We start from the raw sequence: 72089 nt of genomic DNA on the forward strand, positions 1-72089 counted from the left end.
GGATGTAAAAAAATATGATGGTTTTTTAGTACATAATATATGTGGATGATATATGTTTGGTTCTGACTAATTCATCGTGTGAATAAACCTAAATAATAGCAAACTAGCCTTCTTCCTTGGACTCCTAAATCAAACAACCTCAATGGATGTATTTTTAAGTCAAGGAAAATATACTATCAAGGATTGTCAAAAATGTTCAAATAAAAATGCAAAAACTCCCATGAGCTACATCTACTAAAGCTTCGCAAGGGATGAAAAGGTAATATAAAAAAAAAGTTATGATGGTCTTATAATCTAGTAGACCCGAATTAGTTTAGTATAGTATTTCCAATCTTGTCCCTAAGAATCAATTTTACATGCATTTAAAATATTTTATAAGTTCATATATAACCTCCATCTTGCAGGCCTACTTGACTCGGTAAGAGATCTCTCTCTTTCCTTAGGTTTTATAGTGCTAACACCATCAACATTTTTTGTTGGAATTTTAAAACCTTCCTCAAAATATCCCATAAATCATAATCAATAGAAAGCAAGAAAAATCTCATTCTATTTTTCCAATAACTATAATTAGTACCATTAAAGAAATGAGGCTTTGTAATAGATTGACTATCGGTAAAAGGGATAAAGCCTAAAGTTGCCATACCTAAAAAACATTTAAGTTTATCAAGAAATAAATATTACAAGAAGAGCAACCCGCTATACCAATTGTTGGATCAATATGGCAACCCTAGGGGAGTGAATAAGGTTTAATTAAACTTTTTTTTCCTAAATTAATTCAATTAAACTAATTAATACACTTTTTATAAATAATAAGAAAATTTCAAATTATGCAACAAATAAGATGACAAAAAATGTGATAATTTAATCTATCAAATTTTAGTAAATAAATAAGAACAAACTAAAACATACAATAAATTGCTTAAATTAATTGCAAAAATAAAAAGGAAAGAGTTAGAGAAGAAGACACCGTAATTTTTATAGTGGTTCGGTCAAACTCGACCTACTCCACTCCTTAAGCACCTTTTGGGAATTTGAATAAAATCTTTTCGACTGGATTAGAGCCCAACCGTTACACCACCGCTCCTTTTATGGGTTCAAGAGCAAACCCGATCCTTTCCACAGTTTAGGATCAAACCGTTACAAATGTTGGAATTTTTGAAGAATACAATACAACTCTCACTAGAGTGGATTTATAAGTTTAAGCACTCAAAAGTTTATCCTCACAATACAATAACACTCTCTTAAGAATAAGATGAAAAGAAAAAAAATTGAGAACTTAGAGAGAGCAACAATGGAACTTTTGAGTTTTGGAGGATTATGAAATGTAAAATTTGTTGGTGGTAAAATTTAGAGAGGTTATATAGAGATGAAATTTTTTTTTTGAAACTACAATTAATTTGGACCATTGGATTTTGGAAAATAAAATCAATGGTGGAGATTTTAAACTAAACTAGTAGTTAGATACAAACAAAATATAATATTAAATTCCCTTTCTTTTGAAATTCATTTTCTTTTTAAAATTAATTCCTTTTAAAGTCAATCCAAAAATAAAAAAAACATACCATGTGTAAAAAACTAGCCGTTAGACACAAACATAAAATAATATTAAACTTATTTTCCTTTTAATTCATTTTCTTTTTAAATTCATTCTTTTTAAAGTTAATCCAAAAAAAAAACATACCATGTATAAAAAACTAGCCGTTAGACACAAACATAAAATAATAATAAATTTATTTTCCTTTTAAATTTCTTTTTAATTTCAATTTCAATTTTTATTTTAAATCAATTCAAAAATAAAAAATCCATCATAGGTTAATCTCTTAATGATCCACCATTCGATCAACCAATATGCTGCCACATGTCTACATGCAAATAGTCTGGTTATGTCACGTCATCCACCACGGTATTTTCTCTTCGGTCATATCGTCTTCGTTTTAGCTCCGATTTGAGTGATTCAAGAGGTGTTGGAATCGTTATTCCGAGCTCTACGCTATGGACATATTAAAACACTAAGATCTTCAGTAATTAAAAATTGAGTTTGTTATCATCAAAATATTGATTAATTAATTAATTTGAGATTAAGGGCCAAAAAGCCAACATCTTTTGTGTGCTCTCGAGTTTTGAGCATTGTGCAACATTTTAGGTTAAAATTTTGAAATATAGTTATGAATTTGTTAAAACATAACCATGATTTTGTATTAAGAGATTTCCAGTATGTAGAAAATTCATCTTACAATTTTGAAAATGATAGACCAAATTAGTCACTCTCTAGAAATGAAAAATTCTAAAAGTATAATTGTCAAACTTGAACCAGGTTCAAGTTTAAAAATATATAGACAAAATCGTATTCAATCTTCATTTTTCTTGAACTTCAGTTAAATCTCACCTATAATATCTATCATTAATGAATAATTTTAAACAAAAAAAGTATCTTACTTGATAACTTCATATAACTAACAAAAAGGTTTGTCAAAGTGAATTTGGTTCGATAGTATTGATATGTACTTCAATTTAAGGCGTCAGAGATTTAATTCCGTACTTCCACAATTACGGTGTTAAAAAAAAAAAAAAAAAAAAAAAAAAAGAGGTCCCATATTACTAAAATATTATATTATCATGTGACAAAAGGAATGGACAATAAAAAAAAGAGTGAAAATTTGGAAGCAACTTGATCGATAAAATAAAACAATTACTTTTGGACACAGTAAAAATTAGATGATATTTATTGGGATGGTAAAAAGGCTACCAAATTTGGAAGAAAAATATATAAAGAAAAAGGACGTTTTGAAAATAAATTGTGTATGATTGATTTGATATCCACTAATTTGCCGTGTGGTAGCATATACATATACATATCATATATATATATTGCTTTTTAGCTTTTGTAAAGGAACTTTTTGGGAGATGAGATCACGGATTTTAAAAATCAATATAAAATATAAAATTTTGTTTGGACATTTTAGACATTAATAACTATGGACAAATGACATGTTTGAATTATAATGATTTGAAATACTTTTAAAATGGAATTAGTAAAAGTTGCTATGTTCATGTTGGTTTTGATCGTGGATTATTATAATGATTTAAAAGTTTTAAAAATGGAATTAGTAAAAGTTGCTATGTTCATGTTGGTTTTGATCGTGGATTTTAATCTATTATCCAAATCTTATTAAGGCCACGTTTACTGATTCGTAATGAAAATTTGTTTAATCGAAATAAAATTTCATTAATGGATGAATGGTAATAAGTTTAAGATAATTTGATTACTTTTAATTGCATTTACTTATAATTATGAATCTATCACATTTTATTATTACTGGTACTACTTGACTCTAACGATAACGACAAAGGTAAAGGTATCGATTCATAATTCTCATATTGTTACAATAACAATATCTGCAAATAGATGGTTTTTACTCCTGCCTCACTGAAACATCATTGCCAAAATAGATGTCACAACATCGACCCTCTCCTTTCAGTCGATTAAGTTATTTTGCTAAATTTGATTGGCTTTTCCAAATGGGTAATGCTTGAATACTAATATAGATAAATTGTATGTTTCAACAATTTTTTAAAAATGATTTCCGCAACGTCAAACATGCCCGTTGCTGATAAATTAACAAGTGATAGTTACATCACCTGGAAAAACACAATTAACATAGTTCTAATAATCGATGACCTGAGATTTGTCCTGGTGGAGGAATGTCCTCCAGTACCAGTACCAAATGTTGCTCGAAATGTTCGGGAGGCATACGAGCTTTGGGTACGAACAAATGAAAAGGCTCGAGCGTATATCTTGGAAAGCCTTTATGAAATCTTAGCCAAGAAGCATGAGCCCATGCTCACTGTCTGTAAGATCATGGAGTCCCTACAGGGATGTTCGAACAACCATCTGCACAACTTAGGCATGATGCTCTTAACTTCATCTTCAATGTCGTATGCAAGAAGGGACATCTGTTCGAGAACATGTTCTCAACATGATGGTCCACTTTAACGTAGCAGAAATGAATGGATCTGTCATTGATGAGCCTAGCCAGGTTAGCTTCATCCTGAAAACTTTACCTAAAAGTTTCCTATAATTCCGTAGCAATGTTGTTATGAAAGGATTGACTACAACCTGACCACTTTGCTCATTGAGTTGCAGACTTTCCAGTCCTTGATGAAAGTCAAGGAATAGAAGGGAGAGTCAAATGTTGCCTCATCCTCTAAAAAATTCTTCAAAGGTTGACCTCGGAAACTAAGTCTGCACCTTCTTCCTCCAGCACCAAAAGGTGGAAGAAGAAGAAAGGTGGAAAAGGAAAGCTAACCCATTAGCTACTGCCCAGAAGGGTAAGAAAGCCAAGGCTGTAAAGGAAATCTATTTCCATTGTAACCAGGAGGGACATTGGAAAAGAAATTGTCCCAAATACTTAGCAAAAAATAAAAAGGCCAAGTAAGGTACATGTGATTTACTTGTTTTGAAGACTTGTTTAGTGGAGAATGATGATTTTATTGGGGTTGATGCCCTAAAGTCTCGTGTCCTATAGTTTGTAAATTTGTACGAACGCTTGTGTTGTATAATATATGATATTTACTTCACATCTTAATTTTGTTTAGTTGTATGTTTTATTTGTTTTACCATAAACCAATGAACATAAAATCCCTGGTTATCTGTATGTAATTTAAGCATGTATGTGGTGACATACAAGTGGATCATGTCTTGAGTGATAACCAAAATGGTCTGTAGTATATGGATATAAGAGAGAAACCTTATCTTGTTAACGTTACGGATGCGGCTCGTTTTGTGGAATGGTTACAAGTGTTGTAACTTGTCACAGATGGTCTGATCCTGATAATTCATGTAGAGGATGCGCGAGCGGAGGCGTCTTATACAAAGAGTTTATATAAGACCTGACCATAAAGTGTTAACGTCTCATTATATAACACAGTTCACGACAGAGACTTCACTTCACTAGGATGACCATAGATAACATGACCTCAATCCTGAGTGAGTTGAGAATCCTGCTATTGAGGGCGGTCCTTTGATTTGTATGGGTGCGAGTGGCCAGGTCGCCGATTCAAATTTACCATTTTGGGGATTCGTCTGATTTGGGAGTTGGGAACTCAGCTACACAAGATGGAATTCACTCCTTCCCCAAGGCAAAGGTAAGTAAATAGATAGCTCCCTTAAGGGTTGATTCCATGGCTTGAACGATGTGGCGCCACACACCTTCTCTTGCCACGAGAGGTGTTCACACATAGTTGAACTATATTGTATTGTTCATTAGAAGAATCAATGGTACTTAAGAAGTGAGATGTAAATACAGGGGAAAAAATGGTAAATTGTCCCAGCTATACTTACGAGCATCTGTGAAGGGTCATCGTACTCATGATTGGTTATATCCGATGGACACAGAAATATATCTGTGGTAATAAGAGTTCAGTTGTTGGTCTTTAGTGGAATACCTGGCAGTTAACGGATGGTGGATCTCGTGGCTAAAGAGTTTAGTAAGCTATTCATGTACCGTTGGAGCTTCGAGCCACAAGTCCATTAGGTCCCCTGGGTAGCTTGGATAAAGTCGAGAATCAGTGTTTGGGTCAGTTTGAAATGTTCAAATTGACAAGATGGAGTTCGATTATATATGATATAATTTGACTAGTTAATTACATATGATATAATTGACTAAATATATGAGATCCATTAATTAAATTAGATATAAATATGATTTATATCAAGTGGAGGAGAAATTACTATAGTAGGTATGTGATATCAAACTATATGGTAAGAATATAATATGATTATATTCATTAATTATTAAATTGGATAATTATGAGATAATTAGTCATTTTATTCTCATCAATCGTGCTTTAGTGGGAGCAGCCGCATTTGGTTATGGTAACCGATGAATAAAATGAAAATTGTTTTCATTTGGAAAAAAGTTCAAAATTTCGCAATCGGTGTGAAAACGTAAACGATCGCCTAGCTTGAGAGTCTATACGATAGTAGCTCATTGTCTAAACGATCGCATACCAACGCCTAAACGATCGTACGTCTATCCCTAAACGATCACTTAACTTTCCTAAATGATTGCATAGTGTGCCGCGTTTTCTAAATGATCGTCTACCTTTTATTAAACGATCGCTTAGTAAAACCTACACGATCGTGTAGCTTCATCTAAACGATAAGCATCCCTACTATATGATAGCTCTTTCTCTCCCACTTGCTTATTGTCTACATAATCTATCTTTCCTCCTACCTCTACCAAATTCACCAAAGACCACATTTTGGATTCTCACTCTGAGAATACCAAGGGCTCCAACTGGTGCTGTAGTCCCTACCGTTTACTTGTTTGTAACTATTCGTGTTGCTGCCGTTCGTGTAGAGATTGTGCTGCCAGTCGACTGATTTGTTGGGTGATACAGTGTGTAGAGGTTCTTCCGCTACTTTGAGTTTGACGTTTGAAGAAAGTCTTCAGCTGGTATAAGAACTCTTTTCCTTGTGTTTTATTGTTCGAAGCATGTCGTTAATTAGTGTTAATTTGCATAACTATCTATTGGAATGTATGTGTTGTATTTCGGTCACAATAGAATCGGAAAGATCCAAACATGCTCATGGATGCTCTTTGTTAAGAGTTCCTTTAGATTCAGCCTAGAAAATAGATTTAGACGCAACTAACTATGTTTGTTCTTCATTTTAGAGAATTAGATCCTAGCGACAATTGAAGGTTGGAAAGATGACGATACGTGTTGGAATTGGGCACGTCATCTCAACTAGGACAGTGGGAGGACTCCGACTTACTTTACAAAAACAGTTATATTTTGTTAGACAATGTATATGTAGTTCTTGATTTAAAGAAGAACTTAATTTTTGTAAAGTGTTTAATTGAATAAAATTATTTTGTACATGTTTCTATAAATAAAGTGTTTATTTACAAAAATGGCATCAATCTTTGTTTTGTTAAGCCGAAAGATAATCTTTATGTGCTAAGATCATTAACAAATAAAGTTGTCCTTAATACTAAACTGTTTAAAACTGTGATAATTGGAAATAAAAGACAGAGAATTTCTTATAAGGAAAATGTCCATCTTTGGCACCTAAGATTATGACACATAAATCTCAATAGGATTGAGAGACTGGTTGAGAATGGACTTCTAAGCGAGTTGAAGAAAATTCTTTACCTATATTTGAGTCATGCCTTGAAGGTAAAATGACTAAAAGATTTTTTTTACTAGAAAAGGTCACAGGGCCAAAGAATACTTAGAACTTGTATATTCAGACCTCTGAGGTCCAATGAATGTTAAGGCATGAGGTGAGTTTGAGTATTTCATCACTTTTATTGATGATTATTCTAGGTATAGGTATGTTTCTTTAGTGCAACATAAGTCTGAAGTCCTTGAAAAGTTCAAGGAAAACAAGGCTGAGGTTGAAAATGCATTAAATAAAACGATTAAAATATTTCGGTCAATCGAGATAGAGAGTATTTGGATTTAAAATTCCAAGACTATTTGATAGAATATGAAATTGTATCACAATTCTCTGCACCTAGTTCACCTTAGTAGAATGGTATATCAGAAAAGAGAAATTGAACCCTATTAAACGTGGTTCGGTCTATGATAAGTTATGCTTTCTTACTTGACTTATTTTGGGGTTATGCAGTACAGACTACAGGTTACATTTTGAACTGCGTTCCTTGCAAAAGTGTTACTGGAACACCATTGGAAATATAGAATGATCGTAAAGGTAGTTTACGTTATTTTAGGATCTGGGGTTGCCCAACACATGTGTTTGAGGAAAATCCTAAGAAATTGGAACCCCGTTCAAAATTGTGCCTATTTGTAGGTTACCCTAAAGGAACAAGAGGTGGTTACTTCTATGAGCGTAAGGATAATAAGGTGTTTGTGTCAACAAACGCTACCTTCTTAGAAGAGGACCACATAAGAGAGCATAAATCCTGCAGTAAGATCATGTTGAATGAATTTTCCAGTGAAACTACTGAACCTTTAACAAGAGTTGTTGAAGAGCCCAACACCTTAGGTTGCAAGTGGACCTACCGAGGTGCTAATGGGAAGGTACAAACCTTCAAGTTTAGACATGTGCAAAGGGTTATACCCAAGTTGAGGGAATCGACTATGAGGAGACTTTCTCACTTGTTGCCATGTTGAAGTTTATCTGGATACTCTTGTCCATTGTTTCATATTATGACTATGAGATTTGGCAAATGGACGTCAAGACTTTCCGTGTTGAAATTAAGAATTAACTAGCGACCCAATTCCAAACGAAATATTTGGGATAGGCGCAATTTGTTCTAGGCATTCAGATCTTTAGAGATCGAAAGAACAAAACACTAGCCCTCTCTCAGGCATCGTATATTGACAAGATGCTTGTCAAGTTTTCGATGCAGAACGCCAAGAGGAGTTTACTCCCTTTTAGGCATGGAGTTATTTTGTCTAAGGAACAATGTCCTAAGACACCTCAAGAGGTTGAGGAAATGAGATGGATCCTCTATGCATCGGTTGTTGGTAGTTTGATGTATGTGATGTTATGTACTAAACTAGACATCTGTTATGCAGTGGGGATAGTCAGTAAATATCGATCTAATCTAGGATATGATCACTGAAATGCCGTTAAGAAAATCCTCAAGGATCTTCAGAGAACGAGGGACTACATGCTTGTATATGGTTCTAAGGATTTAATTCTTATAGGATAAATGAACTCTGATTTCCAGACTGATAAGGATTCTAGGAAATCCACATCAGGATCAATGTTCACTTTTAACGGAGGAGTAGTAGTCTGGAGGAGTACCAAGCAGGGATGCATTACTGACTCCACTATGGAGGCTAAGTACGTAGTGGCTTGTGAAGCTGCTATGGAAGTTATGTGGCTCATGAAATTCCTAACTGATCTGGAAGTGGTTCTAGACATGTCTAAGCCTATCACCCTCTATTGTGATAATAGTGGTGCTTGGCTAATTCCTGAGAGCCTAGGAATCATAAGCACGGAAAACACATAGAGCGGAAGTATCATCTCATTCGGGAAATTGTGCATCAAGGTGACGTGACAGTCACATAGATAGCTTTGAAGCACAATGTTACTGATTCGTTTACAAAGGCCCTCACGGCTAAGGTGTTTAAGGGTCACCTGCAGAGTATAGATCTATGGGACATGCCATATATAGTCTAAGGCAAGTGAGAGATTTTGTACTAGGTGTGTATTATGCCCTAGTTTATTATTTTTATGTGTATTTTTATACTAGTATGACTTTTATATTGTACACCCTACTAGCTTTAGGACAAGTGGGAGTTTGTTGGGGTTGATGTCCTAAATCTCGTGGGTTCTGTAGTTTGTAATTGTAATGTACAAATAATTTTATTTATTTAATAAAATATGAGATATTTTATTTGATATTTAGTAGCATTAACCTACAAACCAATAAACTAACATTCAAGGTTATTTTTTTTATAGCTTAAACATATATGTAGAGACATACAGGTGAATCATGTTTAAGTGATAACCTAAATGGTCTGTAGTAGATGGATAAGACTGAGTACCTTATCTTGGTAACACTATGAATATAACCGGCTTTGTAGATGTTACAATTGTTGTAAAGTATTACAAATAATCTGATCTTAATCACTCATGTAAAGATATGTGAGTGGGGGTATTCTATACAAAGGAGTTTATATAAGACCGAACCATGAAATGAATAATCTCATTATATAACACCGTTAATAATTGAAACTTACATTTTATCAGGATGACCATAGGTGACATGATCTGAATCCTGAGTGAGTTGTGAACTCCTCCTACCTATAAAGGTAGTCCTTTTGTTTGTATGGGTGAGAATGGTCAGATCTTCGACTCAATAAGCCTATCATTTTGGAGATTTGTCTGATTGGGGAGTTGGGAACATAGTTACATAAGACGAAATTCACTCCTTCCCTAATGTTGGGGTAAGTAGATAAATTGTTCCCTTACCTTAAGGGCTTATTTCAGAGCTTGAACAATGTGATGTCACACCATCTCTTAGCCCAAGAGGGGTTTTGTCATAGTTGGACTATGATTTATTATTCATTAGAGGGATTAGTGGTACTTAAGGAGTTAGATGTAACTATAGAGGCAAAATTGTAATTTTGGCTCAACTGTACTTACGAGCAATTTGTGAAGGGTCATTACGTTGTTGACTAGTTATATCCAAATGACATAGAAATATATTTGTAGTACGAAGAGTGCAGTTGTTGGTCTTTAGTGGAGTGACTGACAGTTAATGGATGTTGAATAATTTAATTAAAAGAGTCAATTAATTATTTAAGTACCATTGGAGCTTCAATCTATAGGTCCATAAGGTCCTCTTTATAGCTCAATAAGGATTATTGAGAATTAATTTTTGATTAATTTGAATTTTTCAAATTAATTGAGGGAATTAATTATATGTGTTATAATTAAATTAAATTAATTATATATGATATAATTAATATAATGTATTTGATCCATTATAATATAAAGTTTATTTTGAGAGGAATTAAATATTTGAATATGATTCTAATACTAATGATATGGATGAGATTCATATAGTTAAACTTAGTATAAATGTGATTTATGTTAAATGTCATGCATTATTGAGAGAAACTCAAACTATAAGTTATATTGTATTTGATACAATATAAAAACTATAACATATAGTTTAATATATATATATATATATATATATATCTTCTTTAGTTTTCTTCATTAATTTTTTATGTTTTCTGTAAATGTTGTAACATCGTGTGTAACAAGTTTTGTCGTGCGTTAGATAACATAACTTTTAAATCAATGAACAATGTGACGCCATTACGTTGTAACATCGTGTGTAACAATGAACAATGATTTAAAAGTTATGTTATCTAACACACGACAAAACTTATTACACACGATGTTACAACATTTACAGAAAACATCATAAATTAACGCAGAAAACTAAAGAACCAGAATAGAACACAAAGCTTGGTAACTTAGTTTGATGGAATACCACCTGCGTCTGGGGAGCAAATTTGCCGTGGAAAGACATTTTCACTAATATAAAGTCTAGCAATTACAGTAATTTACTGATCTGTAAATAGACTGCAATTATAGTGACACTCGAATAACTCAACTTAGAGAACAATGACTTAGGCTCCCCATAAGTATGAGACTCCCTCTCAATGAAGCTTAGGCTCCCCCTAAGTGTGAGATCCCCTCATCTTGAATGTACTTAGGCTCCCTCTAAGTATAAGAATATTAGTGAATGATCACTTAGACTTCCCTTAAATGTGAGACTCATTCTCAAACATATTTTTTTCACCTTCTTGTGAATGTACCTTCACTTGAAGAACTTAAGTTCCCCCTAAGTTTGAGAACTCCTTTACGACTAATGATGTCTTAGGTTGCCCCTAAGATAAACAATTCCTTCTCAATTGTTGAATTCTTATGCTCCCCCTAAGACCAAGACAATCTTCTTTTAGCAAAAACTTCAATAATGAATTTACAATAATAACTTCAAGATCAATGACAATTTAGAATCGATGTTGTAACATTCGACTACCACAAAATCAAAAGGTTTCCACAAAAAGATGTAAAAGCGGCTACCCTATAAAAAACACAACCTGTACATATAGCTAAAAATAGGAAAATAGCCCCATTCAAAATATGCAGAGCTTAAACAATGAAAGAATCTAGAAAAAAATTAATTCTGCATAATTTTTTTTATAAGAAAAAAATAAACTACAGGATTGACATCTTTTGTGACAACTTGTATGACATCATTGAAACAGCCCAAAAAACAAACTCAAGTAACCTTAAACAAATATATAGCCAATTCCAAATCTCTAATGAACTCTCCCTTTGGCTATTATTTTTTAAGTCAGAACAACCAGAGCAAAAATCCAACAAACACTAGAGAGACAACCAACGAAATAGCTCAAATAACAAAAGCCAAACAATCTTAAACAAATATAGCCAATACCAAATCTCTAATAATATTTGTTTTGTTTATCAATGTTTCGTAATCCTAATGAAATGTGGAACCCATTTCTAAACTTGTAATCAAATAGTGCAATTCGATTGAAGAGCATATTGTGATCAATCAGATTGCGTTTGCAAATTACGAGGGACTCAATAGTCGATAATGACAACGTTATCATTACCATTATAAATATTGTTATTGTTATATTATGAGAATTATGAATCTATCACATGTACTATTATCGTAACATATACTATTATCGATTGACACTAAACGGTAACAGAAAATAAAAACTACATTTGTAAAATTCATGAATAAACGTGATAAAAAAAAACAATATAATTATGTTTGCGATTGAGACCCATCACAATTTATCCATCAATGGAGTAAAATACCATTACACCAACTTTGGTTACGAATTGGTAAACATGGCTTGATTTCAATCTCCACAATCTACATCGTTATAGATCATTATTCTGTTTGATTGTTTTTCTTCTAATGGATGACAGACTTTTTTTTCTATTAGATCATGGGCATTCGGGATCGTAGAAATGTTAAGATCAACGTTTCTTAAAAAACCTCTGAGCAAAATCATATTCTCTATCGATTTCAATCCTTCTCTAAAGAATGAAGATTCGAGTAGGTTGTTATATTGACCTTGGAGAGCAATCGACATGCAGTCGATTTTGCATCAAACTCATGTGAAAACATGTTTTAAGACCGTAGTTCTTCTACTGCACAAATGAATCTATTGCGACATCTGATTTTATATGAAGTATACTTCTACTAAATAATAATAATAATAATAAATTTTTCTAGTTTAAAAACTATATAATGCTTAAAATAATTTTGAAAAATATACAATTTGGAAAATAAAAAAAATGTTTGTAATATAAGACATATAGTGAAAATTCTCAATAATTTTGTGCACAAGTTGGTTGAAACTTATTCACGATTCATAGCCATGCCTTTTTTTCTTTTCTTTTCTTTTTTTTTTTTTTTTTATAAGTTTACTTTTTTTTGGAGAAAAAATTGCAATATATATTTTAGTTGGGATTGCAATAAATATATTATGTGAGGGCAATTGTCAATGCTGATATGACTGTCGTGTATCTCGGTAGCAATAACAATGGAACAAATTCCTTTTCTTTTCCTAAGTTTTTAGATTTATTTGGTTTTCAAATTTCAAAATATTATATATTTTTTTAAATTTAGTCTAAAAATTTCAAAATTTACAAATTTAACTTTGACACCAATATCTATTAATTAATTTAAAATAATTATAAAATTTAATTTTAATAGTGATAAAAAATAATAAAATTTAATTAATTATATTTTTTAAAAATTAATTAATAGACACTAATATTAAAGACAAATAACCATTATTTAGTTGATTTTTAATTTTAGTTTTTGAAAATTAAATTTATAAACAACACTTTTGAATTTTATATTTTACCATCCATTTCTTATTAATATTTTAAAAATAATGCCACGTTCTAAAAAAAATATTTTTATTTTTAAAATTTAACTAAAAATTCAAATACTCCTTTGAAAACCATGATAAAATATAAAAAAAATAATAATATAAATTTAATAAATCAAAGAATAAAAAATAAAATAATTACCGGACCTAAATTGTTAATAATATAGGGTCTAAATTGTGCCATTTGTTTACATATGAAAAGTATGAATTATGAGATCATTTGGTCATCATATGATGAACTCCAATCAATGCCACATCATACGATAAGTTGGAGTTGAAAACCCACACGTCTCTACTTTTTTTGTTTTTTCTAATTTTTTATATTGTTTTCACTCTAATTCAATTTTCACTATTTTCTTTTTTAATTTTTGTCTAATTATAGTGTAAAAATATTTATAGACAATAATTTTAATAAAATCAAGTTTAAGACAAAAATCCGTTCAATCTCCTATTCTCACAATATTGTTACACTAAAAGTATAAATTGACCTTTGAATAATTTTTTTATAATACCAAATTTTTGAACAAAAAAGACTCTAATATCTAAAATTTTATCAATTTTACATCGAATATATATATATATTTATTTAATTTATTTGAACATGACATCATGTTTTTTAACTATATTTGAAGTGAAATCTTATTAGAGAGTTAAAATTTTATTATTTTTTTAGAGGGTTTTTGTTGTATTACTTATCTAGGTTTGAGGTTCAAATTGGTAGAATATTCACTAAATAATTTTCAAACTTTTATATGGGGTAGTGCAAAGAAGAAAGAAAATTCATTTCAGATTTAATATGTATTATGTTTTTAATATTTTTGAAATTGAAAGATTACATATATATAAAGGGTTGACAGGTAAAAAACTCTCCTTGAAAATTTGGTTTTTCATTTTGTTTTTAAAATAAAATTTATAAACAATACTTCTACCAATAAATTTTTATGTTATTTTATCTATACTTTTGTAGTATTATAAAAAAAAAAATTAAAAAACTAAGTTTAAAAATTATATAAAAAAAGCTTCATTTGGTAACCATTTTATTTTTTATTTTTGTTTTTTAAAAATTAAGTCAATTTTCTTATTTGATATAATGATTTTCATATTTGTTAAGTATAATAGTTGAATTTTTAACCGAATTTTAAAAATAAAAAAATTTAAAATCTATTTTTTAAATTTTCAAAATTTAACTTAGTTTTTTATCTATTAGTAAAAAGTAGATAACAAATGAAGAAATTTGGAGGAAAAACTAGTGTCTATAGATTTAATTTTGAAAAAAAAAAAAACAAAAAAATTTTAGAGTTATTGATTTTTCTTTTTAAGGAAAACCCATTTTCAAAATTTGTTTTGGGACCAAAAGTGGGGACTTTATATATATTTAGAAAAATGATTAATTTATTTATAAATATGGTAAGATGACAACAAATTTCTATTTTATCATTTTGTTATATTCAAATATTTTTAAAATTTTATTATTTAAAATAATTTATTGTTTTTTCTAAATAAGATTAATGCTAATCTAAACCGTTAATCGTTATCATAAATCATAACAAATAAAAAATAATTAAAAGAAAATCTTACGAGCAGATTTGTTTGTATTTTAGCCAAAGGATAATGAATGAATCATATATTCATATTACATGCTCCATTAAAATTTTTATTTCTTTATAAAATAACTAAAAAAACATTTTCGTAATCATCTTCTAGACATCTTTAAATCTATTAAAAAAAAAGAACAAAACATAATTAAAAAAAACTCATAAACTCAAAAAGTCAAAAAACGAAACAGCGATGAACCAATAATAAATATCCACATCATCTTAACAAAATTAAATCTAAAAAATCCACGTCATCCACGTCTTCTTCTAGAATCCCTAGACTTTCTGCCCCATTCCAATAATTCTCTTTTTTCTTTACTATTATTATTTTTTTTTTTGGTACAAATCACCCTTCTCCAAATGTGTTTATAAACAATAGATGAATTGGATTGAAGGTATTTTTTAGAATCAATCTAAAAATTCGGATTGGTTGGATTGATAACCCAATATATCTAAATAAAATCGCTAACCCAACTCAACCTAACTTTTAAAATTCGGGTTGGGTTGGGTTATTGGGTTTATTTGTTTTTTTTTCTTTTTAATTAAAAATATATAGATTTATATACAACATATGACTAATAACTAGAATCTCATAAAATTCAAATGCTAAATATCAATTATATCTAAGATATTATTACAAACTTCAAATAAAAAACAAATATCATAGCAATTTTAAAATAAAATATTTAAAATTCACAAATTAATCCATCAAAGTAATCAAATTTTTAAATAAAGAGAAACATATATAGTATATATTTTATTTATATATATATAATATATATATATATATATATAATTCGGGTTGAGTTGGGTTGGGTTAACCCAAATTTTTTTTAGCCAACTTATGACCTAACCCAATTCTTATATTTTAGGTTGGATAGTCCGGGTTATTCGGGTTATTTGAATACCCCTATACCTATCTCATAAAAATATGAATTTTAACCTTCTATTTATATTAGACTTCATTATCGTTTTCTTATAATATATCGTATTTTTTTTATAATATATTGTATTTTTTAATAATATACCGCATTAGAGATGATCATATTTATGAGTTCTGTCTCGTTAAGAATAATTATATCCAACTCTAAATATTATCTATCCTATCAAACAACAAAAAATAGAAATCGGTACAGTGATAGCCTTAGTGCTACATAGATTATTTATCTGATACGTTATAAAAAAGTGACGGTAAGATAAAAGTTAGAATTCATACATTTGTGATGAATGGATCAAATATATTTTGAAAAACTTTTTTCGAGAAAAGGACAGAAAATTGAATTAAAAAAAAAAAAAAGACTCGCAAAGAGTCGCCCATGATAATGACTCTGCTTCTAAAATCCTACATCTTCTTCTTCCACTGCCATAATCATACCGCAACCTCCATTTTCTCACCTTCAATTTCTCTCTCTCTCTCTCTCTCTCTTCTCCGCTTCCAACCCATTTCGCCATGATTGGTTCTTCCCGCAAGCTGCTCGCAAGCCCTACTGAATCCCCAGATTTTAGGGCTTTCAACGCCATGGAATTCGCTTCTCCTTCCCCTTCTCCGACCAGGTCCTCCAGACCAGCTTTGAATCATGATATCTTCAGAAGTTGGAATGGGAAACAGATACACTTGAGGGATGATCCACCGCTGGAATATGGCTTTCGTTTGACTAGTCCTCAACGGAGCCCTCAGTTTTACCGATCCAATTACCAGAGTCTGTCTCCGCCGTCTAAGGCTCTCGCTATAGCTACTGGACAGAGGGAGCTTATGGAAATGGTCAACAATATGCCGGAGTCTTGTTACGAGTTGTCGTTGAGAGACTTGGTGGAGCAGCCGATGGGTTTAGGGGAACGAGAAGAAGCTGGAGTGAATGAGAGGGATTGTAATTTGGGTGGCGATCGGGAGGTTTTTTCGAGAGAGAACCGGAAATCGAAGAAGGAAACTAGGGCTTTGGTTGGTAAAAGTATGGAGAATGGAGGTTTGTATCTGAAAATGGGATTACCGAAATCTATTGTAACGACGACGACAAAGAAGAAGAAGAAGAAGAATAAGAATGATTCTGGTTTGAATATGAGTGCTAAAGTTTCTCCTAAACCTCCTCAGCTGGTGGAAAAAGATTGGTGGAAGAGAAGACTCTCAGTTTCATCCGAGAGTGAAAGCTTTGCTTATGGTTCTTGTATTAACAATGGAAGCATCAAAAGCAGTAGCAGTAGCAGCAGCAATGGCAGTAATGGCAGCAACAATAGAACAAAAGCCACTGGCAGGTATAATACCATAACTATCAATTAATGGTTCTTTTATTCATGTGCCTTTTAACTTGAGAAGTGAATGGATGTTTGATCTTCTGTGTTGATATGAAAAACAGAGAAAATCACCATTGAATAGTACTATTTCTATTCTGGGTCATTTCCAGGACTCTCTAGTATCATAAGAAAGAATTTGCTGAGTTGAATATGAATGGGTTTTCTCAGAATCTGCTAATTCACTATTAAATAGAGAATCATTTCTACTCTGCACCATTTTGGGTAGTGAAAATTTCTCACGCTGTTTCATGCTCCTCTAGTAATCCCAAGAATTTGCTGAGTTGAATTGAATAACATGAATGGGTTTTCTCTGAAATGAAGAACAGGCAAATTCACCATTATATAGGGAATCATTTCTACTCTGCATCATTTTGGGTAGTATAATTTCTCAAGCTGTAATCCTAAGAATTTGCTAAATTGAATTGAATATGAATGGGTTGTTTTCTGAAATGAAGAACAGACAAATCTCCATTGAAAGAGAACCATTTCTACTCTGCACAATTTTGGGTAGTGAAAGATTCTCAAGCTGCCTATCCTCTAGGAACATAAGAGAATCTGCTGAGTTGATGATGAATGATTTTTTCTCTGAAATAAAGAACAGTCAAGTTCACCATTCAGTAGAGTCATTTCTACTCTGCATTTTTCTGGGTCTTAAAATTTCTTACGTTCATGAATCTACAACATAATAATGTGCTATGAACTGGGTTTATCTTCATTCTTATGAATCAAAATTCAATTACAGACATGCGAATAGTGGAGGTTGCTGGTCATGGATTTATCCCAAATACCATGAAGGAGATGAATGAAGAGGCGGCTCTGCCATCTCCACTCAAGCAAAGTAAAGCAAAAGCCATAGGTATATAAAGTTATGGAAATGAAGGCATTAATCTTACAGCGTCTGTAAATTCCCTTCCAGTTTTTCAACAAAAATGCTTCCTTTTTGTCTTCGTTTTTCGTTTTTCGTTTTTTGGTTCTTTAATATATATATATATATATGTATATGTATACCCTGTGTCCTCTTCCAGGGTTCCTCTTCTTTAAGCTAATTAATAGAATGAATCTCCTCTTTCAACCTTTTTTTTTCTCTCTTTCTTCCAATTATCATTTGGATGGACTTGAACTGTTCTGATGGTTTGCTTACAAAACTACTTTGATTCAATCCAATTATTGGCTTAGATTCAAATTTTATTTATTTATTTTTGCTATAACAAATGTGAGGCTGAGAATTTTAACCTCGACGCCAAACCATGTAAATTCTAAAAATAACGTTTTCATATTTTCAATGTATCCATATTTTGAATTTTGATTTTTAAAGTGCAGAATTATATTAAATAAAGATAACAACACTTAAATAAGAACAGAATGTTGGTAAATAAATTAATAGCAGTTTATTGTCAACAAGTTTTATTATTTATAAATATAATATCAATCACATTTTAAATAATTACTTAAATTAGAATGACCTATATATTTATTGAATCTCTTGTTTTCAAATTTCCTATCAAATATACCCTAAATCCTACCTTAAAAGAAGCTACTAATTTCTTAATTTTGAGTCGTGCTCGAATTTGAGTAGAAATGCATGAATATAATTAAGTACACTTAAAAGAGTATAAAAACTTAATTTATCATCTCATTTTTTAAATTTAAAAAACAAAAGCAAGTTATTGAAAATAACTTTTGTCCTTGTTAAAAACTTGTTGAATTTTGAAAACAATGGATAAAAATAGTAAATGAAAGAAAGTCATAGATCTTTAGGTAATTAGATTGATGAGGTATACATAGTGTTGAAACTTCGGTCAACATCCACAAAGAATGAAGAGCAAATTGCCTCTAATTTCCAAGTCTTTTTCTTTCAGTCAAAAAATTCCACTTATTCTTCAAGTTTTCATTGGAAACACAAGACTCGAAGAAGATCAAATCGTGTATCACTTTTTTTTCGAGACGAATCATTATCAATCTGAATATAACTCAATTAATTTATACGTTTATTCTAGATCAAAAAGACCCAACGTCAATCCTTCACTTCATATATACGTTGAACTAAAATTGTCATGATGGATTCCAAAATTTATCGTTTGTTATTATACGTTACCCGTTAGAAGAAATTTGAATAGGAATGGTTAGGATGATTATAATAACATAAAATAACTAGTTTATCACATGGGAATGTACCAATATTGGGTTTATGTTAACTTTTAAATGTTTAATAAACAAACCAAAGTTATTTGAAGGAATATCAAGACTTTTCAACAGCTTTGGGAATAGAATAAGGATTGTTAGGAGTATTTTTTGGATCATGGCTTACTGGGTGAACATATCAAAATAATTTAAAGAAATGAAGATTTTGTAGTACAAAAATAAGTGTATTATTATATATTTATAACAGTACATTAATTATTATTATTATTTCTAAATCAAGTTAAATTTTATTTTTTATTATTAAAATCAAGAACAATGTTCAGATATAAAAGTCAAAATACATATAATATAGAGAAGAAAACTAAAAGAAAATATATAAAATAATTTAAGGTTTCGTTTGGAGTTGCCATAATTTTTAAAATAATTACAGTTAATTTTATTTCTTTTGAAAAATTGACTATGGAAGAAGTAAAATATTGTTTGATAAATTTTATTTTTAAATTAGAAAAACTAGTTACAGTGTTATATAAATCAATACTAAATTGGCAATTTAACTATATGAACCAATGTAGATTTATTATTATTATTTTAATTATTTGATAAAAATTTAAGAAAAATAATCGTTAGTAAAACATGAATCAATTAAGATTTGAAAATATATAGGTAAAAAAATATATTAATATGAAAGGATATTATTATAATATATTTATTTAAATAGTTAAAAAATTAACAGATTTTTAGAAAAGTTAAATCTAAAAGCTAAACAATCCTAGACGAACTTAAGTCTAATCAAATCTCTCTCTGGCAAGTATAAGATTTGAATTATTAGGAACTTATATAGAAAATTGTTCGAAATAACACTACCAAAGTTTCACTTTTCAAAACTAACACGTTTTTTGAAAACTCGTTAAAATAGTTTTTCAATCAGACAAGATCGACCATCGAGATTTAACTCAAAAATTAACTTTTTCTAAAGGATCGTTTTTGGACCTTTTTGGTGAAATTTCAGACAATATTAAAACCGAGATTCCACTAATTTTTATCAAATATTATATGGGCCCATTTGGATTGGTTAGAGAAAATATATATATATATATTTTAAAAAACTCATTTTTATTTAAACACTTTTGACAAAAATGTTAAAAATACTATTTAAAAACTATTTTGAGTGGTTGCGAAACACTTCAATTTTTTTAAAATTACCTATTTTTAAATTAAACACTTGATAATACATTCCAAACATACCCATAATCTTTCTAAATCTTATAGAAAATCTTATATCTTTTCAAAATTTCTCCAAATATGATTATTTTTATCATATCATATATCAAATTATTACATAATTTTTAAGATCTTTATCCTAATTTCTATTTTTAGAATTATACGAATTTCCAAATTTTTAAATGAATTTACCAATTATGATTTTTTAGAAAATATAAAGAATTTCGATGTTGTCTGAGATTTCACCAAAAAAGTCCAAATATATAAAATTCGGTGTTAATTTTGTCCGAGATATAAGGAGATAAATTCTTTATATCTTCCAAATCATAAGTTGGGGGAGGCAATTTCAGACAATTTCCCAACATATATAATGGCTGATATATCCTCAAACACCTAGGGGTGCAACTTTTATCCCTCTCTAGTGGCTTTTGGGAGTGATATGCTAACTAATAAAACAAAATCTCTATCTTAAAAAAATATAAGTATGGTTGGTAGGGGCGGGATCCAAACAATACGCTTTCGAAGGCCAAAATTATGTCATATGAATATACTAACAAATTTAACCTAAAGGTGACAAGAATAAGTATGTGAATTGTTATATGTAATTTTGGGTGAGAACAAATCCAAAAGGGAAGAGATGAAGATTATGGACAAAATTGAGTTGAAATTAGGGATGTATATGAGTTGGGTTGATGGTGTTTTTTTGGACAAATCTAAAAATTTGGGTTGGTTGGGTTGACAACCCAAAAGATCCAAGTAAAATCTCCAACCCAACTCTTAAAATTCAGGTTGGTTGGGTTGGATTGTTGGGTTATAACTTATTTTTTCTTTTTAATTAAAAATATGTAAATTTATATCCAACAAATGACTAATAACTAAAATCTCATAAAATTCAAATGTTGAATACCAAATATTTATGATATTATTGCAAACTTTAGACAAAGAAAAATATGATAACAAATTTAAAAGAAAAAATATTAAAAATTCACACATCACAAAGTAATCAAACTTTAAACAAAGATANATATATGTTTTATTCATATATATAAAATTCGGGTTGGAGTGGGTCAACCCAAATTTCTTTTTAGTTAACCCACGACCTAACTCAACCCAACAAAAATAGAAAAAGTTTAGTCTAACCCAACTCAAGAACAAAATTAACCCAACTTAACCTTTACATTTTGGATTGAATAGTCCGAATTGTTCAAATTTTCGAGTTATTTGAACACCCCTAATCGAAACGGGTTTAAGGGCCAAAGAGGACCCAAGCACATAAAACATGATCCAGGGCTCAATAAGGTGTTGACGGGACAATGGAGGTGGTGACACTAGTGGTAGTTGTAATAGGAGAGGAGAAAAAAGAGGGAAAGAGAGAGGAAAATAATACAATGGATGAAGAAGAGTGCGACAATAGGGAAAACATTGGTGGTGGAGGCAGTGACCATATGATGAACATCGTATTTATTATGTTTTTTTTTTTTAATCGTGGAATTATGGTTAATATATGTGAAATATATATGGATAGAAAGTCGATAATTAGGTCAACCTTAATTAACTGCAAAATGAGTTGTTGCATGTTTAAGGGTTTTTTTTAGTGATCCCAACACTTCTAGGGGTAATTAGGTGTTTTTCATTAAGAACTAACCATATCTTTATTGAAAATTAGATAGGTTTTAATTAAATGAGTTATAGATCAATTAATTAATGAGAGTTAGCAAAATTAAGGGATGAGAGTTAATTAAGTTAATGTAAGAATTTTATTTATTTAAGTATGGGAGGTTCATGAATTAAAGTATTGGGGTTAATAGGTTTTTATGTATTTAAGTATGAGAGTATGGACCCATGAGAATCCTATAAATAGGATCGTGTTGTAATCTAAAGCATCGATGTGTGTAGGGAAGAATACGCGAAGAGCCAAGTTTGAAGGTTCTTTCAAATAAAAGTGAAATTGTTTTCTCTCAAATATTCCTAGCTTGAGTTCGGAGTTTGTAAAACAAGAATTGTTTTTGCAAATGACAAATAACAATTTGGTTCCCTTCAAATGCCTCGACTTACGGAAGAAAATTATAGCAGCGGGTGTATTCTTATGAATGCTCTGCTTGGTTCACGAGATATATGGGACATTGTTAATAATGGTAACGAAGAACCATAAAATGATGCGACTTTAAATCAAACTCAATGAGAAGCTTTGTAAAATACAAGAAAGAAATACCAAAAGACTCTCACCATTATTCATCAAGCCATCGGTGATCCAAAGTTTGAGAAGATTTCTGGAGCAACTATGCACATAAAGCATGACAAGTTTTGAAGATATATACAAAGGAGTAAACCTAGTCAAGAACGTTTGCTTCCAAAAATTGAGAGGTGATTAATGAGTCACTACACATAAAAGGAGACTGAATCAATTTCAGATTATACTTCAAGATTATTAGTAGTGGTAAATGAGATGAAAAGATATGGTGAGACAATAAATGATGAGCATGTAGTAGAAAAGATGCTTCGCTTATTGGATGGAAAAGATCAACTTATGGGTTCTTTAGAAGCCCATGAAGAGAAGCTTCTCAAGAAAAATAAACACTTGAGCAACTTTCCTAGTCAAAGTTGCAGTTGAGAGATAAAGAAGATAGCCAAGGAAAAGGCAATCGAGATCAAGGACGAGGTAACAATCGTGGATATGGTGATTTCAAAGGTCGAGGTCGAGGAAACTACGGTCAAAGAAAATTTGATGAGAGCAATCCAAACTCAAATTTATCAAGAGGTGGTGGAAGACAAAATTTATTAAGGTCAAGTGGAGAAAGATCAAATAATGAAAGAATGTATGATAAAAGATAGGTTGAATATTATAACTGTCATAAATTTGGCCATTATTCCTAAGTGCAGGAATAAAGTAGAAGAAAATGCAAATTATGTAGAGAAAGATAAATAAAACGGTGATTCATCTTTGCTTTTAGCACGCAAAGGTGAAGAAACATGTGAAACAATGCATGGTATCTTGATAGCGATGCAAGGAATTGATAGATAAACTAACATGCAACGGAGGAAACCAGAATCAATAAGTACTACAATTACACTTAATTTGAGTTTATAAAGCATGCTAAAATAGTTTTGTAGAAAATAGAGCTTCATGTTAGAATACCTTTGATGGACAGTTGGAATTCTTCTTCTCCTCTACGAATTGGGCCTCCAATTTGATAGTAGACCACCACAATGATCTTCTCTACTAATCTTCAAATTAGATTGAGAGGTGGAATATCAGATTGAGCTCAATTTTGGATTAGGAAGGAAGAAGGTTTTTGGAGAGCAAACTGAAATTCAGAATTTCAAATGCATGAAGAAATTCAAAATCTCAAAATTGAAGTTTTTAAACAACAAATTCCTGCAATCACTTCGTTCATCAACTTGATGTTACTAAATGTTTGCTACATGTTTGCTCAAAATCTCAAAATGACAAAGAATATAATGTTTTGTTTAAACATTCAAATTGATGTTGCTAAATGTTTGAAGTCATTTTTTGAAATATCCATCTTGGATTTGGCACTTGAGACTTGGGCATTTAAACTTTGATGGCTTGAGACTATTAGCAAGGAAGAACATGGTGAAAGGAATGTCATAGGTCAAACATCTAGATCAATTTTGTGAAAGTTGTCTTTATGGTAAGCAAGGAAGGAAGAGTTTTCCACAAGAATCTTCTTCAAGAACAAGAAGACCGCTAAAGTTAGTTCACACTGATCTTTGTGGATCGATTAAACCAAGTTCTTTCGATAAGAATAATTATTTCTTATTATTTGTTGATGATTTCAACAAAAAACTTGGGTTTATTTTGTTAAGGAGAAATCAAAAGTATTTGGCATGTTCAAGAGATTTAAAGCTCTTGTTGAAAAGGAAAGCGGTTATTACATAAAAGCTTTGAGATCAGATAAGGGAGGATAATTCACTTCAAATGAATTCAAATATTTTTTTTCACAAAACATGGAATTCGTCGGTCACTAACAATTCCATGGACTCCTCAACAAAATGGTGTTGTTGAGAGGAAGAATAAATCAGTACTTAATACGGCTCGAAGCATGTTGAAGAGTAAGAAGATACCAAAAGAATTTTGGGCACAAGTTGTTGAATATGTTGTATACTTGTCCAATTGTTCCCCTACTAGAAGTTTGTGGAACAAAACGCCTAAACAAGCATGGACGTGAAGAACATCATCTATTGCTCATTTGAGAGTATTGGGAAGTATCGCTTATGCACATATATAGCTGATCAAAAGCATAGGAAGCTCGATGATAAAAGTGAGAAGTATATTTTTGTTGGCTATGATGCAAGCTCAAAAGGCTATAAGCTTTATAATCTTGCTACAGAGAAGATGGTGGTAAGTAGAGATGTTGTGTTTGATGAGGAAGAAACATGGAATTGAAATGATGAACCAAAAGACCATAAGTTTTTACTTTTTCCTAATGATGATGATGAGTCTAGTGACATTGCTTCTCCATCAACACCAACAATGTCGCCAATCACTCCATAACAAAGCATACTTTCATCATCTGCAAGTTCATGGTATGAGAAGTTTACAAGTCATATATGATGAGACTGAAGAGTTATTAAAGTCAAAATTGTAATAATCTTACTCTTTTTTTGTCTATTTGGTGACAATAAACCTTTGAATTTTGAAAAAGCTGTGCAAGATGAAAAGTAGAAGACTGCCATGGATGAAGAGAAAAGACCATACAGAGAATCATACATGAGAACTTTCTATTTTTCTAAGTGGAAAGAAAGTAGTCGGTGTCAAATGGGTATTCAAGGCAAAAAGAAATGAAAAGGGATAACTGGAGAGGCATAAAGCAAAATTAATTGCAAAAGACTACTCTCAAAGAAAAGCCATCGACTACGATGAAGTATTTGCTCCCGTTGCTCGCTTGAAAATCATAAGGTTGCTAATTACACTTGCTGCTCAAAGAAAATGGAAGATCTTTCAAATGGATGTTAAATCAACATTCTTGAATGGATATTTGGAAGAAGTATACTTAGAACAATCTCCTATGAAAGGTCAAGAAGATAAAGCGTTGAAATTAAAGAAGGTGTTTACGGGCTGAAACAAGCGCCTAAAATGTAGAATAGCAAAATCAAAAAATATTCCTTGACAATGGGTATTTGAGATGCCCTTATGAACGTTCTTTTTATACCAAGACTACTGGTCATAGAGAAATTTTTTTGGTTTGTCTAACTACAGGAAAAGAGATCTATGATAGCTTTGTAAAAACGCTATAATAGGTCTTTTATAGTGCTTTTCGCAAAGTCGTGATAGCTCATGCTATTAAAAGTATGAAGCTTTTTATAACATTTTAAAAATGCTATAAAAAGTCAAACCTTTTCATAGCATTTAGTAACACACAATGAAATACTTGACTCTTTATAGCATTTTGCAAACCACATTTGATCTTTGTAACATGTAAGATAGCATTTTGAAGAAGTTATAAAGATGTTTTTTAGCCAAAATTTGAGGTTATTGTTTGCCTAGTATAACATTTATTTGTAGCGATAACTATTTGTTTAATGAAAGCTATAATAAGCCTTCAAATGTTAAAAAAAAAAAAAAAAAAAAAAAAAAAAAAAAAAAATCTTTCCACAGCTTTCATAAATTTTTATAGCCTTTTTAAGGAATTTTTATAATTTCTCAATTATGTTAATGTCGTTATTTTTGTGTTTTATACCTTGCTACAATTAAAAGTAAAAAATATTTATAATTCACATAATCAAAATGTGTATATCTAAATAAGCATTCATACAAGATTCATATTGTAAAAAAAAAAAAAAAAAAATTAATTGAGGTGTTAATAAAGCTAAAAAAAAAGTGGGAAAACCCCACTATCTAAAATTTTTGAATTTTCCAAAAAAAAAAATCAAATTTTAAATTAATTCAAATAATTAATTTAAATCAAATTAATTTTAAATCAAATTAATTCTAAAATTAAGTAATTAAAATTTTTAATTACTTTAAATTTAATATCAAATATTAAATCATAAAATTAATTTTAAATAATTAATTAAACAATTTAATTAATAAAATTAATTTAATATCAAATATTAAATTAATTAATAACACTAACCCGATCATGAATCCCTATTCACGTGTCTAATATTTAAATCATATTTAAATAATTTTCAACTCTCCAAATTGTTTAATTCTTAATTAAACAATAATATGTTAAATATATCGAATATAAATAATGGTTATTTCCTAAGTCGAATTTGAACAATTCAAATTCTCTCATGACACTGTTCTAAGGTTTAGTTCGATATGAGTTAGCAGGGGACCTAATGGACCTACAGATCATGAGCTCCAACGATCTGAGGTTAACCGACTGAACTCTTTAATCTAGTTAACCAACATTCGTCAGCCCAATAGTTGCACTCTCCCTACTGTAAATATATTTCTATCCACTCGATATTACCATGATTAGTAAGTCGATCCTTCATAGATTGTTCGTAATTACAGCTCGGTCAAAATTACCGTTTTACCATGTAACTCCATCTGGTTCATTAAGTCTCACTGATCCTTTAATGAATAATTGGTTTGTGGTCCAACTGTTGAAATTAATGTCCTGAATCGAGTGTATCTTGTAGTTTGTATAGACAAATTATATATTTAATAAAACAAGATATATTTTATTAATGTTTAGATTGCATTAAATCAATCCAATAAACTAAGATCCAAGGTTATTTTAAGAAACTTAAACATGTATATGGAGACATACAGATGGATCACGTTTAAGTGATAAATTAAACGTTTTGTAGTAGATGGATAAAGCTGGATTATCCTGGTGATACTATGAATACGGATTACTTTGCAAATATTACAATTGTTGTAAACTGCTACAAATGATCTGATCCTAATCGTTCATGTGGAGAGATGCGAGCAGGGTATTCTATACAAAGAGTTTGTATAAGATCGGACTCCGAAATGACTAGTCTCTTTATATAACATCGTTACTAGAAGAGACTTGCATTTCACTATGATGACATAGATGACTTGACCTTAATCCTAAGTGAGTTGTGAACTCTTGTCTATGAGAGTAATTATTTGATTTGTATGGGTGAGAGTGACCTTGTTAGCCGACTCAACAAGCCTACCATGTTGAAGACTTGTCCGAGTAGAGAGCTGGGAACACAACTACACAAGATGAAATTCACCCTGTTGCTGACCTTAGGGAAAGTAGATAAATTACTGCCTTAATAGTTGATTTCAGGTCTTGAACATTGAGGCCTCAACCTCTCACTAGCCCGAGAGGTGTTAATTTATAGTTAGACTATAAACTGTTTGTTTATTAGAAGGATCAGTGGTATTTAATGAGTTAGATGTAACTATAGGGGTAAAATGGTATTTTGACCCAGCTATAGTTATGAGAAATTTGTGAAGGGTCGACTCACTATTGATTGGTTATATCCATGGACACAGAAATAAATTTACAGTGCAACGAGTTCAGCTATCGGTCTTTAGTGGAGTGACGATAGTTAATGAAAATTGATTAATTTAGTTAAAGAGTTTAATTAATTAATCTTATATCATTGGAGCTTCTAATTTGTAGGTCCATAAGGTCCCCTTATTAACTCACTAAATGATATATAAGATGAATGGTTTGAATTGTTCAAACCAATTGCATATTAATAAGAGGAATGGTTTGAATTGTTCAAACCAATTGCATATTAATGAGATTAATATAATATGGTTAATTATAGATATGATCTATAATTAAGAGAGAAAAATATGTGAATAAGATTCAAATATTAAAGAGATGTATACATATAAATATGTGATAATTATGATTTAATATAGTCATTAATGGTTGATTAATTAATTAATTAATTTTTGAGAAGTAGAGATAAATAAACATGTGATGTTTATTTATTTATTATATATATATTAAATTGGATTTAATATAATGGTTATTCAATTATTGGACTAATTAATTAAATAAAATTTATTTAATTAAATTAGAACTAGAGTAGGAATAGGAAAGACTAGGAGAAGGGGGTCACCCCTTATCACTGTAAATAGGTCTTTATGGCTCATGTTTGTGATATAATTGATTGGGAATTCTGAATTCTAATCTCCTACTACTTCTCTCAAAATCTGTCTTCTTTTCTCTACTACTTCTTCTTCCTTCCAAGTCTTGGATACCACAAATCCAATTCTTGGGATCCAAGAGAATAACAAGGTTCACTTACCGTGGTGTCCCTTGATCATTGAAGGACGTTTCGAAGAAGATGCAGAAGGAATCATGAGGAATTTGGGAATCTACAAAGGTAAATTTTAGATCTTCCTCTTATCTCCACTTAAATTCATGCTATTCTTGATGGTTTATCCATTATGTTATTATTTTTATACCGTATTTTGTTTATGTAAAATCGAAAACAAAATTACAAGGCGATCACAAGTTTTCGCTTAGGATTCGATCCCTTCACCAACCACCAAATTGAGTCCTTCTCGGGCCAATAAGAGGATGAAGCCCCTTATTCAAGACCCAGAATCAGCATTTAAGAGAACAATCTATCTACTATCCCTAGAATAGGGAAGAAGTGAATTTCATTGCAGGAGTATGTCCCCAGCTATCTACCCAGTCTTATCCCTAAAATGGGGGACTTATTGAGTCGGTGAACTCAGACCACTTTCACCCATGCAAATTAAAGCATGATCGTGAATCACCTAAAATGGGGGACTTAGGAGTTCATAGTTAGCTTAGGATTATGATCGAGTTACCTAGGTCATCGTATTAAAATAGTCAATCTTAATAGTAAACGATGTTATAAAGTAAAAGTGACTGTTTCACGATTCGATCTTATGCAAACTCATTGCATAGGACACCCCCACTCGCATGTCTCCACATGAATGAGTCGAGATCACATTGTTTGTATCAAATACAAAGTGGGCCGCATCCATAGTGTCCCCAAGATAAGATACCCAATCTTATCCTTATACTATAGATCGTTTTGGCTATTTACTCGTGCTTGATCCAATTTTACGTCTCCACATATAGTTCAAGTATTCATGTAATAACTAATGGGCTCTTGGTTTATTGGATTTAGGATTTTAAGTGCAATTCACATATTCAATAACATCTTTACTAAATAATCCTCAGTAACAATTTTATTGCAAAATAGAATATGTTCATTGTTTACAAATCACGAGTTTTAGGACATAAAATCCTAGAATATTAAATCTCATTTAACATATATAAATAAATTNAAATTAACATAAAAAGGGGGCGGGGAGGGGGGGGGGAATGAAACACAAAGAAAGGGGAAAAAAGAAGAAATGAACAAAAATGAACAAAAGAAAAATAAAGAATTTCTCAAATTCAAGTGTTCTAATTAAATAATATTAAGTAATTAATTAATAATTAAATATCATATATTTAATTTCATTTGAATATGATTCAAATGATATCCTACTATTATTATTATTATTATTATTAAGGAAAATTACATAAACCACCCATGAACTATGGGGTTGGGTACAATTGCACCCTCCAACTTTTAATTTGACCAATTATGTCCTCATGGTTTGTTAATGGTTACAATTAACCCTTTGTTTTTAAATTAACATTTATTACTTCAATTATGAATGGGGATTTTAAAATTAAAAAAAATAAAAATAAGGATTCTCTCTCATCTCACATCCCTTCCTCTTCCTCTTCATCTTCATCTTCCTCTCCCCCTCTCTTTTACCTTTCCCTTCAATGTCTTTTCTCTCTTGAATGGATATCTGGTTTGATTTCACTAAGCTAATAACCAAGTATATAACATCATTTTTTAAAAAAAAAAAATTGCAAATATAGCCAAGTCTATTAGCGATAGACTTCTATCGTTGATAGATTCCCAAATCTATCAGTGATAGACTTCTATCGTTGATAGACTCCTACTAATAATATAGTCTAATATGATCTATCACTAATAGACTATTTAAATTTGGTTGTATTTGTACTTTTTTTTATATTATGTTATATTTGTTAATACTTTGGGTCTAGTGTCTATATTTGCAACTTTCCCTTTTAAAAATTGATTTCTAAAACCAATTTTTAAATAAAATAATTTATTCAATTAATTAAATCTTTTAATTAATTTTGTAATTTAATATCTAATATTAAATTAATAAAAAATTCCACAATAATGAAATTAATTTTATACAATTAATATTTAAATCATATTTTAAATATTAATCGATCATCCAATTTCATTTAATTTCGATAAAATTAAACATTTCTATTGTATCGGATATAATAAATAGAAACCCTAATTGAATTTTAACATTTCAAATTATAAACCTTAATTTCAAATCTCATCAAAATTACTCAATTTACTAATCCAAATTACGAGCTAGTGGAAGGACCTTATGGACCTACAGATCACGAGCTCCAACGATTTGTAATTAATTGGTTAAACTTTTTAAACCGAATAATTACTATTCGTTAACTACCAAGACATTCTACTTCAGCTCGATAGTTGCACTCTCCTTACTATATGAAGGAAATTGGACATGAGGATTTCCATGAGCAGTGGAATGATCGTTCCAAATTCCAATCGTATTTGAACATAAACAATTACAGCACACAAACGGAAACTAACTGGTCATGCAACACACGAAACTACAACATGCTTAACAAAGATCAGGGAAGAATTCAACATACTTTTGAATACTTCTCTTCAATCTCCCTTGATCATGAACGCTCGTTTAAATAGCAAGACAACAATCACAAACACTCGAACACTTCGACTACAACACAACACGATCACAGCCACCATGAACACAATGATCTCCAAGATCACGAACACAACGAACGACCTCCAAAAAACCTCGACTAAGTCGAGTTGAGTACAACACCATCATAATGGCTACCTTGGTATTCTTGATGTGAGAATCTAGAAGTGTGGGCTTTGTATGGACTTGGTTTGAGGATGAGATCAGAGAAAGAACAATCGTGTAAACGATTGAGCAAGTGGGAGATGACAAAGATCTATTGTATAGACGATGCCCAGTCGTTTAGCAAAAGTTCTGCGATCGTTTAGCTAAAGGCAAGCTGAGTGAAATATTGTGTAGTGTCATTCCACAATCGTTTAGTCTCTCTTCAGCTATCGTTTAGTGAATCTAATCCACTTGACAGCCAATCGTGATTAATTCCGATAATAGAAACTCTCACATTCACTACTAAATTTAGGAAAATATTTTTCCTTTTATATCACGGTTACTATGAAACCACCAATAACCTCTCACTCAATTGGTTATTAGAGAAAAGGGTATAATTATCCAATAATTAATATCAATATAAATATATATGATAACCAACTCACCATATTATATTTATAACCTATAGTTTTAATATTTCATCTCATGAAACATATAACCATAGTTTTGTTCTATTTCATGGTACTTAATGTAAATCTCATTTACATTAATCCTCCACTTGATGTATCTCATACATCACATCGATCATATCATATATAATCAAATTTCCTCTTGTCAATTTGAACATTTCAAATTAATACCAAGAACTGATTCTTAACATGAATCCATTGAGCTACCAAGGGGACCTTATGGACCTATAGCTCGAAGCTCCAACGGTACGGGAATAACTGACAAAACTTTTTAGTCGACAGCTGAACTCTCCTTACCACAGATATATTATGTGTCTATATCAACCAATCAACCGTGGATAACCCTTCACAGATCGCTCGTAAGTATAGCTGGGCCAATAATGTTATGCCTCTGTAGTTACATCTAACTCCCTAAGTACTACTGATTCCTCTAATGAACATAAGTCATAGTCCTACTATGACTAAGTGCTCTCTTCCAAAGAGAAGCCGTAGCCACTATGTTTAAGACCTGGAATTAGCTCTTAAGGGAGCAATCTATCTACTTACCTCTGCTTCGGGGAAGCAATGAGTTCCATCTTGTGTAACTGAGTTCCCAGCTCCCAAATCAAATAAATCTCCAAAAAGGTAGACATGTTGAGTTGACAATCTGGCCATTCTCACCCATACTAATCAAAGGACCCCCTCAAAGGCAGGGATTCCCAAAACACTCAGGATTGAGGTCATGTCACCTATGGTCGTTTATGTGAGATGTAAGTCTCTAGTATCAACGATGTTATATACAGAGACGAATCATCTCGTGGTTCGGTCTTATACAAACTCTTTATATAGGATACCCCTGCTCGCATATCTCCACATGAATGGTCAGGATCTACCATCTATAGTAGTTCACAACACTTGCAAACCTCTACAAAGTGGGTTGTATCCATAGTGTCACAAGGATCAGGTATCCCTCCTTAATCTTTATACTACAGACCTATTTAGGTTATCAATTAAGGCATGATTCACTTGTATATCTCATATACATGCTTAAGTTTACATACAATAACCATGGATCTTGTTTACTGGATATGAGTAAATGCCAAATAAAATAATTCTTATTTTATTCATAATTATTTTATTTATAACAATGTGTATGGATTACAAACTACAAGACTCCAGGAGAATTAGGACACCAATCCTAACACTGTAGACATATTTCTGTCCATTTTAATCATAATCGGTAAGTCATTCCCTCACAGGTTGTTTGTATTTACAGCTGGGTCAAAGATTACTGCTTTACCCTTGTAAATACATTTTGCTTCTTAAGCTCCCACTGACTCTCCATTGAATAATTGATTTATAGTCCAACTTATAAATCATAACTCTCTCTTCCTTGAGAAGGTGGGGCCCCGTTGTTCAAGACAAGGTATCGGTGCTTAAGAGAACAACCCATATGCTAATCCTAAATTGGGTAGGAGTGGATTCCATATTGCAAAGCTATGTCCCCAACTATCTATTCGGTTTTATTCCCAAAATGGGAGGTTTATTGAGCAGTGTTGTTGGACTACTCTCACCTATGCAGATCAAAGGACAATCCCGAATAAACAGGAGTTCATAGTTAGCTCAGGATTAAGATCGAGTTATTTAAGTCATTGAGTTTGAGATAGTCAATTTTATTAGTAAACGGTTGCTATAAAAAAAAGTGACTATTTTGAGGTTCGATCTTGTACAAATTTATTGCACAGGATGCCCTTACTTACATGTCTTTACATGAATGATTTTTGGATCATCTCATTTGTATCAGTATACAAAATAGGCTGCATCCAATAGTGTCACTAGGATGAGGTACCCAATCTCATCCATATATTTTTAGACCATTTTGGCTATAGACTAAAACTTGATCTATTTTTATGTCACCACATAAAGTAAAAGTATTCATGTTATAGCCATGGATTCGTTTATTGGATTTTCATAAAAGGATGTAGTATTAATAATAATTTATTGAATAAAAAATACAACAACATTTTTATTGATAAATAGAATATGTCAATAACATTTACGAACTGCGAGTTCATGACATTCCCAACAAAAACTACGTCTTGGTTGCGTTGACCAAAAATGGCCAAAATTGAGCTTAGAGTTCTCAAAATCGGCTAATCTCTCCTTCTCATTCTCCTTAATATCAAAAGAACATATATATACTATCACGACAGCGTCACGATGCTCAATGAGCACATGCCTTGTAATCGAAGTGCAGCACTGTGCTCTGCCCACATCTGCTTCGTCAAAATACGTAGCGCTGCAACACTACTGGCCTGCGCTACAGCCCTCCCTCAAATTCTTCAAAACCTTGCTCTCAGGAAAAAGCACTTGGTGCAATGTCGCTGTGTTGTGCTTCTCCAGGGACATTTTGGTCATTTTTGCTCCTTTAAAGATCGATTGCTCTTTTTAACTCCTAATTGCTCAAAATTAATCTTGAATGGCTCGTAACAGTCAATTCTACCTTTTAAATGCTCGATACCTGTAAAACCATTAATTAAACACATAAAACCAAGTGACAACCTTGAATTAAGCAGGGTAAGGTAGCACATTATTGGTGTTATCAATTAGGTTTTTGTTAGTTTTCGTATGTTAAATGTGTGCTCTTATGCATTTTTATATTGATGGAACTTAGAATTTAAGTGAAATTAGAATAAATTTGAAGATTAATTGAAAAAAATAGGCTTAGGAAGGACAAAATGATCCTAGGGCATGAAAAAAATGCAAAAAGAAGCTAAACAAGATGTTCAAGTGGCGCCTCAATGCTAGGCTCGATGCTAAATTCCCGTGGCTACAAAATAGGGCAACGTCAGTGCTACGACATTTCTACAAGGAAGCATCGTAACACTGCAACGCACTAGAGGAAAACTGTGCCAGTGCGATGCCATTGCGTATTTCTGCCTATATTACCTGTTTGTTTCATCAAATTGAGGTATTGAGTTCTAGGGTTTTTTAGACTATTAGAGAGAGGTTAGATACGAGTTCATTGGGTCTTTGGAGTTAGAGATGATCTAGGAGTAATTGAGAGTTGATTCTACTTCAGAGACGGAGTTGGATCGTCGGATAAAGCTTTCTCTCCTTTTCTTGTCTTTAATTTTCCTCTGTAGTTTTTGTATAATGAATATGGTTCTGTCTATGGAAGCCATGTTTGGCTTATTCTCTCATAGTTCTAGGATTTTTGACATAGTCATGAATTAGTTCTAAACTCTTTGCAAAACTTGAATTCAAATAGCATTGATACCTTTTAGCACGATTATTATTATTGCTTTTGATTGTTTGATAAAAAATTAATTGATTTCATGATTTATAATCTTGTTTTAACAAGAGGGTTTTAGATTATATCATGCTTACTAAACTATCATTCGAGTATACTAGCATATAGGAGAGGGCGTTAGATATTGATGACAAAGAATCTGAATATTTTGCTTAATTGACTAGTTATAAGAGATTTAGGAATTAGTAATTAGGTGAAAGAAAAGGTTAACCTTGAAAGGGGCAATCCAGATAAAAAAAAGATCTAGGTGTTGTGATGTGTTAATTTAAAAAATTAAGCAATTGAATTTAGTAGGTTCATTGATGAAATCAATAACCTAGAACATCTCTTTGTTGAATTTCCCATACTTGATCACTTTATTTGGTTTTTTAGGATTAGTTTAGTTAATTTGTATCAAGAGTCAGTCCCCTAAATAAAATTGGAACAATCTTTAAAATAGCTAAAAGAATTACTAACCTAATTCCTTGAGGACGATACTCGGTTTCGAATCATTTAACCATATTATAATTTGACGTATGCGCTTGTACATATTGGACACTAAATTGTCATTTGAAAGGAAAATTTAACTAGATCAAATATTTAGTTAACTTTTTTATAAAAAATAATAATTATCATTTGGTAATTTAGATTTTGAAAATTAAGCCTATTTCATCTCATTTCCTTACCAAGGTTGTCATCTTTTTTAAGTAAGAATAGACTTGTTAGCCAAATCCCAAGTCTCAAAAATAAGTTTCTAAAACCATTTTTTTAGTTTCCAAAAATTTGCTTGAATTTTGAATATATTTAGAAAATAGATAACATATCAAAAAATTTAGGTGAAAGAAATATTTATAAGTTTTAATTTTCAAAAACTAAAAATAAAAAATCAAATAATTATTAAATAAGGCCTAGCTAACTGCAAATTAAAAAATACGTAAAATATTAAAATAAAAACAAGTTAATTAAAAAAATTATAAAAATAAATAATTATTTTACATATTTTATCTAGAGTGTCTTCTAAAAAAAATAATAATAACGAAGCATACCATGAATTAAAACATTGTCTGGTCCAATATTGTTTAAAATAATTTATTCATAACCATTTGAAGCGATTGACTATTAGTCGGTATAAAAGTCAAATACTACGGTTCATAAATTTTTTATTTTTATATATTTTAATTTTCGTTATCTTCCAATTTCAATTTTGGTTCATTTAATTCTTATATTTGTGATCATTTTTATCCCTTAAATTGAAATATTAAAAATAAAAGGCCAAGACGGCCCCTTTTTATAAATATATGAATCAAAATGAAAATTTAAAAACACGAGAATCAATCTGAATATTTTGAAAGTATATGAAAAAAATGAATCAAAGTGACCGAAGGATGGTATTTAAACCAATTAAGTTAATTGACATTAGGTTTATAAACTATTAGAAGGTTCTAACGCATCAACAATCATATAAAAAAATTCTCATTTTCCAAATTTTCAAAACAGAAATAGGTTGATATGGGAGGACTCTATAGAAGGTTCTCACATGCACACATTAATTTATTAAAACTAAATATAAATAAATAATTACAGCCAAATATAATTTACTATTTTTTTCCAACATTGTCAAACATTTTCTATAGTATATTTATTTACAACAATCATTCATTTCAAAAAATTTGAACAAAAGTCCAAATATTTTTCCTTTTCTTTTCTTTTTTTTTTTTTTTATATGTCATGATCCATGTTTTTGTGTCTAAATTTATTATTTAAAGAAGAAAAATATTAGGACAATAATTAGTTTGTATTCTTTTGAAGAAAGATTAACAAATGAAGCATTTAAATATGAAGATAGGATCAGACATAGTAGATTGAAATTGAATACATAATATAGCAAATATTATAAAAATATTGGAGACATAATAAACTGGTTTTCTTTTATATTTAAACTTTTCATAATATCGATTTTATTCTTGTAATAGTCTATTAGGGACTGTTTAGATTAAGGTTTTATAAATGTTCGAAAATAAAGGATGTCGGAAAATAGGATATCTGGAAATAAGATGTTTGAGAATAAAAAATAACTGTATTTAATTATGTATGAGAATGAGAATAGAATGTTTGGAGATCTGTGATACTTTTTTATGTAATTATAAAGTGTAAAATTAATAATAATTAATTTCAATAATTAATTTTCGTTTGTTAATTTGTTTTTATTAGATTAAGTTATTAAATCAATTTTAAGCTATTTAAATTTAACTAAATTTACCCACTCACCCTCTAATCTAATATATTTATTATCAATTAATTTTTTTATATTGCACATTTATATTATCAAATTTTATTAAAAAAAATATTGATAATTAATTTAAATATTTGTTTTCTGTAGTTTTATTAATTGAATAGTTAATTAACTAATTGTTTAATGTCAATTATAAGTCTTATATATAATTGATTTTAAATCATCAAATAATATTTTTAATTTTTAAAAAATAACTATGATTATAGATTAAAATTAGAACTACAAGTTTACAAGATTGTTTAATTCAAAAAAAAAATTAACTTATTTTAGTTTTTGTCTTACTTTATCTTACTGCCTTTTCTGACTCTGACTGGACTGGAAACTAGTTGTAGATTGTCGGTCTAACGAGTCTCCAGCCTAATTGCATATTAGTGATGTTGGGCTAAATTTGTAAATTGATGATTTGGCTTGAAATTGTGTATTAGTGATGTTGAGAGGTTTTGAGACTTTTTAAGTAGATTTTGCTATATTTACAAATAGTTTTAAATTTTACTATTTTACTACTAATTTTATTTCATTTTATCTCATCCCTAATACGTATTGATACATAAATTCTGCGTTTAGTGGGTCACAATGAATTAACTAAAACAGAATTTCATTGAAATACCAATATTTATTTTTCTTTCTCCATGTGGTTTTTCTTTTTTTTTATTAATCAATATCCTTAATATCTTAATGGATGAACTATAATCACATTGAGCACTGAATGTGATTATTAATTGTAATTATGATAGTTATCAATTTATGCATGTTCCCTTTTTTTTTTATATTAAATTATACAAAAAATACGTTTAAACTTTATAAAAATATCCTCGAATTTTTAGAAGTTTCAAAAATAGTCCTACAAATTTAAAAAAGAAAAGTTCAAAAACACCATTACCTTTAATTGTGGATGAAATCTATTAGTGTTTTATTTTCAAATACCCATAAACTTTCAAAACTTTTAAAACTTTTAAAAATACTTAAACTTTAAACATTCTTTTACTACTAGTATATGAACATAGATGGTTAACAATTGTTTAAAAATACCAATTTTATAACAAGGTATATAGATATCCTCTTAGATATCCTTTTAGTTCTTTTTTCCAAATAGATACTCTCATTTTCTTCCATTCACAACAAAATATAAACCAAAACTATAAGTTAATGCATAAAATCCTACAAAGTTCTAAAATATGAATCCCCCCTTATAAATATCCAAATACAAAAAATAACATATTTGGTTATTATCAAACACTCAACTACTAAGCTTTATTAAAAACATTTAAATCCTAAGGTTCCCTTGGTATTTCCGTTATTCTCTTTCTTTCTGTTTTTACTATATATTTTAACTGAAATAAGCAATTTTTTTTGGTGAGATAAACAAAAGTCAAAGTCAAACAGAAGATGAGTAAGAGTTAAGGAGGGAAAAAAAAAAAGAAAATTGAGAAATGTCAGGTCATATATTGAAGTGGAGTTAAGATGGAAAATGGAAGAGGGAAGTGATAAAGATGTACATAGTAGAGTATTTTAAGCTTCTTAAGGATACCAATGCAACTATTAACATTAAAGGCATTTTTGAAAATTTCGTTTAAGTTATACGGTATTTTTCAAAAAAATTCAAAAAAATCTTTTAAAACAAAACACTAACATTTTCTATAAAAAAAAAAACTAATGGTAACAATATTTTTGAACTCTTATTAAAAGTTTAAGCATATTTTAAAAATTTTTGAAGGATCATAAATATTTTTGACAAAATACAAAATTCAGACGCATTTTTTATATATAATTTAGCTTTTTTTTTTTTTTTTTTGGTGCTATGTTTACCATTTTTTAGTTGCTATTTTTGTGCTCTATATAATACTATATTTGCACCAACTATAATTTTACTTGATATCTTTTAAACCCTACATGGAAAACGTATGCTAAGTTACTAGTCAAATATAAATATGGGAACTAGATAGCTATTGACAAATAAGATGTGTCAATTTGAGTATAGTTTAACTTGTTCAGACATATATAATCGACTAAAAGAGACATAATCAACTAAAAGGTCAAACTTTCACTCCTACATGTTGAATTCTTAAAGAAAAAAAAATGATATATTACATCGAAACAACAATTAGACGAATGATCAAAATTGATAAGAGATGTAGGATTTCCAAGGATTTCACTAATCAATGTTTTATACATACAAAACACAAAGCTACTTCAGCTTGGGCATGGAGCTCTTCCAAGATCTTAACAATCTTTTCACGGCATATGCTTGTTTCACTCTGCTCTTGTAGCATTTTTCTCAATCTACATCCATATAAATAGGGGTCCAAACATGAGATATTGTTAAAAACAAAACTTCGTGCACAAATTTGTGTGAACTGATGACATAACTATAAAAGTAATTTGAGAGAATACATTCCAGCTCTACTAGAGATAAAATGTCCAACAAATTTTCCAACTAGATGTACAGATCAAACATATAACCTGATTAACATATCCCCATAAAGAAGAATTAAGAATTAAATCTAGCCAACTCCCACAGCTACTACCCAGATCTACGGAGCCCTCTAATCTTATAGGAACCCATAGGATATTAAATCTTAGATCAGTAGCTACCATGTACTGAACTGATTCTATCTAAGTTCTTTATTAAACCCATGATCTTTTTTACCAAGTCTGCTACATAACCTTATTGCGGTGGGGAGTTCTAACCAAATGGGTTGTGGGTTCCCACCAATACTAATATCCCTTTCAACAAATCATCTTTTCGGCAATCAGATACCAAAATAGTTGGCTTTGGAGTTACGGTGAAAACAAAGGCTAATAATAATATAGCGCAATGGAAGGTCATAACAGAACAGCTAATTCCATTAGCCATCTGAGTTTTTCTTCTTTTTTCTATTTTCTTTGTTATTTTTTCCTAATTTCCACCTAAGAAGTTTTTCTTTCCACAATTTATAGCCACAAGGCACATTGAGCCCAGCTAACAATTTTTTCATTAATCGAAGTAATTACTATATGAATAAGTTTAAGGGAGCAGGCAAGAAGTGCAAACTCCTGCAACACATAAAGGTAGTCTACATGTCGTTAATTTGCATGGCACTGTTTTCCTGCAGTATTTTATCATCCATGTTTCAATAATTGCTAGATTCTTTGTTATTTTCTCTTGTTCTACCAAAAGGAAACTTTGATTCTTGGAAGCAGTCAGAATTTACCATTTTAAATGGAATGGAAAATTTTCAGTTGCACTATTCACATACCTCTGTACAAGTGCTATGTCACCGTGACCAGTGCAAATGATAAGCATAGCATTAGTAGGTAACGAGGTATAGAGGTCATTGATTCTAGAATCCATGCGAGCCAAAATTTCCCGCAGTTCAGCCGATATCTTGGGGCTGTTCCTTTTCTTGTTGACAGTTTTTGTATCACATGTAAGTAACGACAGCAACTCTGCAAGCTTGACATTTAATCTTTCTTCATCATCTGCTTGCTTCTTATGGTAAGAATTCAATTCTGAAAACTGTGTCCAGATGAAGTGAACTCTTTCATTCATCGCCTGGTGCAATAATAGGCACAAACAACAAACTATTAGATATCAGTTATAAATGAAATTTCAGACAAATACAATCAGCAGCTAGCCAACCTCCTTTTTTGCCCTTGAGAGAGCTTCATCATCAGAAGTTACAGGAAATGCATGTGTTGATTCAGAGGAATATCTTTTCACGGTTGAAATATTATCAATGAAAGAAGATGTCTTTCCACTCTCACCAAGTATATTAAGTAGTTTCTTTCGGATTAATGACGGAGGTGAACCGAAGTCTGGTCCTGATTGAAAAGAAGAGAAGAGGCATCCAATAAGAACTCTACAGATTTTAAATTTGACAATTTATAACACAACGTAAGGTAATCTAAGGACCAAACTGTACAATGCAAAAGATATGCTTTTAATCAAGACTCTGCTGCGAGTGATTTTCCCACTATCAATCCCAAAGGAATGGTAATAACAACGGTTATAACATATTCAATGAAACAAGAGTTTTGAAAGTAAAGACCCTTAAAAGAAAAATGGCAGTATAGAAACAGATGGTCTAGTGATTCCTCATCTTTCATACACATGCCGCAAACCTTTGGGGAAAGGTACCAAAAATGGAACTTCCCTGTTGTGTTTATGCTCCAATAGATTAACGTCCAAAGGAATTTTTTCACTTTTTTGGGAACCTTGAACTTCCAGATTTCTTTCAACGATGAAATTGCATTATTCAGTTTCAAGAGATGAAAAAAGTAGACTTGGTAACAAATTCCCCTCTCCATCCCCCATCTAACCTTGCCATGGCCCTCTTCCAGCCGAACAGGATCAATCACAGAAAGAAATCAACCCATTCATCAACCAACCATCATAAGGCCCCCTTCTCATCCCCAAATGCCAAGCTTGAGATTTGTCTTCCTCATAGAAACAGCGGGAGGCATCCCCAACCTAGATATCCTCCAAAAACCGAACTCAAGAACATTTTCAGCTTTAAACTTGACGAAGTGCAAGAAAAAACTTTGTTTTTATCAATATCCACCCATGGTCGGCCTTACAATAGGTTTGGAAATCCACCCTGTGGCCTCCACTCCATAAATGGCAGCAATAACTTTTCTCTAGGGATTAGGCTCATTTGCAAATCTCCACAGCTATTTTTTGAGGAAGACTATTCATTTCTGGACTACAATTGATCAATTAAAGCTGTTTTGGAAAGGTTGAGACAGAGACCTAGTCCTTTTGAAAAAAGATCCAGGATGAACCACCAATTTGTAACTCTTTGTTGATCCCGGGTTCTATTTTAGACCTTCATACCTCTGCAATGTTCAAAGGAGCTATTTGTTCTAGTGATGCCCATCCAAGGCTGCTAATAGCCACTGTGTACATGTTAGGTATCCAAGCTTCCTGCACACAGAAAAACACACAAAACACCCCAAAAGGACACACAAACACCACCATAACACCACCAAAACAGGGGATATCAGCCTCCTTGTGTTCTAATATTATATATCAACAGAAAACATAAGAGTTCATGTTCACCAATGTCCATCTACAATATCCCAACAACAAAGAAAGCATAAGCAAGGAAAATAGCAAGAAAACACAAAGAGCCAGTCAGCTATTTGTGAGAGCCATCTCTCCTCCAAAATGAGTTCTCGCTCCCAAATCAATCCCCACACGTACAATATTCCTCAGCTGGTCCCCTCCTTACTTTCTGCTCGTCAAATTCCCTTCTTACCCTTCTTCCTATCATATACTTTCACAATAGGAGGTCTAACAGTACATTCCTTGGGGTAGCCACTCATACCACTGTCATATTTATTCAAAATCATATCCTTCCAAGAGAGGCAAGTTCTTTTGATAAATGACATAAGTGCGTTCAACACATCAATCATCTCCCATGATTAAAAACATAAATGCATTCAACAACACAGGGCTTTGCAAAAGGGAAAGAAGAGCCACCACATCAATCTTCTTCCATTGATTGAAAGCATAAGTGCATTCAACAACACGGTCTTGCAAAAGGGAAAGAAGAGCCACCACATGAACTATCTTCCATGATTGAAAACATAAGTACACTCAACATATTGCAAGCAGTAATATATATCTTGAATTTATCTCCCTTCTCTCTATTTTAGGGTTAAAATCCTTTTTACTGTATCAGAGCTACCCACATATTGCAAGCAATAAACGTGGGCTCTGTTTTTTCCTTACAAGGAAACCTTCAAATAATGCCAACCTTAACTCCCTTCCCAAGAACTCCGGCAAATGGTGACAAGGAAAAGAAAAATGGAGAAGGGGTTCTTAGCTTAAGGATCTAAAGTTGGAATCTTGCCCCTCACCCATTGGTAAGCATAAAATAGGAAGGAAACACCAAGAGATACATTTTTTCTGCTAATAGGAAGCAACTTTCACTAATGATGAAAAAACAGAAAGGGGAGGACAAGAGATTCCCACAAGATGCTTAGAAGCTTTAACAATTTCGGGGATTCGTGAATAGTTGATAGTTAAATGTCACAATGGTAGCTTTAACAAAAGGACTTCAATTGCCAAACAGTTAAAAAAGGAATTCCTCTAATCTACATTCTCTTAACTTCAAGGATCTTTATCAAGCAAGTTTCCGTCAACCTCATCATGGGTTTTTCTTGTGTCTGAGTTTGAAGACAATGCCTTTTCTTTTTTTACACCTCCGACTGTCCACTGCCTAATTTTCCTAAAATAGGATCTATAATATGGCAACCCTCAATAAAAATTAAATTAAACACTAAACTAACTGAGATAAACACCACTAAAGTGTAACCGGTAATATCCCCAAGGAACTTCAGAGTTGAACAGTAAAACTGCGTTCTTCATAAGTATAGTGTCAGTAGAATGTCACTTACCATGTTTAATTTTAAGAAGTGCAAGTTCCATAGTAGCTCTTGCATCTTCAATACTATCATGGCCATTTCCCGATTGTTGAATCTCCTTGGAAAGGAATCTTTTAGCCAGAATCCGAAGGGCAGATTTATGAGAGCCACCACGAGGATGCTTATATAGTACTGCAGTATCAACCACCAGATCATGAGAGATCTTCAATGCCATCAGGTCATTTTCCAGCGAATGGCCAACTAAAACAGTCTCCTTGTGAACCAGATTTAAAAAATCTCTCTGCAGAGTACATTTACCACAAATGCATTTGAACGTTGCCTCAAACAGTTATAGCTGCAAGTAGATAACATCAGTGAGTACAGTGTCAAAGAGAGAACCTGAACATCTTTCAGACTAGTGGTCACCTCACTTAACATCTCACACGTAATTCCACTAAACCTGTTAAGCCGCAAAAGACAAACATAAAAAAGACAATGAGGTTAGTTCCTCGTTTTCATTAGTATATTGTGCCTTGAGACCATATGAAAAATGATTTAGAGAAAAGTAGCCATTCCGACATATTGAGCGTCCGCTATTAACACCCAAGATAAACTAAGAATTTCACCGTGGACAACAAGTACATGCACAAACATGATGAAAATGAACCACTACACCCAAAAGTTCTCTATCCTTTAAGCAGCATTACCTTGGTGGAGTTCAAACCACAAAGATTTATTTTGGCCTGTGGAAGGAGAGGAATCTAAGACTATTTGAGGACAAATTGAACGTAGAGGCATCGTTTGTTTATAGTATACAACAGTTGACCTCTTGGTGGTGTTCAAACCATAAATTTATTTATTTATTTATTTATTTGTAGTTACATGATAATTAGAAATTGGAAAGCTTTTTTGTGGTAGTTCTTCTTAGGGAGGAGGATACCTCTACCCGCAGCCCATAGGCTGTCTTTTTTGTTTGGTTTGAATATACTCTCTTATACGTTCCTCAACCACAGAAAAAAACAAACAAAACAAGCATCATTGTCAAAGGTAATTAATTTAAAGAAAAGTAAAACATGCAATATAACTAAAATGGCTTCATAAATCATCATGCCGATCAAATAGAGGAAGCAATTTCACATCATAAGAACTTTCTTGATGAGATTTTTTTTTATAATATATATGAGACATCATACGAACTTTTCATTATCAACATTAAGTCTATTGTCTACTAAAAGCTCAAGAAGATCTTGCCTTGTATTGTAATCAACAATTGCATTTGACGGTTTTACCAATTTGTCAAGGACAACCTGAAATAACCAGGAAAAGGGAACAAATAAAATTAATGGAACACATAGAAGTATAAAATTTTGATATAAAAACAAAATCAAATACAGAAAGTCCCCAATTAAATGAAAATTGGTATTACTTGTTAACCCAAAAATGACAATAGATGGTCTAAAACTTTAGGTAAACAAATGGGAACTAAATGCTACTAAGGAAAAATCCAATGGCTTCAATTTATTAAATAGACAATTTAACTTCAGAAAGCAGCATAAGCTGAGAAAGGATTAAGATAAAGATAAGTGAATTAACTTAGCATTCAGCAAGATGGTTACACAAATTAACTGTTCAGTTCTAGATTATTTTTTCAGAATTCAGATAATAACTATCAAGTACTTGATTTAAAGTCTTCAAAGCACCAATTAAGTTTCCTCATACAAAAATCCAATGCTTTCACCAAGGCACGTAAGTGAGGCAGAGATAGAGTGCATACCCGTCCTTCTATATCCACCAGGGTTATTCTTGTGAGCTCAAACCCTTCACAGGTCACACACTAATAAAGGTAAAGAAAAAAAAATATTCATAATGCATTATATCAATAATTACAAAACAAGATAATTATCGAGTCTTTGCTGACTAAGTAGCCAAAAAGCATATGAACAGAATACTGATAGGCTCCTATTATGAAAGTGTATACCCGGTAGAGAGTGAGGAAAGGGGTAGGCACATGTATAAGGAATGTTGGTGCATTACGTGTATTAGTGGGGCCACAAACGAATTTTGTTAGTTACAGAGGCAGTGAGGCTAGAGTATATAGCTGGGAGACATGTGAAACAGGGCATCTTTTGGCTAATTTCTGCTCAGTGAGTTCTCTCTGGAAAATTGAGAGGTGGGAAGCTCTCAAAACTTCCCTTGTTTCCTTGCTAACTGATTTTTGAAGGGCCACAGAGTATCGAATTCAACTTTAACACAAATATGAGTAATAAGATATGAAAAAGAAAGAAATAAACGCAATCAAAGATATTAATAAATATGATTATTTGTTGAATATATTGGTTAGGGGGGGGAAGGAGGGGGTTGATAATATGTTTGCGTCTCAAGATTAAGCAACTGTTGAGACATATTAAATTTTCAAAATTTAGAAAGAAAAATGGACTTACCATTTCACAGTCGAGTGCCAACATTTCATTGGGTGAAGATCCCACGGGAGCAGGAAGTGTTTGGATAAAACCTGAATCAAATGAATAATTAAGTTACAGAATTTTCTAACTTGAAAAAACGTCTGTGAGGGTGGAGAGACAGAGCATGGGAGGGTGGAGAGAGGATCCATGGATGTTAACTTCGGAAAAAAGTGAAATTACAGCTTTCCAAGAGAACATAAGCAATTAACTAACAAAGCTAAATCACCTGGTTGATTGAAAGGATAACCATTGTCTTCCAGTGCTTTGGCAGTTAGCGTATAATATGTTATAGGGAAAGGTAACTCCTTTGGGAGCTTGATAGATATTGGTGCTTCTTTTTCAAGGCCAGATATTTCTGTACACATTCCAAATAAATATATTAAGAGGAAAAGAGAGAAAGAGAATGTAAACAAGTCAAAAGGTCAGTTCAGAAAAATGCAAGAGTAAATAAAAGGCATCAAAACCACTTCCAACAAGTATATAGCCACTAAAATGCCCTCTTCTCAGGAAAGTACAAGTCTGATGACCACATAATTATGTAAACTCGCCTTTAAACTCCTAGTAGCAGTTTTATACTCAGAAAAGGTTATCACCATGCTACACCCTCAAGGACGAAGGAAAACAAATTTATAAGTACCATTCGTATTAATAAAGTACAATAGTTCCCTACTCCTATAAGAAAATAGAAAGAATACTGAAACAGCACAAGAAGAAAATTAAATAGCTGGAGAGCAAGAGATAGACCAAAACTAAAGTTTGCCAATGGTTAACAAACCTGGTTCCGAAGTCAATTTATTCTTTATGTCTACACTGTTTTCATCCCTCTTTCTCTTTACCTTACACGTCAAAAGTGCATCAATTGTTTGCATTCTATCTGATATACAGCTAGAAAAATACAAAAATCAAAACATGAGGACTGTATGGTAAGTAAATCACAGAAAGATTCTAAAAGGTACATATAATAAATAATTGCAAAGTTCAATAAGCACCTAAGAGCTAGAACTGCCCTTGGACTGCCGCAGAATCTTTTAAATGTAGGAAGTATCTTGGACTGTGACATGTACAGAGCAGCATCCAGGCCAGGGAGATAAACCATAACCACTTTTGGGATTAGGGGTTTATTCTGCATATATTAAACTCTTTAAGTGATTCAAGGAAATCTCAAATATTTGGAGCAAATGTAAGTCATCAGCCATGGATAAAATGACAGAGCATAAGGCTATTCAAATTAATATTCGTAGAAAAACAAACAATCACAGTTAGAAAATAAGCATGCTCGTATACTTCCAAGAGTTAATAGAGGAACACCAAGATCCCAGTTGTCAATCTAATTCAGGCATCACTGAATACAAGCGCATAAAAAAATATGTGTAAGGTTTTATCTCTTGGTGACACCTCCATAGGAGCAAATCCGCATGCAGCTTTAAATAATTATATATAATGGGAGTGAAGAAAGGAAAGGAGGAAACTCTATTCAAGCAAAACTCACAGAACATAGCTAAAAAATATTTGAGGTCTAGACCTTTAATCTAACAACAAACATCACCGGTACTTGATTTCAATCTAAAAACATAACGTTCATGGTGAAGCCTTCTTTGCTTACACAAAATTTCAAGTTAGAGATATCAATAATTTAAAAGTTGAAAACGTATTGACCTTGATAAAAACCCACTGCGGCATGAAGCCTTCAGCAAGCACCCAAGTTACAAGTCCTTGAACATCCTGCAGAGGAAGATAAACGCCAATAAAAATCTAATAGTGACTTCTGACTTTAACATTAGAAGAAACTTGGCAACTAAAATAAACTCACTTGCAGACTTAAAGTTGAATTAGATTCTGGAGTTTTGAAAAGAACCTCAGCTTTGGCCTACAAAAGGAATTAAAGTAAGCAGAATGCAGTATGTTATCTGGTGTCATTTTGTTTCACAATGATAAGAACTCATGCACTTTAATGAAATACTAACACCCCTTTATTGATTTAACAGCAACAAGAGCCATGATTATACAGATGATGAAAAGCAAATGAAGAAGCTGAATGATGAAGAGAATACATACATCGGTTCCATATATATCGAAGAAGCTGGACTTCTCCTGCGTTTTACCGGCGTTCGACTTGCCCTCGTCTACGCAATCCAAAGCTGAAACACTGGAAGATGGCATAGTTTATGGATTTTTCCAGCAGAGAATGAAGAACGACGCCAAAGAATTTTCTGCTCTCTTTAACTCGAGAGTCCGACGCCAACGGGAGATTGTGAATCAAAACCCATTTATTGTCTTTCCCCTTTGTTTGTGAGAAAGGGAAAAAACTGCTACTTTCTTACTGAAGTGTCCTATGAATTATAATCGAGTATAGAACAATGGTAAATGGAAGGAGTCCTGGGGGATTTTGCTATTTTTAACCTAGAGAATTTTCCTCTTCAAGACTTCTTTTTCAAAAAAATATAGATTTTTTTAATTTCTTTCTTACATTTTTTTTCAGATTTTAATTGAAGGACCTCCCATATAGGGGTGTTCATGGTAGATTCGACTCGGTTTAGGGTCAAAACCGAAACGAATCGCTAAAAAACTAAGGAAAACTAAGGAAAATATGAAAAACCAATTTTTAAAACAAAATTGTGTCGACTGAACGCCAAATCGGACGATTAACTCTGTTTGACTTTAATTAGTAGCACGGGTTGCAAATTAGGTCACGAGTAGGTCGATTAAACCGACCTACCCGTGCCAGCAACGTTCTCTCTTTTTTTCGTTCATGTTGCCTTGGCTATTGGAGTGTTGGCTTAGGTCGTTGGTGTTAGCTTATTTGTTTTAGTGTCTTATAATTTTATATATACAATTATACATATAATTCTATATTATTTTATTTATATTTATTTTTTGCGAATTTTCAAATCCTTTTCCAATTTCAATCCATCCTTAATAATTAATAAATTTCTTTTCTTGGCCAATTTCATCAATCTTGTTTTTCTTTTCATTTTAAATGTGTTTTTAATTATTCAACTATTTTAACAAAAACAAACCTTAAATTTTTTTTTTTAAAAAAAATCTAACATTAACTTTCTTTTTCATCATATCAAAAATATTCATGAAATATAAAAAAGTTGTTGACTATGCTTGCAGTTGAGAGCATAGTCAACAACGCTTGGATACTAGTTATGGCATAGGAAGTCTGAATGAATCCATGTTTGCTTTGTAGCTTCCATTTAAGAAGTTACAACTTTTGATGGGGTAGTTGGGTAATCTTCCTTCAAAATGTGAGCAAGATTCAATGTGGTAAGATAGAAAATCATCTTTTATGTCCATCTTTTGAAGTTTTCTCCCTTAGACTTCTATGGTTTTTCAGCATGAGGTTTGACAATGGGCAATCCCATCATAGCAGAAGTAGAAAAATTAGTGAAAAAGTTTGCAGCCATCAGTTCAGATAATAAATTGTCTTCAGATTGTTGGAAAAAAAAGTGATATATAAAAATTGAATACACTAGCAAATTGATTGCACCTTAATTAAAAACAGTACACTCAATGTATCATATTCAAACTCAAACGTAAGCCCGATGGTGTAACAAGGCGTGGATATGGAAATAACCAAAGACTAGAAAAAAACTCAAAACCTCTAGAGATTCAAAACATAGTCAAGGCACATTTCTGATAAGCGTTCTTCTAAAGACAATTATTCACTCTTATAAGCAGACTACAACAATCGTCTTAGCAAGATACAACGACTAATTTTTGTAGAACTACAACCTTGAATTACTCGAATCTAGTAGAACTCATGGATACTTAGTAGTCTTGATGAAATTTTGTATAATGTTTATTGTAATGCCTACAATACATCAAAACTATTGCTGGAGGCATTAGACAATAAGTACAAGTTGGAAGATGTTGGTACTAAGAAATTTTTTGTGGAAATTTTTTTTGATTACAAGATGATTGATACCAAGTTGGTAGTCAATCAGATGGAAGAATTGCAAATTACCAATGATTTACAAAGTGAAGGATTAGTTATCAATGAGTCATTCCAAGTTGCTAATATGGTTGAAAAGTTGCCTCCTTCCTGGAAGGACTTCAAATGCTATCTCAAGCACAAACGAAAAGAGTTATCCATGGAGAACCTTCCGGTAAAACTTCGTATAGAAGAGCATAATAGAAAAGGAGATTAAACTCCATTGGAAGTTGAAGCCAAAGGTCATATTGCTGAAGCTTCAAAATATAAACCCAATAAGCAAAATTTGAAAAAAAATGTGAATCATGGGTCAAGGAATGATGTTAGCAAGCGCATTCAAGGAAATTGTTAGGTTTGTGGTAAGAGTGACCATACTACTGCAATGTGAAAACTTAAGAAGGGACAAGATTCCAACAATCAAGTCAACGTCATGGAAAATGACAATCTGGTTGCTATCATTTTTTAGGTATATATGGCTTCAGACACCAAAGGTTGGTAGATTGATATTGGTGCTACTAGGCACATTTGGAAGGTCAAGTAATTGTTTATTACATATGAGAAGCTAAATGGCAGTGATAAACTGTTCATGGGAAATGGCTCAACTGCCTCCATGGAAGGCAAAGAGAAGATCCTATTGAAATGGACTTTTGAAAAGATACTTGCCCTAGCTAATAATTTGTGGCATTTGTGAAAGATTCGAAAAAATCTAGTGTCGGGAACTTTACTTAACAAAAATGAGTCCAAGTTAGTATTTGAGTCAAATAAATTTATTATGAATATGTGGGAAAAGGGTATTTGAGCGATGTCATGTTCAAATTGAATGTACTAGCACAAATACCAAAGAATAATAATAACAACTCTTTGCTTATATTGTTGAGTTATGTGGTGTATGACCTTCTAGATTGTCAGCATGTCAATTACTTTTCTTTAAATAGAATGGTAATCCTAGGACTATTGTCAAATTTTAACATTGATAACAGACACAAATGTGAAGTTCGTGTTGAATCAAAGTTTATTAGAAAGTCATTTTCATTTGTGGAAAGAAGTAATAAATTACTTGATTTAATCCACGATGATGTATGTGACATTTAAAGTACTCCCACAAGAGGTGGTAAAAGATACTTTATCACTTTTATTGATGATTGTAGTAAAGATTGCTATGTATATTTATTACATAATAAAGATGAAACCTTTAATGTTTTTAAAATATAAAAGGCAGAAGTTAAAAATCAACTTGAGAAGAAAGTAAAAGTACTTAGATCAGATAGAGGTGGTGAATATGAATTATCATCACTTTATGAATTCTATGAAGTTAATGGTATAATCCATCAAACTACAGCACCTTATACACCACAAAAAAATAGTGTAGCAGAAAGAAAGAACCAACCTTTGAAGAACATGGTTAATTGCATGTTAAATAGTTCAGGTTTATCTTATAATTTGTGGGAAGGGGAAGCTTTACTGACAGCAAATTTTATACTAAATAAAATTCCATATAAGAAGACTAATAAGTCGCCCATTGAAGTGTGGAATGGAAAGTTACCCTCATATAAAATGCTGAAAGTGTGGAGGTGTTTAGTAAAGATACAAGTTCCTTTACAAAAAAGGATCGAAGTTGGATATGATACAATTGATTGTGTCTTTATAGGCTATGCAATGTATAGTGCAACTTATAGATTTATGGTAATTAAATCATAAATATCTTATATCATTAATAATGCCATAATGGAATTATTGAAGCTGAATTCTTTGAGGATATATTTCCTTTAAAGGAAGAAGAACACAAAATTATTGGTGCCAAAAGAATTAATAAGGCTAGCTCTTCGAAAGGTCAAGATGATCAAAATACTGAGTCTAAATCTAGAAGATGCAAAAGAGCTAAGAGAACTATTTCTTTTAGATCTGATTTCATAACTTATATGATAGAAGGCGGGCCTCAAACTTTTTAAGAAGTTGTATCATCTTCTGATGCACTTATTGGAAAGAAGCTATCGGTAGTGAGCTAGAATCCATTTTACATAACAATACATGGGTATTGGTTGATTTACTTCTTGGGAGTAAATCGATTGGGAGTAAATAGACTTTTAAAAGAAAGCTAAAGATTGGTGAAACTATTGATAAGTACAAAAGCCATTTAGTAGGTAAAGGCTTTCGCCAAAAAGAAGGGCTAGATTTTTTTATACCTATTCTATAGTGACGAGAATTACATCAATAAGGATGTTAATTGCAATAACAACTTTATAAAATTTGAAAATACACCAAATGGAGTAAAAACTGCATTTTTAAATGGAGATTCTGATGAAGAGATTTATATGGAATCACCCAAAGAATTTATTGTTAAAGGACTTAAAGATAAAGTTTGTAAGCTTGCCAAGGCTCTTTATGGGTTCAAACAAGCACCTAAACAATGGCATGAAAAGTTTGATCACATTAAGTTATCAAATGGATTTAACATAAATGAGTGTGATAAATGTCTCTATGTTAAAACCATAGATTAAGAGTGTGTCATTGTTTGCTTGTTTGTGGATGATATGTTGCTAATTAGCATAAATAGAAGTGTCATTAATTCCACTAAAAGGATGTTGAAATCCAACTTTGATATGAAAAACCTTGATCTTGCTAATATTATCCTTGGAATTCGAATAACAAGAAATCCAAGTTTATACACGAAGGAGTTCTAATGAGGAGAACTTTGAGCAAAAGCGGATTGACCAAATTCCATAATTTATTGAATACAAAGTTTTACAGCAAACAAGTAATAAGATATGCATTTAAATCTAAATTACAACATGCTTTAAAAGAAAAGGGTTTTAAGAAACCTCACCTTTGAAGACCTTTTCTTTACGATTTTCCCTCAAACAGATCACGAACAACTTGAAGACCTTCTTCAAGATACACCTTGAACAAAACCCAGATACTACCACAAAATTACCTTGTATTCTTAGGGTGAGAACCTAGGAGTGGTGGGCTCTGACTATTTTGGTTAATAGGGAAAGCTTAATGTGTAGAGGAAGAAGATTGAGAACTTTTACGCAAAAACTCAAAGACACAGAACACTTCTGTCTTTCTCAATTGTTCAACCAACAGCATCTTAAGAGAAGAAGAAGAAAAACATCTTTTCTTTTATTCTCCTTACCATAAAATATAATTACCACCCACTAATGTGGGTGGAGAGAAAAGATGGGGAAGGGAGTTGTAACTCCCTTCCTTATTATCAAAATAATAATAATAATATAAATATAAATATGATAACTAACTTATCATATTATATATATATATATATATATTAATATATATATATTAAATTTATATGTTATATAATATAAATATTATAAACATATAGTTTTAATATTGTATCACATACATATAAAACTAATAGTTTCTTTTCTCTATAATATGACATTTAATATAAATCATATTTATATTAAATTTAACAACTATGAATGCCCATTCATAGAAACTATATTTGAATCTCATTCAAATATTTATTTCCTCCCATTAAGTTATAATGTATCAAATACATTATGACAATTATGTTAACATATAATTGAAAATAATTTAATTATACATATATATTAAGTCCCTCTATTAATTTGAACAATTCAAATTAATCCAAAAACTTATTCTCAACTTAAATCCTATTGGAACTACCAAGGGACCTCATAGACCTATAGTTTAAAGCTCCAACGATACATGAATAATTAATTAAACTCTTTAATTACATTATTTACTATCCGTTAACCGTCGGGCACTCTACTAAAGACCGACAGTTACACTTTTTGCACTACAGATACATTTCTGTCCATTGGATATAACCAATCAACAGTACGATGACCCTTCACAAATTGCTCGTAAGTACAGTAAGGCCAAATTACCGTTTTCCTCTATAGTTACATCTAACTCCTTAAGTACCACTAATCCTTCTAATGAACAATATATTATAGTCCTATTATGACTAAACACCTTTCGGGCCAGGAGAGGGTGTGGTGCCACATTGTTCAAGACCTGAAATCAGGTCTTAAGGGAATTTTTCTACTTACCCTTCCCTTAGGGAAGAAGTGAATTTCATCTTGTGTAGCTATTTTCCCAGCTCTCTAATCAGATGAATCCCAAAATGGTAAGCTTGTTGAGTCGGCGATCTGGCCACTTATCACCCATACAAATCAAAGGATCGCCATCATAGGCAGGAGTTCACAACTCACTCAGGATTCAGGTCATGTTACCTATGGTCATCCTAGTGAAATGTAAGTCTCTATTATGAATGGCGTTATATAATGACACTAAACATTTCGTGGTCTGATCTTATACAAACTCCTTTGTATAGAATATCCCCGCTCGCATGTCTATACATGAAGGATCAGGATCAGATCATTTATAGCACTTTACAAAAATTGTAGTAGCTACAAAGCGAGCCATACTCATAGTGTCACTAGGACAAGGTATCCAACCTTATCCATTTGCTATAGACCATTTTAGGTTATCATTTAAATATGATCCACCCGTATGTCTCCACATACATGTTTAAGTTACAAAGAATAACTTTGGATGTTAGTTTTATTGGTTTGTGTTAACGCAACTAAAATATTATATATTTTATAGACCAATGAATAAAATATCAAATATTTTATTAAATACACAATGAATTTGTTCAAGATGTTTACAAACTATAGAACCCTACGAGATTTAGGGCATCAACCCCAACAATCTCCCATTTGACCTAAAGCTAGTGGGGTGTACAATATAATCAAAATACAAAGTACAAAAATAATAAACTAGGGCATAACAAGCGCCTAGTACAATATCTCTCACTTGCCCTAGTCCAGACGTGGCCTGTCCCATAAGACCCCATACTCTGCAAGTAACCCTCAAACACCGTAGTCGGGAGGGCCTTTGTAAACTGATCAACAACATTGTGCTCCAAAGTTATCTACGTGACAATCACGTCCCTCCGATACACAATCTCTCGGATGAGATGATACTTCCGCCCTATATGCAAGGTAATAAGCCCCTCTTGGAATTCTACATCGAGTATTTGACAAGCATCTTGTCAATATATGACGCTTGAAATAGTGCTAGCATTTTGTTCTTTTGATCTCTAAAGATCTAAATACCCAGAACAAATTGAGCCTCTCCCAAATCTTTCATTTGGAATTGGGTCACTAGCCAGTTCTTAACTATAGTCAGTAAACCTACATCATTCCCAATGGGTAGGATATCATCTACATACAACACTAGAAAAACTACTAAATTGTTGATGATCTTCTTATATACATTAGGCTCATCAACGTTTTGATCAAAGCCATAAGATTTGATTACAGTATCAAACCTTATGTTCCAAGATTGAGATGATTATTTCAGCCCATAAATGGACCGATTAAGCTTGCAAACCTTTTACTCTTGACCTTGGGTTATGAATCCCTCGAGTTGTACCATATAAATGGTTTCCTCAAGGTTGCCACTCAGAAAAGTAGTCTTGACATCTATTTTCCAAATCTCATAGTCATAATATGAGGCAATGAACAGGAGGATTCGAATAGACATGGCAACAGACGAGAAAGTCTCCTCATAATCGACTCCCTCTATCTGGGTATAACCCTTTGCCACTATTCTAGCCTTGAAAGTTTGCACCTTCCCATCAGTACCCTATTTCCTCTTGTAGATCTATTTACAACCTATAGGTTTAACCCCATCAAGTTGATCTACAAGATCCCATACAGAATTGAAGTACATAAACTCCATTTCAAGATCTATGGCTTTGATCCATTCATCTCTATCAATATCCTCTATTACCTTATTGTAAGATAATGGATCCTCAACTTCGCCATCAGCTACCATAGCTAGGATTTTAGTTAAACCCATATAACGAATAAGTGAGTTCGCAACCCTCCCACTACGTCGAGGTTCCCTCAACACTTGAGGTGGATTTGACCTACTAGATGAACCTACTTCAATAACTCTTGTTGAGGTACTAGGTTTTTCAACAAATCTTAATGAAGATTCAGTAGTTTCTTTGGAAATCTCATTCAACACAATCTTACTTTTGGGCATTGCTCCCTTATGTGGTCTTCTTTAAGAAAAGTAGCATTTTTCGATACAAATACTTTGTTTTCTTTAGGATCAAAGAAGTAACCACCTCTCGTTCCCTTAGAGTAGCCTACAAATAGGCATTGAACGTGGTTCCAATTTTTTAGGATTAGCCTCAAGCACATGTGCTGGGCAACCCTAGATTCTGAAAGGACGTAAACTAGCTTTACGACCATTCCATAACTCCAAAGGTGTTTTGGCAACACTTTTGGAGGGAACGCAGTTTAAGATGTACGTTGCAGTCTCTACTACATAACCCCAAAACGAGTCAGGTAAGGAAGCGTAACTCATCATAGACCGAACCATATCCAACAAGGTTCGATTTCTTCTTTCTGATACACCATTTTGCTGAGGTGTACCAAGTGTTGAGAGTTGGGATACAAATCCATGATCTATCATATAGTTCTGGAATGTTAAATCCATAAACTTTCCACCTCGATTAGATCAAAATATTTTAAGCGTTTTATTTAATGCATTTTCAACTTCAGCTTTGAATTCTTTGAACTTTTGATTCAGACTTATGTTGCATTAAATAAACGTATACATATCTTGAATAATCATCAGTAAAAGTGATGAAATATTCATAATCTCCCCTAACTTTTACATTCATCAGACCACAGAGGTCTGAATGTACTAATTCTAGAGGTTCTTTGGCTCTATGACCTTTTCCAGTAAAAGACTCTTAGTCATCTTGCCTTCAAGGCATGATTCACGTATAGGTAAAGAATTTTCTTCTAACTCACTTAGAAGTCCATTCTTCATAAACTTCTCAATCCTATTGAGATTGATGTGTTCTAGTCTTAGGTGCCAAAGTTGGTCATTTTCCTTAGGAGAACTTTTAAGTCTTTTGTGTTGAGTTACAACAGTTTTAAACATCTTTGTATTATGGAGGGCATTTGTTGCTAACGACCTTAGCACATACAAACAATTTTCCAGTTTAGTAGAACAAATATCAACACCATTCTTTGTAATAAACACTTTATTAAAAGAAAAATTAATATGATAAGATTGTTCTAACAAGCACTTTACATAACTAAGTTCCTTTTCAAATCAGGAACTACAAATACATCTTTTAAAACAATAAATATGTTTTGTAAGGTTAACCGAAGACCTCCCACTGCCATAACTGAGATGACGTGCCCAGTTCCAACTAACATTATCGTCTCACCAGCATCTAGTTGCTACCAGGAACTAATTCCCTTAAATGAAGAACAAACATGGTTAGTGGTCCTAGAGTCAATAATATAGGCAGAATCATCATTCTCTATTAAACAAGTTTCAAATACAAGCAAATCATATTTACCTTGTTTGACCTTCTTCTTTTCTGCCAAATATCTGGGGCAGTTCCTCTTCCAATGTCCATCTTGGTTGCAATGGAAACATTTTCCTTTGTCATCCTTGACGGGTTGTCTACCCTATGCGCAACAACTACTGAGTTAGCAACCTTTCTCGTTCCACACTTCTTCTTCTTCCACTTTTCGGTGCAGGAGGAAGAAGGTGCAAACTTAGTTCCAAACGTAAAACTTATGTGGAACTTTTCAAAAGATGAAGAAACACTTGCTTCACCCTTCTTTTTCTTGATTTTCAACAAGGATTGGAAGGTCTGTAGCTCGTTGAGTAGGGCAATCAGGTTGTAGTCAATCCTGTTCAAAACAGCATTACTACGAAAGTGCAGAAAACTTTTAGGAAAATATTCTAGTATTATGCTAACCTGGTTAGCTTCATCGGTGCTTGACCCGTTCATCTTTACCATGTTGAAGTGGATCATCATGTTGAGAACGTGTTTTCGAACAGATGCCCCCTCTTGCATACGGGCATTAAAGATGTACTTGAGAGTGTCATGCCTGAGTTAGGCAGATGATTATCCGAACATTCCCTTCAAGAACTCCATGATCTCACTGGTTGTGAGCATGGGCTCATGCTTTTTGGCCAAGACTTCATTAAGGCTTGCCAAGATATACACTCGAGCCTTTTCATTTGCCCTTGTTCAGTGCTCATATGCTTCCCGAACATTTCAAGGAGCATTGGCAGGTGGAAAGGGAGGACACTTCTCCATCAGGACAAAGTGAAGATCATAACAAATGTTTGGATGTTCTTAACCGTAGTTTAGTTGTCTTAACCGTAGTTTAGTTGTCTAACCCTTGATTTTACTAGTACCTACTGACTATTCCCACTACATAACAAATGTTTGGCCTAATGTAAAGCATAACATACATTAAGCTGCCTATAGCTGAGGCATAAGGAACATGTCTCATATCCTTAACTTCTTGAGATGTCTTAGGATATTGTTCCTTAGACAAGTGAACCTCGTGCCTAAAAGGTAATAAACCTTTCTTAGAGTTCTACATCGAATATCGAGTAACATTTTGTCAATCGAAGTTGCTTGAGATAGAGTCATCATTCTGTTCTTGCGATCCCTAATGATTTAGATCCCAAGTATATATTGCGCCTCTCCCAAATCTTTCATTTGGAATTGGGCTGCCAGCCATTCCTTAATGCCAGTAATATACCCTACATCATTCCCAATGAGTAAGATATCGTCCATATAAAGTACTAGAAAAGCAACTTTATCGTTGGTGATTTTCTTGTAGATACAAGGTTCATCTTCGTTTTGATCAAAACCAAAAGATTTGATCATTATACCAAATCTAAGTTCCAAGATCTGGATGCCTATTTCAACCCGTAAATGGATCGATTCAGCTTGCAAACTTTTTGCTCTTGATCTCAAGCTATGAACCCCTCGGGCTGAAACATAAAGATATTATTTTCAAGATTGCCATTCAGAAAAGCAATCTTGACATCCATTTGCCATATCTCATAGTCATAATATGTGGCTATAGACGAAAGAATTCTTATTGACTTAAGCGCAACAATAGGGGAAAAAGTTTCCTCATAGTCAACCCCTTCCTTCTGGGTACAGCCTTTTGCTACAAGTCTAGTTTCGAAGGTCTATACCTTTCCAGCTATATCTCTCTTCCCTTTATAGATCCATTTGCACCCTATGGGTTTTACCCCATCAGGTGGATCTACAAGATCCCATACTGAATTGGAGTACACATTTTTAAGTTCAAGGCTTTAACCCATTAGTCCTTGTCTACGTTATTCATTGCCTGTTTATAGGACAATGAATCCTCCACACCATCATCTGGTATGACAACCTGAGTAACGGTTAGGTTGTATCACAATCCTCCCACTGCGTCGAGGCACTCTTAACGATTGAGAAGGGCGAGATTGACCTGAAGTGCTGGTTTCTTCATTAATTCTTGATGAATGACCAGCTGCATCAACAACCCTTATTGATTCTTCTTAACTTCACTTAATACTATTTTTCTTTGTGGTTTATGATCTCTCATGGGGTCTTCCTCCAAAAATATAGCGTTTGTCGATACAAACACATTATTTTCTTGAGGGTCATAGGAAAGGCCACTTCTTATTTCCTTAGGGTAACTAACAAATTGGCATAATCTTGAACGAGGTTTCAACTTCTTAGGATTTGTCACTAACATATGTGCAGGACAACCTTAGATTCTGAAGTAACGTAAACTTGGTTTACACCCCCTCCATAACTCGAAAGGTATTTTAGAAAAACTCTTCGAGGGAATATTGTTCAAGATATGAGCTGTAGTCTCTACTGCATACCTCCAAAACGAGTTAGGCAATTGAGCATAGCTCATCATAGAATGAACCATATCTAACAAGGTTCTATTTCTCCTTTCTAATACACCGTTCTACTGATGTGTACCTGGTGCCGAGAGTTGCAATTGAATTCCATGTTCTATCATATAGTCCTGAAATTCTAAATCCATGTACTTTCTACCCCGATCAGATCGAAGTGTTTTAATTGTTTTACCTAATAGGTTTTCAACTTCAGCCTTATACTCTTTGAACTTTTCAAATGCTTCAGACTTATGTTCCATTAGGTATAAGTAACCATACCTTGAATAATCATCTATGAAAGGGATGAAGTATTTGTATCCTCCTCTAGCCTTTACATTCATTGGACCACAAAGATTCGAATGTATGAGCTCTAAGGGTTCTTTGGCTCTATAACCTTTTCCACTAAAAGGTCTTTTAGTCATTTTTCCTTCGAGATAGGATTCACAAAGAGGTAATGAATCATCTTCTAACTTGCTTAGAAGTCCATTCTTTACCAATCTCTCAATCTTATCGAGATTTGTGTGGCTTAATCTCAAATGCCAAAGATACACATCATTGTTACTTGGAGAAATTCATCACCTTTTTGTTTGAGTATTAGCAGTTTTAAACATCTCAGGATTCAAAAGTGCTCTTGATTCAGTTGGTCTGAACACATATAAGTTGTCTTTTAGTTTAGCTGAACAAATAGTCACACCATTTTTCATAATAAACGCTTCATTTGAATTAAAAGAAATAGAGTATGATTGTTTAATTAAACAGAAAATAGAAACAAGGTTCCTCTTCATTTTGGGAACAATGTATAAGTTTTTTAAGAACAAAAATCTACTTCCAAAAAATAACTTCGAAGCTCCACTGCACGAGCTGAAATGGCATCTTTCATTCCAACCTTGAGCATCATTTGACTCTCTTTGAGCTGCTGGAAAGAACTAATTCCCTGTAAAGAAAAACAAACATGATTAGTGGCTCCTGAATCAAGTATTCGAGCATCATGGTCATTTTCCATTAAACAAGTTTCCATAACAAGTAAATCATATTTACCTTCTTTCTCTTTTTTCTTCTCAGCAAGGTACTTAGAACAATTGCATTTTCAGTGACCATCTACATCACAGTGGAAGCATTTTCCCTTGTCAGCCTTAGCTTTGCCTTTGCCTTTCCCAGCAGCGGGAGCTTTCCCCTTCCTTCATTTCTTTTTCTGGATCTTTTTAGAACCAGAGATCAAAGAAACAGACTTGGTTCTGGAGGATGAACTCTTATGGAACTTTTTGGAATGGGCAACATTTGTCTCTCCTTCTACTGATCCCTTACCTTTCATAAGGAATTCAAAAGTCTGTAACTCATTTAGAAGGGTAGTCAGATTGTACTGTATTTTGTTCATAACCACATTACTGCGAAATTGAAGAAAACTCTTCGGAAGAGATTCTAAAATAAAGGACAACTGACTTTGATCGTCGATGACCACACCATTCATTTTAGCAACATTGAACTGGACCATCAGGTCGAGAACATGTTCTTTCACTGATTGACTTTCTTTCATGCACACATTGTAAATATACTTGAGGGCTTCGTGTCAGATCTGAATGGATGGTTGTCCAAACATCTCTTAAAGGGACTCCATCATGTGACGTGTAGACATCATGACCTCATGCTTCTTGGTAAGAATGTCAAACAGACATGTTAAGATATAGACTCGAGCCTTATCATTGGCCTTCATCCAACGGTCATAAGCATCCTTTAACACTTGGGCTGCATTTCAAGCGAGGATTGGAGGACATTCCTCCATCAAGACAAACCGCAGATCTTCAATAACTAGAATCGTATTCAGGTTAGATTTCCACATTGCATAGTTTTCACCAGTTAATTTCTCATTTTTAAACAAAGATATGATTGTGGAAGTGGAAGGCATGCTGAAACATACAACAATCAATTGACCATATTAGTTATATTTTTCATAACCCGTTACTTAATAATCCAACCAATTTAGCACAAATATATGTAATCATAGAACCCTAATTATACTATTTTTTTTTCATTTTTGCGGCGATACTTCAGAGGTTTAGAGCAACAGCCACAAAAGGGTGATCAGCTACTCCTCCCCTGAATTGAGACAATCTCAGCCAATCACTAATACCAGAATAACTCTTATTCCTATAGTTTCTAGCTGCCATTATTTCGGTCAAGGATTCATTAACTAACTTAATTCATCCTGTAAGTATAACCCTCCCATTATTGGATCTCAGAGGTACACTTCAACAGGCTATCGAAGGGAAAGACAACTGTTGAAGATTAACCTTAGAAACCCTATCCATTGCTAGAGTTTGCGTTGTTCCGACCCCTATGATAAGGCCCTCCGAAGGGATGGTCACTCTAAGATGACACACAGGCAAACCATAGGAATCTCATGGTGTAATCTAATGGAGGAGACCATATGATACATTGACACGCGTTTCTCTCTCACTTACTATTAACACTTTCCCTATTCACCTTGTTATTGACCCATGCAAACACTTTCTGAAGGGAGGCTGCGCCCAGGGTGACACGAAGCCGAGCATGAATCTCACGGTGTGAACTCTTAGGGACGTGAGAGTTGAAATTTGATATATCACATATACTAATATCCTCTCACTAAAGTATTCTAATATTTTTAGGATTTTATTATACTTAGTTAAAACCCGACTAATGAATTTATTTTAGTCTTTTTAAATTTGCTCAATATATCATTTACATTGAATAATTTAACAATATTTAATTTCATTTATTAAACTCTTTTAATAAAATCAATCATTTATTGCATGCTTATAAAATATTTGCCCAATACACCTTCCAGGTCGGTTTCTAAGTGAAGGTGTTCCACCGTCAGCTTAAATACCCATTTCTAGACAAAACCTTCTTTAGACAAAAGTCCCTTATAGGCAATAATTTTATAAATTTAATCTTTTAATTAAATTCATTTTAATCCTATTAAAACAAATTAAAAAGATTAACCTATTCCTAATCCCATTAGAAAAAACATAAATCTAGCTTGATTAATTTTAAACTATTTAAAATTAATTTGGACCTATGTTTGCATGCAACTCTTGAATATAGATTTTAAACTATCTCATTAAAACTATAATACTTGTATTTTAATGCTTTATTAAAACCTATAAATTTGCATCTAAAGACATCGATTAAATACAAAAATTATATTTATCTAAGTAATGTCATGCTCAATGCAAATTCCATTTTCATTTGCTAAATATAACACTTATATAAATCATATATGAAAAACAAGTAATAAACAAGTATTCACATACATCATTCCACTATTTATTATAACAATTTTAATATATAGTATGATGCATGAACATGCTTAGGTTAATCATACATCACTAACATAACACTTATATCATGATGCATGAGCATGCTAATTTAATCGTACATCTATAAAATATAACCCTTTATATTTATTTATGATGCATGTACATGTTTATCCCAAGGTGGGTATTTTTTTAATCTATATGACATACAATATGTAATATGAATTCAAAGATTAATTTAAACATCTATCGAATGCATAACTAAATTAATTTAAACAGCAAAAATTGGACCGATTTTGGCACCCTAATGCAAAATTAATGGATTAAATTAATATAACTATTATATTAATTTAATTAATTAATATAAATTAAATAATGCAAAGAGAATCAGGTCAAAACAGCTGTAGTCGAACCGTCCTCGCGCGTGCTGTCAATATTTCGTCGAAGCTTGGAGCGTTGCAACACTGAGGGCAGCATTGCAACGCTACGACTGCTTGTGTTGCATCTGTCTTTCATCGTTGCAACATTACGATAGCAGCGTTGCAACGCTGGGCGACAGAATGTTGCTATTCACATCATTTTTTACTCTGTACTTGCCCCCAAACACTTCCGTTTCTTCCTGATCTCTTCAGCAACCGTTGCTCTTTCGATCGACATGGAGTTACAGACTCGAAGCAAGAATTAAAGTGTCCATAAAATACAACGAGCCCTTACAATTTAATCAAATTAAAAGTAATCTACGTGTTAAAATCGAAAACATCCAATTTTGCTAATCGACATTCAAACATTCCAAATGCAGAATATTAAACCCACCTCTAAACTGATTTTGTTTCGAAAATTACAAAGAACGTGGATGCAAGAAATTATCTCTGATATCAATTGGAGGGATCGAATCCCCCAGCAGAAGCGTTGTGAACGCCTTGCATCCCGTAATCCGATTTTTACATTAAAAAATCAGTATACTAAAACAGAATATAAACATGTAATGTGACATGCTTTAAGAAGAAATATTAGAACCATTCTTACCTTTGTAGATTCCCAAGCTTCACGAGCATTCCTCTTTAAATTCCAATGAATGGTTCCTCCAACGATCTTGATCACGAATGGAACAATCTCAAACACTACAACGAGAGTGACCTCATTATTCTCTATAATTCCAATAGAGAGAAAATTTTGCACAATAACACTTGTGTGTTGTGAATTGTCAGTGTCTCAAAAGGGCTATAGAGAGGTCTTTATATAGAGAAGAGTCAAAACTCTTTTCCTAATCTTTTTTCTATTTCCCTTTTCCAAAATTAATTAATTAAGTAACACTTATTAAATAGCACAATTAAATAACACTTATTTAATTTAATTTTCACATTAATTAAATAACTATTTATACGTTAAATTCAATATAATATGTAATATATATATATATGTAGTTATCATACACATCGTATGTATATGTGCAATACCTCTCATTAATTAATTTTTTGTGAATCTAATTCTCTTGAATTAATTGATTGAATCTTATTCAAATATTATATTCCAATTTAATTTGAATCATAGATCATATTCATAATCAATTATATATTAATCACATCAATATATGGTTTCCTCAAATTAATTTGAACAATTTAAATCATCCCTTTTAAATATCTTCTAGTGAGCTAACAAGGGGACCTAATGGACATGTAGATCAGAAGCTCCAACAATATGAGATTAATTGACTAAATTCATTAACCAAATTAATCAATATTCATTAACCGTGGGTACACTCAACTAAAAACGCACTACACTCTTCTCACTATAGGTATATTTTTATGTCTATGGATATAGATTAAAAAAGCAAGTTAGTCCTTCACGAGTGTTCATAACTCCAACTAGGTCAAATTACCATTTTACCCTTGGGTTTCCTCTGACTCCTTAAGTACCAATGCTCCTCTAATGAACAACCTGTTTATGGTCCAACCAATAAACAGAAACCCCTCTCGGGCCAATGAGAGGGTAGGACCCTTTGGTCAAGTCTCGGAGACACCACTTAAGGGAACACTCATCTACTTACCCTTAAGATGAGAAGGAGCAAATTCCTTCTTGTATTATTATGTTCCCAGCTTCCGACTCAGTCTTGTCCCTAAAATTATAGGCATATTGGGTCGGCGAATTGGTCACCCTCACCCATACAAATCAAAGGATAATCCCTTGTGAACAGACGTTCGTAATATACTCAGAATTAAGACTAAGTTGCCTAGGTCATCCTATTGAAATAGGAACCTAACTATTTAATGGTGTTACATCTAGTGGTTACTATTTCGCAGTCCAGTCTTATGCAAACTCATTGCATAGGATACCTCCATTCGCATGTCAACTACACGAATACGTTGGATCATTACGTTTGTATCAAATACAAAGTGGATCGTATCCATAGTGTTACTAAGATAAGGTATCTAACCTTATCTCTGTACTAGACCCTTCAGGTTGTATCTTGAACATTGATCCCTATATGTCTCTACATAAAACTCAAGACTCACAAGGTAGCCTTGGATGTTAGTTTATTAGATTTAAGGTTATTAAGACAAAAATAGACAAACAACACAAACAATGACATTTATTGAATTAACATCTATAACTCTTTATTGATCACGGTCAATTAATAACATTTACTATCTACGAGTTTTATGACATAAAACCTAACAAAAAATTAATATGAATATGATTCATTTTAAAACTATAGATTAGATAAGGGGTGTTTATTTGAATATGATTCAAATAAAGTACTATTTAATATGAGATATTTAAATATTTAAATAATTTGAGTACTTTAATTAAATTAAAATTTGAATTAAATAGGATTTAATTTGACTTTTTAATTTAATTGAATTTTACGTCAACTCACTAATGGCAGGAGAGTTATGGGTAGAGGTTGAATGGGGAGTTGATATAATTTTCTCTCCCTCATTTTAATTAAAAATAGCTTTACATTTTGGAGAATCATCCATTTTTTGAAATACAGAATTGCTCTGCAAAATTATTCCCTAAAAAAAACTCTCTTTCAAAGTATCAACAGAGAAAAGTTCAAATGTTGATTTTTTTTCATTCCCTTTTCTTCTTCTAAAATACGGGTCCTACAATCCAGATCCTTGTCAAAGAATAGCAAGGTTTCCAAGTGGTGGTATCCTGACTCTGTTTATGGAAGGAGTTCCTGCAAGGAAAAGGAAAAGCGTTGAAGATAGTCTTTAAGGGTAAGTTCCTCTATCCTTCTGTATTTCACGTACTATAAAAAGAATGTTTTATCACATCCCTTCCCAGATTACCCTCATAATCTAGAAAGAGATGTGAAGATAGCAATTTTCAACCCTCTTATGAAAACTACTGTCCAACATACTCCTAAAAATCTGTCCTTAGCACCTACTAAACCGATTTCAGAACATCAGAATATCAATTTCGGCATACTTAAAAATTTCAGGAAAAAAAAAAAAGAAGTGACTGACTAGCAGAACTACTAGGCCTTGAGATGTTGACCGCTAGCTGAGAAGGAAAACATTAAAAAGAGTGAGCTAGAAAGCCTACTAAGTGATTTCCTTTTTTAAAAGACATGCTTTCATAACTCATAATATAAACAGCTTTAAAATAAAACATTCTCATTAACATACCAGGGTTCAAAAATAACATTTAAGAAATAAAGAAAATATTACATAAAACCCTGGTTTAAAACTCATCAATATATTATGTAGAATGCCTCTACTCTCTCGTCTGAACATGTGGGAGAGCCCTTTTTCTCAATCCCCTAATAACCTTAGTTGAGAGAGAGCCCTTTTGCTCAATCTCATTAACATCAATAACATAATTCTTACGTGTACGCAGAACTTAATAGCATCTTTCTTACCTTACCATACCTTCGGTAGCAAGGATCATCATATAACTGGGTACCTTACCGTACCTTCGGTACCAAAGCTTAGGAATAAGTTTTCATATCATTACACATGTTAGCATCATTTAATAGCATGCTTCCAAACTTATAAGAATCAATGGATAACTCATGTAAATGCTAAGTCGTGTCATAAAAACTCAAGTAAAACGCATGAGGATTTCTTATAACATTGTCTTTAGAAACATCAGTCATGCATTTAACTCAATGTTCATTACTAAAAGCATGCGTTGAACATTGAGATAAGAGCAACTATGCGTTGAGTACTCATAAGTAAAACACTTAGAAAATATTTTGAAAACTAGTCGCTCACTGTCTCAAACAACTTATCCAAGGGGTCCGTAGGCCTCCCCTATATACGTCTACTCTAAAATAAGGAAAGATCTCTTGGTCAGTATAATTAGCTCTTTTTTGAGCTTAACGTATAAACTTAACTTCATCACATCACAACTAGGTTCAACGCATCATAACCCATCTTCACCATATCAGCTATCCTTAGCCATCTTACCTTATAACTTAGTTGGAAATTTTGACATTTTTCCTAAGGGTGCTCGGATAAGCACTGAAACACTTTCTTAGCCTATGTGATGAACGTTTACTATGCGACGTACTCGAAGCGCCTTAATTGTGAACTCTTTGTCTACGCATTAATGCATATCATCAATTGGTCAGCTACTTACTTGTTCTTCGTATGTAGCTGCCCGCTTATTCATCCACAACACCATTTCGAATTTCAATGTTCCAGATTTTATAACTTTAATTTTAGTATTCAACTAGCTAAACTCTCTTTAACGATTTTGCTCATAAACATCTTAACTTTCACTTACCTTAAAAATTAAAAATTATTCCCTTTTGAATTGACTGGAATTTCCTTCAACTTTCCTTCAGCTTGCCAAGAACTCTTCAAACTTCAAAGTGTTCAGATGGCAACAACATTTCTTATCTCAAGCGTAAGAAAGTTTTGGCAAACCATTTCTCTTCTTCATCAAGTTAATTTATACTTAGGTTTGCATGGCATTTCAACCTAATTAAATGCCATGTGACGTACTTATCTTTCAATTGACATCTACAAGGTTGCTACCTGGCTTGCTTACCAGTTAATTAAGCTAAACTCCTCAGCTTAACTTCATCGCATGGCCTTCCGGCCACTTAAGCTTTTTCTTGTCAGTGCATACTTCTACTTATTGTCATATCCTCTGGGCGTCAACACATGATCTTCTGTTGTCTCCTTTGTCAACCTAGCCCTCAACATTGGTATACGAGGTTGATCACATACTTCCCACATATCGTATTGTTGTATTTAACCATAACGTCCCCTTCTTGGACCTCTGACCGCGTAGTTCAATAGAGTTGGCTGCATGGCACCTTAAAGCTCCAACGCATGGAGTCCTTTACTTTCTCTAAATGTTAACTTCTTTCTACTCCACCCAAGAGCTCAACATTCCACACTTAGCATAATCTCTTATCCCTTTTCCAGCTTGCCATTGTCTAAACTTCTCAAACTCTCCATACGTTGATTGTGCTTACAACCCGAACACATATACTTTTAATAATTAGAAAATTTTCCCTCTCTTAATATTTCAAATGCATCATTCATTACACACTTAGCTTACTTTTGCATTAGTCTTAATACACATTCTCAATACACAATTAAGAGAACTTAAGCTTAATTAACTAGTAAAACAAGTTCAAGGGTTTACATGTTTAATATTATTGTCCAGTATTTTGTTTATCCTATATGTTGTACAGTACTGTTGGTACGCTTTATTTACTTGAGCTCCACCTCCACGAAGTCGAATATCCTTCTCCACCATAAGATCTCTTTTTCTATGATTCTGACAAGAGATCAAGACTTGTGGAAGCCCTTTGAAAGAAAATGGAGAAAATGGGAGAATTCTACAGAGAATCATTCATTACAAAATGACCATAATGAAATCATGATCATCTTCATGGCAAAACCCTAAGGTCCTACTTATAGTGACCTAGGGCATAATTGCCTTAATTAAAAAAATAATAATTTTAATATAAAATATTAAAATAAGAATTTTTTATATTTTTAAATCCTATTCATTTATCAAGTTCTTCCTATTACATTTTTTTTATTTGAATCTCATTCAAATTTAATATATATACTTTTATTTAATATATTTTAATACATTAAAAGTTTATTTGACATTTAATATATCAAAAACCATATTTAAGTTTTTCTCCCAATTAATATATCAAATATATTAAATATTAAGTTAAATGTTTCAAAAAGAATTTCAAGCAAAGTTGATCTCTAATTGTTCCTATAAGCTAGCAAAGAAACCTCATGGACTTACGAATTATAAGCTTCAATGATCCAAAATTAATTAATTAAATTCTTTAATTAATCAAATTCATTCGTTGACGGTAGGTCACTCTGTTGGGGTTGATGCCCTAAAGTCTCGTGTTTTGTAGTTTGTAAATAGTTTGTACGAACGCTTGTGATGTATAATATATGATATTTTATTTCACATCTTGTTTTTGCTCAGTTGAATGTTTTATTTATTTTACCACAAACCAATAAACCTAAAATCCCCGGTTATCTTTATGTAACTTAAGCATGCATGTGGTGACATACAAGTGGATCATGTCTTAAGTGATAACCAAAATGGTCTGTAGTATATGGATATAGGAGGGAAACCTTATCCTGGTAACGCTACGGATATGGCCCCTTGGAATAGTTGCAAGTTTTGTAACTTGTCACAGATGGTCTGATCCTGATCATTCGTGTAGGGGACATACGAGCGGGGGCGTCCTAGTCTAAGAGTTTGTATAAGACCTGACCACGAAGTGTTAATGTCTCATTATATAACATCGTTCATGATAGAGACTTCACTTCACTAGGATGACTATAGGTAACATGACCTCAATCCTGAATGAGTTGGGAACTCCTGCCATTAAGGGCGGTCCTTTGATTTGCATGGGTGCGAGTGGCCAGTTCGCCGACTCAAACCTATCACTTTGGGGATTCGTCTGATTTGGGAGTTGGAGACTCAGCTACACAACATGGAATTCACTCCTTCCCCGAAGAAGGGGGCAAGTAGATAGATAGCTCCATTAAGTGCTGATTTCAGGGCTTGAACAATGTGGCACCACATACCTTCTCTTGGCCCGAGAGGTGTTCACACATAGTTGGACTATGTTGTATTGTTCATTATAGGGATCATTGGTACTTAAGAAGTGAGATGTAACTACAGAGGCAAAACGGTAAATTGGCCCAACTGTACTTACGAGCATCTGTGAAGGGTTATCGTACTCATAATTAGTTATATCTAATGGACACATAAATATATTTATGGTAAGAAGAGTTCAGCTATTGGTCTTTAGTGAAATGTCTGGCAGTTAATGGATGGTAGATCTCGTGGCTAAAGAGTTTAATTAGCTATTCACGTACCGTTAGAGCTTTGAGCCATAGGTCCATAAGGTCCCCTTGGTAACTTGGATAAAGTTGAGAATCAGTTTTTGGGTCAGTTTGAAATGTTCAAATTGACAAGAGGGAATTCGATTATATATGATATAATTGAACTGGTTAATTATATATGATATAATTGACTAAATGTATGAGATACATTATTTTGGAGGAAATTGGATATAAATATGATTTATATCATGTAAAGGAGAAAACACTATAGTTGATATATGATAACAAACTATAGGTTAAGAATATAATATGATTATATTCATTATTTCATTAATTAGGCGTTATAAGATAATTGATCGAGTATTTCTCCGAAATTGTGTGAAAGTGGGAAGTTCGAATTCAGTTCTTGTAATTGAAGAATAAAATGAATTTTTTTTTCATTTTGAAATACACGCAGAAAAATCTCTCACGGTGTGAAAGTATACGATCGCATAGCGTTGAGAGCCTATACAATAGTGCCCATCTTCCTAAACGATCGCATACCCGTGCACTAAATGATCGCCCGCGATTTCTAAACAATCAGTTACTTTTTCTATACGATTGTTTAGCACGCCGAGCATATCTAAACGATCGCTTAGCTAAACCTACACGATCGTGTACCTTTTTCTAAACGATAAGAACCCGATTATACGATAGTCTTCTACTATCTCCCACTTACTTGTTCGTACTACACGGTCGTCTTTTCCTCCTTCCTCTATCAATTCCATCAAAGTCCACCCTTTGGATTCTCACTGCTCCGAGAATACCAAGAGTTTCGAGTGGTGATGTCATCCCCAGTTGTTGTTTGTTCGTGTAGACGACCGTGGTGCTGTTAGGCGACTATTTGTTGGACGATAAGGAGTGTAGAGGAGTTCGCTTCTGCTGGACTGAGTTTGATTGAAGAAAGTCTTCAGCTGGTATGTTTACTCGGTCTTTTGTATTTTATTTGTTAAAGCATGCCTGTAATTAGTGTTACAATGCATATCTGTTTGTTAGAATGTATGTTTGGTAATTCTGTCACAATGAAATCGGAAAGATCTGCTTCTACTCATGGGTACTCTTGTTTAAGAGTTCCTTTACACTCTACTATAGATCTAAAGTTTCATTCTTATGCACTGTAGAACAAGTTATGTCTTTAGATATAATCATTACATGCAAATCGAACTTCACGAGTTTTTCAAAATTACACTTGGATTAAATATTCATTTTACCTCTGTAATTACATCTTGCACCTTAAGTACCACTAATCATCTAATGAAAAATATGTTTATGGTCCAATTATAAACTAGATCTTTCTCGGGCTAGTGAGAAGGTGGGACGTAAGAAAACTACTCATCTACTTACTCTATATGT

The 72089-nt window shown here is 32.4% G+C and overlaps 2 protein-coding genes across 2 annotated transcripts; one reads left to right on the plus strand and one right to left on the minus strand.

The window, feature by feature from the left end:
- The first annotated feature begins 16386 nt into the window (after positions 1-16386).
- Positions 16387-18401, plus strand: LOC120074937. The gene is made up of 2 exons (XM_039028045.1): positions 16387-17288; positions 18070-18401. The coding sequence occupies exons 1-2, from the start codon at positions 16489-16491 to the stop codon at positions 18131-18133; spliced, it is 864 nt and encodes a 287-aa protein (XP_038883973.1). The 5' UTR covers positions 16387-16488; the 3' UTR covers positions 18134-18401.
- A 21213-nt stretch (positions 18402-39614) lies between these two features.
- LOC120076644 (small RNA degrading nuclease 5) lies at positions 39615-48783 on the minus strand. Its single transcript, XM_039030525.1, has 14 exons — positions 48481-48783; positions 48236-48292; positions 48082-48147; positions 47415-47548; positions 47201-47310; positions 46652-46780; positions 46405-46475; positions 45738-45797; positions 45215-45270; positions 44363-44423; positions 43997-44264; positions 41235-41416; positions 40852-41147; positions 39615-39895 (listed from the first exon to the last, which is right to left on the minus strand). Exons 1-14 carry the CDS (start codon positions 48583-48585, stop codon positions 39772-39774), a joined length of 1719 nt encoding a protein of 572 aa, XP_038886453.1. The 5' UTR covers positions 48586-48783; the 3' UTR covers positions 39615-39771.
- Positions 48784-72089: the final 23306 nt, after the last annotated feature.

Source organism: Benincasa hispida, chromosome 4, assembly GCF_009727055.1.
Source record: "Benincasa hispida cultivar B227 chromosome 4, ASM972705v1, whole genome shotgun sequence".
Lineage (NCBI taxonomy): Eukaryota > Viridiplantae > Streptophyta > Magnoliopsida > Cucurbitales > Cucurbitaceae > Benincasa > Benincasa hispida.

Bases quoted from the DNA above. Each gene is read 5' to 3' on its own strand.
- LOC120074937 (XM_039028045.1), top strand. From the start codon at position 16,489: ATGATTGGTTCTTCCCGCAAGCTGCTCGCAAGCCCTACTGAATCCCCA. The intron at 17,289-18,069 runs GTATAATACCAT...ATTCAATTACAG, and splicing joins AGAACAAAAGCCACTGGCAG to ACATGCGAATAGTGGAGGTT.
- LOC120076644 (XM_039030525.1), bottom strand. From the start codon at position 48,585: ATGCCATCTTCCAGTGTTTCAGCTTTGGATTGCGTAGACGAGGGCAAG. The intron at 46,476-46,651 runs GTGATTTAGCTT...CATTTGATTCAG, and splicing joins TTATCCTTTCAATCAACCAG to GTTTTATCCAAACACTTCCT. The intron at 41,417-43,996 runs GTAAGTGACATT...CTTTTCAATCAG, and splicing joins ACTTCTTAAAATTAAACATG to GACCAGACTTCGGTTCACCT.